The sequence below is a fragment of the Chenopodium album genome, chromosome 15 (genome assembly GCF_948465745.1).
Source record: "Chenopodium album chromosome 15, dcCheAlbu1.1, whole genome shotgun sequence".
Lineage (NCBI taxonomy): Eukaryota > Viridiplantae > Streptophyta > Magnoliopsida > Caryophyllales > Amaranthaceae > Chenopodium > Chenopodium album.
The window spans coordinates 31,842,286-31,914,374 of NC_137848.1; the positions used below are offsets into that span (position 1 = coordinate 31,842,286).

General features: G+C 36.3%; 1 protein-coding gene across 3 annotated transcripts; it reads right to left on the reverse strand.

The window, feature by feature from the left end:
- Positions 1-7,835: 7,835 nt before the first annotated feature.
- Positions 7,836-40,307, reverse strand: LOC145583089 (putative polyribonucleotide nucleotidyltransferase 1, chloroplastic). Of its 3 annotated transcripts, none has more exons than XM_081640222.1 (25): positions 39,914-40,307; positions 35,722-35,790; positions 35,448-35,554; positions 35,020-35,062; positions 33,385-33,468; positions 32,812-32,876; positions 32,559-32,715; positions 32,417-32,473; positions 31,371-31,484; positions 29,787-30,050; positions 27,432-27,506; positions 26,645-26,758; positions 22,035-22,127; positions 20,572-20,750; positions 20,219-20,402; positions 20,077-20,124; positions 19,851-19,923; positions 19,374-19,447; positions 19,185-19,292; positions 19,000-19,094; positions 17,704-17,767; positions 10,797-10,850; positions 10,686-10,727; positions 8,764-9,208; positions 7,836-8,395 (listed from the first exon to the last, which is right to left on the reverse strand). In XM_081640222.1, the coding sequence occupies exons 1-24, from the start codon at positions 40,190-40,192 to the stop codon at positions 8,858-8,860; spliced, it is 2,793 nt and encodes a 930-aa protein (XP_081496348.1). In that variant the 5' UTR covers positions 40,193-40,307; the 3' UTR covers positions 7,836-8,395; positions 8,764-8,857. The 3 variants fall into 3 exon arrangements, with proteins under 3 accessions (XP_081496348.1, XP_081496349.1, XP_081496351.1); XM_081640223.1 differs by having other exon boundaries at positions 7,836-8,445; XM_081640225.1 differs by lacking the exons at positions 7,836-8,395; positions 8,764-9,208; positions 10,686-10,727; positions 10,797-10,850 and adding an exon at positions 16,713-16,889.
- Between the last annotated feature and the right edge of the window lie 31,782 nt (positions 40,308-72,089).

The window sequence follows — 72,089 nt, forward strand, 5'->3', positions numbered from 1 at the left end:
CAGCCCGCATTGCGTGTGTGGCTTGTTGCGTGCATGTGCGGGCTGATGCATGGCCAGCAAGTCGTTGCACGCATGTGCCTGCGCAGCAGCATCCTGTAGCCCGCATAATTGTGTGGCTTGCTGGGGCAAGCTGCCAAGGCTTGCAGCCCGCAAGCACGCACAGCGTGTTGGGCCTAGAGCGCTGCTAGCCAACTGGCCCATCCAAGGGGCCAGGCGCCAGCTTGGTAGCCTTGGCACCTAAGGCTGGCTACGACCAACTGGCGCGCCATGATTGGCGCTTAGTGTGAGGGGCGGTTTTGTGAGGATCCTTGGGGAGGAAGGAAATGGTCTCCTCCCCTTGATGGTCCTCACCTACTCCTTCATTCTTGTTATGTCTCTTGTTGATTCTTGATTGCTTTGCCTTTTTCTTTTGATTTTGATTTAAATTAAATTAGAAAAAAGGGATTTTTCCAATTCTCCCACATTGATGGGAGAGATGAATGTTCATGGGATTTTCACTACAAGAAAACGCGCTATTTCCGATGGTTTCCTTCCGATGGCCACCTAAAACCGTTGGAAATTACATAATTTTCGATGGTTTTTGAACTCGTCGGAAATTTTCGACGGGTTCTAAAAAATTCCGATGGATCAAGCCATTGGAAATTTCCGATGGCTTTAAAAAGCATCGGAAATCGTATTTCCGATGGCTTTTCCTATGGCTTAAGCCGTAGGAAATTTCCGATGGTTTTTAAAACCATCGGAAAATATAATATTTCCTATGGTTTTAAAAGCCATGGGAAATTTCCGATGGATTTAAAAGCCATAGGAAATTTCCGATGGCCAAAACCGTCAGAAAATATAAATTTTCCGATGGTTTTAAAAGCCATCGGAAATTTCCGATGGCTTTTATGAAATAAACCATCGGAAATTAATTTTATAAAAAAAAAGGTGGAGAAACCCTAAACCTAATTGCCCCTTACCCCAGCCGTTTCCTAACACTTTCTTTTGTTTCTCATTTCCCCTTCTCCATTCTCTCTCTTCCTCTTCTCTATTCTTTTCCATTTCTCAATCTCCCTGTATTTTTTTCATCTCATTTCCCCTCCTTCTCCTTCCTCTCATCCTCTTTCATTCTCTTCTCTCATCCTCTTTCATACCTTAATCGTTCGTTGCACCGCCGTAGGTTCGTTAATTTCCGTCCAACATCCATATTATTAAGGTCTAGCATTTTTTTATGAATTTTAACAAATTCAAGGTTTTTAAGGCCAAATTCGACCATGAAACCTCTAGATCTAGAGATTTCATGGTCGAATTTGGCCTCATAAAACTAAATTCGAGGTTAAATTCGAAGGTGTGACCTAATTTAAGGTAAATTCGGGATGAATCTATGGTCGATTTAAAGGTATGCTTTTATTTTTTGTAAATTTCTTTTTTCTAATGTTGTTTTCGAATTTCTTTTCCTTTATTTTTGAAATCTTTATTGTTGTGGATAATGAATTTGTGGTGGTTGTTGTGTTTGGCTGGTTTAATATGTGTGAGGGTGGGCGAAAGGGGTTAGATTTAAGGTGGGTTAGTGTTAATGTGATTAGGGTGGCAGCAAAGGGTTTCTGTGGTAGTGCAGTGGTCGTGTGGGTGGCTGGTTGTTTTTTTTTTTTTATGCGTCTTTTTAAAAACCTATCTATAGTTAATTCTAATGTAATTTTTTAAGGGTTAACGTGGTGTTTTACGGTGTGGGTTTACGCGCGTTTGGGTCGTGGATTGCAAATTTGGGGTTGGATTGTGGCGGTTGAAGGGGCGGTTTAGGGTGGAGGGGGAGGGGCGACCTTTTTTTTTATTTTTTTCTGCAATTATTTCCGACGGCTTATCTAACTATCGGAATATTCCGACGATTTGGCCATCGGAAGTTTCCGATGGCCATCAAAAACCATCGGAAAACTGATTTCCGATGGCTTTTCCATCGGAAAAACGCATATTTCCGACGAAGGGATTTCCGATAATCATTTTCCGATGGAAAGCCATCGGAAATCAGTTTTCCGACGGTTTTTGAGCAATTTCCGATGGATTTAAGACATCGGAAATAGGATCTTTTCTTGTAGTGTTTCTCTATAAATACTAAGCTTTGGGATTTGAGAAAATACACTTTTGAGTTGTGAGCTTGAAAGGATCACCAAAAGCATGAACACTTTCGCTAGTAATACTCTAAGTTCTTTTGGTCTAGCCTCGGCTAAGCTCCGGGGTAGGGGTCGTACGGGTCAGGCTTAAGGGTGTTAGCTGTAGGAGGCTCTCGCATTTGCGAAGCTAGGCTTGCTTTCAAGTAAGAGCTCATTCGGAGCGAAACATGCGTCGAGGGTAATTTCGTCTTTCCCTTTTCTTGTTTATTAATTGTGTTATTAATTATGTTGTTAATTAATATGCTTGTTTAGTTTTATGTGCGGTTCTTGGGGTCGGGTTTTGATTCCGTGTGGTGTTGGACATCACGAAACCCAACAAAAATTGCTAATAATATTTGATAATCATGATTTCTTTTATATTTTTTATAATAACTTGTCTTCTTAAATTACCCTTTCTTCAAAATCAGTTTTTTTATAATATATCTCAATCAACTAAACTCATTAACCACACATCCTCAAATCCTAAGTCCTTACCCCTTATATATTTCAAACACCAAAAAAAATAAATAAATAAATGAAAATAATAAAACCAAAAAATGTAATGTGTTTTCAAAGTGAGTAAGAAAAAATCCAAACTCTGTAATATAAAACTAAATAGAATGAAAAGATTGAAAACTAGAATAAAAAATAATACCATGCCACTTTTCTTTCAAAATAACAATTTATTTTCATGCGTTTACTTTCTAAAAGGGTTTGGGTTTTGTGTGTCAACTTTCATGGTTATTTTTATTATTTTATGTGTTTATGTTCTAAATGATTTTCAATATTTTTGGTTATAATGTGTGATAATTTTTAGGGTTTCTTTTTTTTGTTTTTTCTTGTGTTTATTTCTAAGAGAAAATAATAATTGCCCTAGATTATTATCTAAATATATTTAACTGAATGAGTAAGAACTAAGAAGGAATTTTTCTTTCACAAACAAATTTCGTATCATAGCAAGATTTTAGTGAGATTTCTTAACATATTTTAGTGAGAGAAAGTAAATTGTGACCATGAATTTCACACTTAAAATATCTCTCACTTATATATTTTTATAAAGTTAATACTTTTTAGGAAAAATTGTCAAAAATAATACAAACTTTGAGCGGTCAGCTAAAAACAAGTCAAACTTTTAATTATTTCTAAATAATACAAATTTTGAGGGATATCCGCTTTAAACAAGTTATTTTACCTACAACTTATTTAGCCGGATAATTTTTCTATTTATCTTATAAAGTTGTTTAATAGTTTTTAAAAAATAATACAATGTCGCGTGTTCTATATAACCTATTCATGAGGTAACTAATCGGTTTTAACTTGTTTAAAGCGGATAACCCTCAAAGTTTGTATTATTAAAAAATAATTAAAAGTTTGACTTGTTTTTGGCGAATTGTTCAAAGTTTGTATTATTTTTGACAATTTTTCCTACTAAAATTAATTTGATTATTTTGTTGAAATCAAATAAAATTAATTGAACTAAATTATACTTATAGTTTAAAATTTATAATCACTCTTGTATTGGAGCGTCATGTGTCCCTATAGGTCCCTAAACTTTGGCCAATAATAATTGCATAAGCTACCTCACCCTATAGGTCCTTAAATTTTCATTTCTAATTTTTTAATGCCAATTCATCAGCTGAAGGTCACCAAACTTTGCTTTTAAAATCATTAAATACATTGCCACATGTGCACTAAGGTCTCTAAACTATGCTTAGTCAGCTAATTTGTACCTGAAAAGTGAGTAGTCATTGGTGGTTGAGGGACCATTTAGCCTCATTTAAAAGTTGAGGGACCACTACTAAGCAAATTGCGACCGTTTATCTACTACCGTCATGAAAACGGTTGAACGCAGTCGCAAAATTACGACCATTTTTTAAAACGGTCGCAGATTTGCGACCGTTTTTGCCCTTTTAAACCGTCGCAAGGTTATTTCAACATTTTTAAAATAATTTTAAATTTAAAAAACATTTTGCGACCGTAAAAAACGGTCGTAAATTGCGACTGTTTAAGAAACGGTCGCAAATTTGCGACCGTTTTAGGCGGTCGCGAAAGCCTTTTTTTTTTAAAAAAAAAGGATCTTGTATAAAAGTCACCCAATCCCTAACCCTAATTCACTCACGTCACGTCGCTCTCTCTTTCTTCTCTTTCCTCATTTCTCTTTCTTCTCTCTCCTCTCTTCTTTTTCCTTTCCCTTTCCTCCTCCATTTTTACCACCATCCGAAGCTCTTTCCTCCGTCGGCATCTTCACCTCCTCTCCTCCTCCCTTTATTCCCTTTTACTTCATCATTCTTTCTTTGTTCTTGTTCGAAAATCACACGAGATGAATCGGAAATTCGGTCACCGACACCAACCTTCAACCGTCACCACCACGATCTCCACTGTCACAAGCTCATGGTTAAACAATTTAATGGTTATAAGGTCAAATACGACTAGGAAAACTCTAAATCTAGACTTTTCATAGTCGAATTCGGCCTTATTAAACCAAATTCGAGATGAAATTCGAAGTCAATTCGAGGTTTGAGGTATGTTATCGTGTTTATACATTTTTTGTTTGATTTTTTCTTCGAAATTTGTTTGATTTTTTGTTCGAATTTGGTTTGATTTTTTGTTTAAATTTCCATGTACGGATGTTTATTTTTTTTTTTGTTTGATTTTTGTTCATTTTGGGTTTGATAATCGTTTTGATTTTTTTGTTAATTTTTGGGTTTGATTTTGGGTTTAATTTTTGTGGTTTGTTTTTGGTGGGTAATTTTGTGGATTTTTTGGTTTTTGTTAATTTTATGGTTTAATTTATGGGTTATATTTTTTGTAGTTTAATTTTTGGGTTATATTTTATGTGATTTAATATTTGTGGTTCATTTTCTAGGTAATATTTTTTGTGGTTTTTTGTTAATTTTGTGGGGTTTTTTTTGTTAATTTTCTGGTTTTTTTTTGTTAAGGATGGCTGTGGTGGTGGGTAGAGGTGGTTTAGGGTGGGAGGTTGGCGGTGGTGGTGGGTAGACGTGGTTTAGGAGGGAGGTTGGCAGTGGTGGTGGATAAAGGTGGCTAGGGTGTGCTGCTGGCTTTCGTTTGTTTCTGTTTTTTTTATTTTTAGCGACCGCCTTAGCCGTCGCAAATGGAAATATTTGCGACCGTCAAAATGTCGATCGCAATTAATTATATTTGCGACCGTTTCAGTATCGGTCGTTGAAAATAAAGAAAACGATCGCAAATTTATTGCGACCGTCAAACAGTCGTAATGTTGTTTTTTTTGCGACCATGGGAATAACGACCACCCCTTTACGACCGTTGACGGTCGCAATTATTTTTAGCGACCGTTTTTGCTATTTTCAACGACCGTTTATGACGGTCGCAAAAACCTTAATTTCTAGTTATGGACTAAAATGTTACAAATACTTGAAAAAGTTGAGGAACTGTATTTTACCATAACTCCTGGTCTAGCACGTTGTAGGGCTAAGCGCTACCCTATTTCAATATACTTGAAATAGTTTTATTTTTATACTTTGGTGTATTAACTCATTTTCTTACTTATGTGTAAATTGCAAATGTTATAAGGTTGTGTTTGGATACTTGCATTTCATTTGAAATCATTGTTTTCAATTAAAGAATTTCAATTTCTAGAATTCAATTCCAAGTTTCATGTTTGGCAAGTTAAGAATTTCAAATTCCAAAAACTTGTTTGGGAAACAAAAAATTTCCAGAATTCCTTAGTGCTTTTCACTTTTTTCCCCAAAATATAAACTTTTGCACATAAATTAAATCAACAACTCAGAAAATTAGAGAAAAAACCACGAAATAAATAAGAATGAAGAACGAAAAATTTGTTGATGTGTAGCATAGGGATACAAGATACAATTAGCCGCATAAATCAAACAAATTGAAACTACAACAAAATTGAAGGAATTGGGGGGAAACTTAAGGATAATCTAATACAACATGGAAACCCTAATTTGATCAAATTGACAAAATTAAGACCAAAAATTAGGGGAAAATCGATATCTTATCACACAAATCAATGAGCAGATATTAATCGAAAAAATCTTCCGCTCCTTGTTGCTTTGAACTTGGATTAGAACACAAATAAAATAACAAAAAACAAATTACTACCTCTATTAATTATTATGTGCAACTTTGGAATATTCTAGTATATAAGTATAGTACATCTATCTATACTTATATATTAAATAGCGTCCCTAAAGTTTTAAACTTACTACTAGCCTAGTGGTTAGAACATCACTTTATCTACCTAAGGTCATGGGTTCTAATCTCTTACCCAACATTCTTTTTACCAAGCATAGCTTGGTCTAATGGTTCAGTTTGTATCTCACAACTAAAGGTTGTGGAATCAAACCCCACTAGAGACACTTTGGGGGTGGGGATTCCCTTATCCTTCCCCCTCACTTCTAAAGTGTCTAGCCCGCTAACCCGGATCGGGAGGACCTGTGAGAGGTTCCGATCCGGTAGGGCCATTCTCCTTACCAAAAAAATAATAATAAATAAATAAATAAGTGTAGCGTTCCTAAAAACGTTTATGTGCCACTCAATATTCCATGACATCATGACACGTCAGCACTCATTAATTCATGGCAAGCCACTCAATATCCCATGACATCATGACACATCAGCACTCAATAATTCATGGCAATGTTATTTAAAAATGCATATAAAGAGGTTTGAACTCCTAATCTCATGAAATGAACACCACATGTCTTACCATCTTAATTACCAATAATTTATGCTCTACTCTTCCACATAAATGTATTTAATTGTAGAATAAAAAATTGCATCCAAACTCAAAAACAAAGAGACACATATTATATATTCTTTATATTCTCTTCAATATTCAACATTACATTTTAAATTATTAATACTTCAAACACTTTATTAAAATTTTTTTAAAAAAAATTACTAGTTAATTTATTATGAAACGGGTTAAAAGTACTTAGTTGCCCTTTATACTGCAAAAGTTATTATTTTTCTATTAATAAATGGAAAATTTGCAAATTGCACCCGTTAAAAACTTGTATTTTCCAAATTGTAGACATTTTTAAAAAATTTGCAAATTGCAGCCCAAAAGTTGTTATAAATTGTAAATTGCATCCTAATTCAATTTTTTCATTAATTTGCGTGTCAAAAAATGTTTGTTTAAGGTTTTAGGGGCCATTTTAAGTCTTAAGGGACCGAATTGAGGTCGGAATTGGCAAAAAAACAACGAAAGTGCCTCATTTTGCATAATAAAAATGTATCGATTTGTGGGCAACTATTTTTTCCTTGTAAAAGCGAGGTACTTACGTTAATTTTTTTACCAATTTCGAGCTCAATGGGTCCTTAAGAGATAAAATGGCCACTAAAACCTTAACCGAACATTTTTCAACATGCAAATCGATGAAAAAATTGAATAGGCTGCAATTTACAATTTATAACAATTTTTGGCTGCAATTTGCAATTTTTTTTTTAAATGACTGCAATTTGCAAATTTTCCTTAATAAACTTTATCTTACAAAAAACTTATAATGCATTAGATTACTCATATTAGTCTTTATAGTATGTAATCACGTATCTATAAGAAATTACACATTAAAATTAAATTCAAACCAACGACAAATTAAAAATTACTTTTTAAGGGGTTAAAGTTACCATAAAAATAATTACAGTTACGCTCAAACTGACCGTTTTACAATAAAATTAATGTACACTCGTACACAAGACTTACTCTAAAATATAATTAATTAACTAATGGTGATTAAATTTGAACTTATATACATTATTCCACAAATAGATCAATAAAAGATCAAGCCACTTTTGCAAATGGCTGAAATTTATAAAAAAAAAAAAAAATAAAATAAAATAAAATAATAATAATAATAATAATAATAATAATAATAATAATAATAATAATAATAATAATAATAATAATAATAATAATAATAATAATAATAATAATAATAATAATAATAATAATAAAAAATTAAAAAGAAAAAATTTGCAAATGGCTGAAGTGAAATTAAAATTGCGGAAAATTGATATGGTTAGGGCTACAGAGAAAAAGAAAATCTATTAGACAATCATTTTAGTCAATTACCAACTTCAAAGCTAGCATGCAGGTGCAAGATTTTGGGTTCAACCTCAGATCTCAGTCTTGCTGATGCAGTAAGTTGCATCCACTGGTCTTTTTGCCACAACCGAGTTCCTCGTCCCATCCATAAGTTGTGGCTTTGGAGGTAAGAAATCTAGCTTGTTTAAGCTGCAGAGTCCATTGCAAAGAGGTTCTGCCAAAAATTTATGGGAAGAAAATAATATACTTCGTAAATGATTCCTGCTGCAAAGAAAATAACGAACAGTATTTCACAGATTATGGAGATAGAACTCTCTGAGTAATGTTTTCTTGAACTAGTAGCTTTGCAAGTATTTTGCAGCACTTGACAATGTTATATAAATATATTTCAAATAAAATAGATATGCTTCCACGATTTTTTCTCATTTTGATATGAAAGACTGATATAAGTTCATTGATTAAACTTGTGTAAAGTAGCAAAGTAACCCCTCACGTATTCACGTAAACCTTAGTTAACAACCCTCTTGGCCCAGCATACTATAAATAAATATCAATAAGTTAATGAAGAAAACAATCCCATACCTTGCCTCAGGTTAGCACAAAGATGCTTGAGTTTTGATTTGTGTTATGAGCAAAGGATTGTTTGAAGATGAATGTAGACTGCCGTGTTATTCAACTATCCAATTTTAGCCTCATTATTTACCACAGTGCTATCACTATCATTAGGAGCATTGCTCGTAGCTTTGTTGCCCTTCTTAAGCCTATCTTTGTTGATGTATGGAACATCTTTAACAACCTTCCCAGGAGGGTAAACATCCTGTGTTTTTTCCTTTGACGTGGGCTTTGAAGCATTTACTTTGACTTTTGTCAGTTCAACATTCTTAGGAGCACTCTTGGCAGCAGAATCTTGAGAGCCAGAACTTTCTTTGGGCAAAGTAGTAGGTCGCACCTTTGTGCTTGGTACCAATGGATCCGTATCAGGAATTAAAGCGCGGCGACTAAGGCGAAGCTGCCCCTTCTCATTCACCTACACAATGTAGAGAAATTTCCATTCAGTCCATTATAGCTTCACCTGAATTTGTCACCCGAAGACCGTATATTTTAAGCAAATCTAGCGTAAGTTGGGGATTGCCTCAGTATGGCAGACCGATTCATAATTCTGCCATTTGTTATGGAACCATCAGCTAGCTATTTACACAATTTTGAGACTTAATACTATCATTAAAAGCACTCGGACAATAAAATCATTCTTTCCACATCCGATAATAATTTTGATGGAAATTTCTCTTGGGTAGTCATTAATTATTAAGCTCTCATAAGAAGCAGGTACGTTGACATTTCAATGGAAGGATAAAGTACACCAAAACAAGTTAGAACAGAAGATTAACGCAGAGTATACATTGAAGATAGCCAAGCATTTATTGTTTAATATATAAACTAAAAATTAGGGATATCATTCCCTTCACTGGTGTTCTAAGGTTAGTCATTTTACAGACAAGTTATTCGCTTGTCTCTGGTTCATGTTTCCAAAAGGTTTAATAATTGACGACATTATTACATCCGTTTTGTTTTCCTTAAAAATATCTCTAGTAGCAGTTGCAATTTCTAAATACTCAACTTCCCAAATAGCTAAATATATGTTTGGGAAATTAACAATGGTATCCCTATATTTTGGGCTTTTCCCTTTGGTAGCCAAATTTAAATCTGAATGTCAACGATAACCTACAGTTTTGGTTCTACTTGAAAATGAGGCATTAATAACCATTTTCCTATATAAATAATTATTAAATGGGTTATTTTGAACTAATCAAGGTTTTCAGTGTCTAAAACGACATAATTATTAAAATATATATATATAAAAAAATTACCTTTGCCAAAAAAAAAAAAAAAAAAAAAAAAATCTGAAATGAACTAGGATATTGATGTGAGACAAAAACAAAACAGTTTTTCAAAGGGATCTTATGTCATTCGAGAATAAAAGAACCTTCACCAGTTTGAAAAAAGTCATTTTTACAATTGTTTATGACAAAAAATGGTCATTATTGCCACATTCTCGAGAATAACCAAAAACACAGGATTAAAATTTAGTTTAGTTATCAAAAAGAACTTCAAAATTTAGGGCTACCGTTGAGAAATCCCCATCCATTTTTTTTTACCCTTGCAAAACATGTGCTACAAATTACATATACTCAGTTTTAAAGGATAATATGTATAAGCATGTGGTATTACAGTAAACTATTAATCTTTAACTTTCAATGTTGCTGGATTCAGCTAGTCAAAGTGCCAGACACAACGCAGGTTACTTCAGCACCAGCCAAATAATTAAAACCAACATATGAAACACATTTTATTCATGCCATACTTCAGTGTCAAGACTGTCGACTGCTTTTTTAATCTTATCCGCTTATCAAATTTTAGCAAAAAAGAACAATCAGTATCAGTAAGAGTATCTAACAACATTGATGAGGAATCTGAGATTTGGAAGGTTGTAAGGGAGTACAAACCTCAACAAGTTTGACATCAACCCGGTCTCCAACTTTAAATGCCTGCAAATGACCACTAGCATGTAAGACTTTCAAAGCACAACTTCATTGAGAAATTTACTCAGCACTTACATCTTCAGCTTTAGCGAGATAACTGGGACTCAATTCACTTATGTGGCAAAGCCCCTGAAGAGAAAGTAAGCTCATCACCATAACATAATATACAGATTATAGTATTAAATAAGAAATTAATGTCAAAATTTTAGACTATGTTGCTGACTCAGAATAAAAAGTATTGATAATCAGCCAATTATGTCTAACATAGATTTTTTCTCTTTTTTTTTTTTTTTTTTTTTTTTGATGTGAATAAAAAGCTCATAATGACTTTGAAAATAGGAAAATTTGTCAAAGCAGACCTTTTCAATACCACTTTTAGCGAGAAACAACCTTCAACTTCAGACCTTAAACCAAACCTTACCTTGCTTTCCAGAATTGATCGGCCATTTTCTGGCATTGGCCCACACATGCTTAACACATGACCTTTATAGCTACTATTTAACACCCTATCTTCCTCTTATCTCCCTTCATATCCTTCACTCATTTCTCCATTAATTGCCAATGCACCAAACCTTTAATAATTTAAATACTTATAATTTAATCGCTCATTGCATATTGGAAATTTAATTCAAGTGTAAACTTCAATCTAATTCTCAATCTCCTCTCAAAGTTGATACCAAACATAATTTTTTTGCATTACTCTTTCCCCTTCCCAATTTATCATGCTCTTCACCTTACACTCTTTGATTCCCCACTAATTCTCAATGGGGTTGTAACGTTTTACTTGTACTCTACTGTAATATTGAAACTAATAAGCAATAAAGATGATATTTTTAGGGAAGTGGGCAGCTATTTCATTGATTAAAGCTTGAATCTTGCAAACAAGGTGGCTTGAGGCCACGACTCTCCTATAGTACCTTTAGGGCACAATGCTCTATTCTCTAAAGATTACTAATTACCAGCTACCTAGCACACTCCCACTCCCCCTTTACTTATATGTACACAATCTGCCAAAAAAGCAAGATGACAAAATTAGTTGCAGCTGTCATTCTTAGAGAGGGCTCTGCCAGCAATCATTAGCTTGATTTGGTGGCTCCCCTGCTGGGCCTTGCTGCTGCTGCCCCTTCTTCCTTCTGCGCTCATAAGTGATCCAATCCTTGTTGTGCTTGCTACCCACGGCATTCGTTGCATCTCCCCCCCCTACAGGAGTCACCTTGTCCTCAAGGTGAAAAGATGGAAATCGCTCTTGTATGATGGCAGCCACTTCCCAAGTTGCCTCAATTAGGGGCAGTCCTTGCCACTTAATTAAGACTTCCAAGGCATCTGGGTTGTTCTCAGCAGCCCTTAGATCCAGCACACTCTCAGGTTCTGCCCTGAGTTCCAGCTCTTCAGTCAGTTGGGTGGGTATGGTGGGGTTTACAGGTTGAGCTCCTACTGCGCGTTTGAGTTGAGAAATATGGAACACGGGGTGGATCTTGCAAGTTGCTGGCAGCTCCAGCTTGTAAGCCACTTGACCAATGCGTTGGAGCACCTTGAAGGGACCATAGAAACGAGGGGCTAACTTTTCATTTGGTCTCCTTGCTAAGGATTTTTGCCGATAAGGTTGCAATTTCAGGTAGACAAAGTCCCCTACTTGAAATTCCTCCTCCCTCCTCCGCAAATCTGCATTGTGTTTCATCCTTTGTTGTGCCCGAACCAAATTCATGTGCAAGTCATCCAAAACCCAATCTCTTTCCTGCAGCCACTCTTCCAACCTATCCACAGGCGTTTGTCCCTTTCCCACCTTGATTAATCTAGGTGGATCCTTCCCATACACCACCCGAAATGGTGTAAATCCAGTAGAGGCATGATAAGCTGTGTTGTAGGCATATTCCGCCCAATGCAGCCACTTACTCCAAGATTTAGGCTTACCATTAACAAAGCAACGGAGGTATGTTTCCAAGGTCTTGTTGACAACCTCGGTTTGGCCGTCGGTTTGAGGGTGATATGCGGTGCTTCTCTTGAGGTCCGTTCCTTGCAACCTAAATAACTCTTTCCAAAACACACTCATAAAGATTCGATCCCTATCCGACACAATTGAGTTTGGCATCCCATGTAGCCTTACAACTTCCTTAGTGAACACCTCCGCAATGGTTAAGGCACTATAGGGGTGTTTCAACCCAATGAAGTGCGCATATTTGGACAGCCTATCAACTACTACTAACACCAAGTCTACCCCCTTAGAATTGGGCAGCCCTTCGACAAAGTCCATTGAGATGTCCTCCCAAATACTCTCGGGAATAGGTAAGGGTTGTAATAACCCCGCCGGTTGCAATTGAGAGTGTTTGGCTTGTTGGCAAGTAGCACATTGCTTGACATGCGATCCCACAGCTTTACGCATCCCAAACCAATACCATTCGGCAGCCAACCTTAGGTAAGTTTTTGTTTCACCTTGGTGTCCCCCCACCGGACTATCATGGTATTCGAACAAAAGCTTGGAAACTAATGGTGACTCCCTTGGAATTACTACTCTTCCCTTAAAGAGTAGCTTGCTGTCCTCGAGTGTGAATCCCTCACGAACTCCCTGCCCTGCTGCCAAGTCTGCCATAATTTTGCCGAGGTCTTTATCAGCTCTCACCTCCTTCTCTAGCCCATCCCAATCAATCCTTGAAACTGAAACCATAGCTGCCAACTCTCCAGCACTCCCACCTCTACGGGACAGAGCATCCGCCACTCTATTGCTTGCACCGGGCTTGAATTGGATCTCGAAATCGAAGCCCAATAACTTCCGGACCCATTTTTGGTACTCTCCATTCACTTCCCTTTGCTCCATCACATACTTTAAACTCTGTTGGTCCGTTCTTACCACGAAGTGACGCCCAAGTAAATAATGTCGCCACTTAACCACGGCCAAGCAAATTGCCATTAATTCCTTCTCATATATGGCCTTTGCTTGTGACCTTGGGCCTAGTAATTTGCTAAAGAAAGCTATAGGCCTCGATTCTTGCATCAAGATAGCCCCCAGCTCAAAGCCCGAAGCGTCTGCTTCAATTACAAATTTTTTGCTGAAAATTGGCATCGCCAGAACAGGGGCTGACGTCATGGCTCCCTTCAGCCGCTCAAAGGCTGCCGTAGCCTCCGATGTCCACCCAAAATTGTCCTTTCGTAGCTGCTCTGTTAATGGCCTTGCGATTTGGGCGTATCCCTTAATAAACTTCCGATAATAGCCGGTCAATCCCAGAAAACCGCGCAACTCCTTCAAGTTTTGCGGAATTGGCCAGTCAGCCATGGCCTTCACCTTCTCCGAATCAACTGCCACCCCCTCTTGCGACACCACATGCCCCAAGTATGCCACCCTTGACTGACCGAATTCGCATTTCTTGAAATTAGCCACCAAGCAATGCTCTTGCAATTTGGATAGCACTACTCTCATGTGTTCCACGTGGCTCTCTCTATCGGGGCTATAGATGAGGATGTCATCAAAAAACACGAGCACAAACTTTCTCAAAAACGGTCGGAACACCTCATTCATGAGGGCTTGGAAGGTGGCCGGTGCATTCGTGAGGCCAAATGGCATGACCAAAAATTCGTAATGGCCTTCGTGGGTATGAAAGGCCGTTTTGTGCGTGTCCTCTTCTCGTACCAAAATCTGATGATACCCCGACTTGAGGTCGAGTTTAGAGAAAATTGCTGCCCCATGGAGTTCGTCGAGTAATTCGTCGATGATTGGAATGGGATATTTATCGGGGATTGTTTCCCGGTTTAAAGCCCGATAGTCCACGCAGAACCTCCAAGACCCGTCCTTCTTCTTGACCAACAAAACCGGGCTAGAAAATGGGCTGACCGACGGCTTAATGATACCCGCCTCAAGCATCTCCTTAATCAATCTCTCAACTTCATCCTTCTGGCTGTGGGTATCGGTATGGCCTTACGCTCACTGGGTTGCTCCCCTCCCTTAATACAATAGCATGTTCGTGCCCCCTTTTTGGTGGAAGTCCTTTGGGAGGTGAAAAGACCCCATGAAACTGCTCTAGGATGCTAGTTAACCACTCAGGCACGGTGGTTTCTCCCCCTGCTTCCTTTTCCACCGCCTCCACTCGGTTTATTTCCAGCCACAGCCCTCCACCCTCGTGGCGCAAGGTGCGGAGCATCGCCTTGAGAGTGATCTTGGAGCGTTCCAAGGCTGGGTCTTCCAATTATGAACCACCGGTCCTAGTTTCTCCAACCACTCGATCCCTAAGATCAAGTCGACGTTGCCTAATCGGAGCGGAAGGAAGTTATCCACCACCACGAACCCCTCTTTGAGAACAACCCTCACTCCCTTACATCTCCCCTTTCCCACAATAATGTCTCCGTTTCCCAGAGACACACTAAACTCCCTGTCGCCCTCCACCGGCACTCCTGCTTCCGCCACCAAGTCATCGGAAATAAAGTTATGGGTGGCCCCCGGATCCACCAATATTACCACCGGAGTTGGCCCCACCCTGCCTTCGAGTTTCATGGTTCGCGGCGTAGACGCCCCTGGCGCCAGTTCATCGTCGCTGGAGTCGGTTTCCGGCGGTTTAGAAGGTCCGGCGCCTTCGTCTCCTCCTCCCCCGAGCAACAAAACACTCATCTCCCTATTCTTACACCGGTGTCCGACACTCCAGCGCTCATAGGAACGAAAGCACAGACCTTTCGCCTTCCTTTCCTGGTGTTCCGCGTCAGTCAACCGCCGCGGTTCGTTAGATCGGCCTGAGACGGTGCTGGTGGTCTTCGGGAAGTTTACTGAGGCTTGGGATACAGAGGGGGCCCTGGGCCATCCCTTGAATGACGAAGCCTGCTGAGTTGGGGTGCCATATGTGCTAATGAGACCCGACCCAGATGCGATTTTGGATCCAGATGATCCAGATCCACTTGCTATTGCTTTACCCGACCCGAAGTAATTGGGTGCCTTCCTTTGCCCGCCTACCCGATTCCTTTCTTCAACCCGACCCGCAATCTCCATGGCCTGTTCTAGGTTGAAAGGGTTCATTAGTCTAACATCGGCCTTAATATCATCCTTGAGCCCATTTATAAAATGGCCCATCACGCTTACGATAATCGAACACGGTGGTTTCTTGGCTTGCAGCCAACCACTGTTCATGGAGGCTTCCGGCGTGAGTCGGACGGAACTGCCGCAAAACCCTCGCTTTCAGGCTATCCCAGTTCGGAATAGGTCGCCTGCGATTTTCCCATTGGAACCACCTCAGGGCATCACCCTCTAAGGCGGAGACGGCGGCTTGTAACTTCTGCTCCTCCGTGAGGTTGTAGTGTTGGTAATATTTCTCGCCCTTAAGTATCCATCCGTCAGGGTCGACGCCTTCAAAGAGCGGCATGTCTAATTTCCGTGGCTTCCACCGATTGTCGCCGCCGCCGTGCACCTCACCCCAGTTGCGCACCGTAAAGTTTGTACCTTGCCCTTGTTCATGATTTCTTTGACTCACCAAGGTTCGCAGCTCCTCGAAGAACTGAGCTTGAGTGGTGGTATTCACCGTCATCTGAGCTTCTTGCTGTTGTCGGAACAACTCGAATCGATTATCGAGCCGTTGAACCGCCTCCTCCATCGACTTCTTGAGGGTCTCTTCTTGAGTCTTCATTGCTGTCTCTATTGTCTTGGGTTCGAACCTCCGCCATTTGGTCTTCCAAAGCTTCGCATCTCTGAGTCGCATAAGTAACCATTTTTGAATTTTTTTTTTTTTTTTTTTTTTAATACGGGAAGAAGGTGGTTGCCAGAGCCGGAGGTCGCAGGACCGCCGGCTCTGATACCACTTGTAACGTTTTACTTGTACTCTACTGTAATATTGAAACTAATAAGCAATAAAGATGATATTTTTAGGGAAGTGGGCAGCTATTTCATTGATTAAAGCTTGAATCTTGCAAACAAGGTGGCTTGAGGCCACGACTCTCCTATAGTACCTTTAGGGCACAATGCTCTATTCTCTAAAGATTACTAATTACCAGCTACCTAGCACACTCCCACTCCCCCTTTACTTATATGTACACAATCTGCCAAAAAAGCAAGATGACAAAATTAGTTGCAGCTGTCATTCTTAGAGAGGGCTCTGCCAGCAATCATTAGCTTGATTTGGTGGCTCCCCTGCTGGGCCTTGCTGCTGCTGCCCCTTCTTCCTTCTGCGCTCATAAGTGATCCAATCCTTGTTGTGCTTGCTACCCACGGCATTCGTTGCAGGGGTATTTTTTTTTTATCAGCAAACATATATAGCAAATTGCAAAAAATAATAAATCAAAATCAGGAAAAAAAAATATATACAACCATTAATTTACATGAGAATTAAGAAAGGGGGAGGGAGTTGGTGTCTTATTTTGTGGAAAAAAGGACAATCATGTTTCAAGCCAAGATGGATTAAAGCCAAGGTATCCACAAAAAATGGAAGTTGCTTCCCATCAACTCATTGCTTTCCTTTCTTTTAATTCATTAAATAATTGGGGGCAAAAACCCTAATTTTCAATACAAGTATCAATTGCAAAAACTTAGAGAATTTGGAGATGAAAACTGCATTACCTTTACTGAATTGGGTTGAATTAAGATGGGAACATTTAAAATGAAAGGTTAAATGGAAGAATTAAGTGAATTTGGATTTTGGACCTTCAAAGTTCCATTAAAGAGAGAGAAATGGAAGCATGAGAGAACGAGGTGTAAATAGAGGAAACAAGACTCAAGTGACCGTCACATGGAAGTCAATGCAAGTAATTCGTTGGTCAACATCGGAAAGTAAGGTAAGGTTGTTTTTCACCAAAAAAAAAAAAAAAAAAAAAAAAAAAAAAAAAAGGTTTAAGGTTTGAAGTTGCTAGAAAAATTTTAAAAGGTTGTTTCTCGCAAAAATTGATATTTAAAAGGTCTGCTTTGACGAATTTTCCTTGTAAATCTGATGAATTTTGCACTAGTAGGAACATTAACAGCAGACACCAGACAAAAGTAACAAATCAAATGATCGAAACATAATGCACCAAAGCAAATCACCTCACGTCCTGGAGCAATCTCAACAAAAACACCATAAGGAGCAATTGATTTGATTTCCCGATTCCTGGAAAGGAGGATAACAGCCAGTGGTCAGTTGTCTTCTAGAGTTTAAATACTGTTAAAATAAAATAAAATAACAATAAAGATAATAAATATAATTATAAATAAATTATTTAATAATTTTTTTTATAAAAAATAAAAAAATAAAAACCCTAGCCATGTCTAATATAAATCTTTTAATAATGTAAGAGATAATGACGGGGAGAATTTTATGAGTATGATTACCTTATAACAACTTCCTTATAAACAATAAGTACACTTGAGCGGATAAACCAAAAGACCACCCTACCCAATTTTCACAAATTCTATATTTTTGGATGAGAGCTAAATCCTAATTAATTATTTTTTTCTCCACCAATTGCAAACAGCAGAAGTTCTCCCTCCATCAATAACTGTTTCACAAATCACTATTACCTTATGCTGTCACAAAATAATTGGCGACTTTCCTAATAACTTAGACACTATTCTTCTCACCTTTTTTTTTTTTTTTTTTTTTACTTTATCTCAGATCTAATAAATTCATATACATTCATGGTTGAGTTCAAGGTTAAGTCCAAGATTATTAAAGTTAACTAAATTAAAATAAGTGAAATTCAGGTGAAGAAAAAACACTACTTTAATCCCATTGAATAAAGTTAGAGAACTCTTCTACCAAACGATAATTTATTAAGACAGAAATGACTTTCTGCTAAGTATAAAAGTGACCTTAACCTGTCCCAAGTCTCATAGCAGTTTTGATACTTTATCATGATGCACAGTTTCTAGGCAATAATTTAATTGAATGTGAGAGAGTGTAAGACCTAATTAAATTTATAATGGCACCATTTATCACATTATATAATTACATTTTATAGTTTGAAAATGAGATGGATTAATAATGGCACCTTTCCCAGCTTAGAATTTTAAAAATTAAACTGGACATATGAGAAGGGAAAGTATAAAAATTATATGGGATGACTGAAAATTTTCAGTCACATGGTAGAATTTGCTGCTAAATTACTTCAAAAAGGACAAAACTTGTCAGCCATATATAACAAATTCCCTTTTCTACTGAAAATTCCAAACGTAATATCACCTAACTCTTATATGACTATGACTGGATCATGCAGTAAATTGAATAAGAATTCTTTGCTGTGTTTAAGGATGTAACAAAGACCAATACATTGATTTCCATGGGTTCAAAATTGACATGATAATCAACCAATATTAACAAGTTTTCCTCTGAATACAACAAACCTGTAAATATCCCCAATGGTGGGAACCATTGTCAAATTACCGATCATGACCTTAGATTTCTCAAGGCTCTCCAAGTCCTTTGCAGTAATTTTTACCTGCAACCATCAGTTAAGTCAGTAATTAATTGGATTCAGCCTTGGTGAGCAGACACACAGACATAAATGGAAATATAAACATGCGCTTACTGTTCCATCATCTTGTGTGTCTATTGTTTCAACTCCAGTTTCTTCAATAATGTTCCTCACTGTTTTTCCTCCACTACCAATGATAAGATTAACCTTCTCTGGCCTCACCTATAGTATATCAAAAACAAGATTATGACAATTATGTAACATAACAGACAAAACCAATGTAAAATGTAAGAGACTGCTTACTTTCATGACATGGATTAGTGGAGCATATCTAGAAAGCTGTTTAGATGGAGGTGGCAAGCATTTAGACATCTCAGCTGAAGAAAAAGACAAACTAGATCACAATCATAGCAAAGAAGCATTTAACAAAAAAAGGTAGCACAAAATATACTGGAGTTCTAATAAACAATGATAACATCTGAAAATGGTCAAATTGCTCTGCATCCCATTGAAATATTAAGAACATGTTACAGTATATCTAATTTGACATTTAAAAAAAAAAAAAATTAAAAAAAAATAATAATAATAATTGCATGCTTTGCAATGCGGCTTAGATTTGATCTCATCTTCTTTAAGATTAAATTCTTTATCTTTTAACCAACACTTCAGCTCATTGGTGTACAGGTTTGTAGATAATTTCCTAATAATGAAGAATAAAAAGCACAGCAACAGAAGTCTCATATACAACATTACATCTCAGCATTCTAAACAAACGTATACCTAGAATAACCTTCCGCCCATCTCTAGCCTGCAGAAGTGCCTGTTTCATAACAGGTAATGTTATGCCTCCAACCTGAAATTAGCAGAAGAAAAGTTCATCCTTAGGAAATGTTTGGCACAGTATCTGACAAACTTTCAATCGAGGAAACAAACATGACAATTATTTGCTCTGTATAGATGGAATGAATATTTTTTCGCTGTATAGACAGAATGAATAAATGTTAACCTTGATGTCCATTTGGAATGCTGTAATGCAATCATCATTTCCAGCAACCTACAGCAGCGAAATTAGTTCCATAATAGCACACATGATGCATGCATCATAGTGTTACAAATTGTTGTAAAAAAAGATTACTTTCTGACTTCACCTTGAAGTCCATATCTCCAGAGGCATCTTCAGATCCTGTTATATCTGATAAAATGAGGGGAGTTCCATCACCTCCAAATTCTTTTGTATCTAAAACCATGCCCATAGCAATCCCTGCAATTGGACACTTTACTGGAACCCCAGCATCTTGTAGTGCCAAAGATCCGCCACAAACAGACGCCATGCTTCAAAAAGCAACATAAAATATTAAAATACACTCAATACAGGTATCTAGTTGAACAGAAACCAAACTGCTGGAACATATAAAGGAATACTGATTGAATAATCATCTATATGCTCATGAATGCACTCTTTACTATAACATACCACCATAACCTTAAAAAGAATATTTACCTTGAAGAACCATTGCTCTCAGTGATATTACTCTCAACACGTATTGTATATGGAAATTCACCATCTGAGGGTAGGATAGGTTCAAGAGCTCTCTCTGCAAGTGTTCCATGACCAATTTCTCTCCTACTAGGAGCTCCTACTCGTCCAGCTTCTCCAACACATGATGGGGGGAAAGAGTACTACAAAGAAAACCATACAGCACAAGATCAGTGACACTCGAGTACTGCATCCCTATATCAAACTCCAAAGGAAGTGAAGGCAAATGACAGTTGAAATTTTGACTAGCTGCAATACATGTTACAAATAAGTGGTAATAATTAACAATGCACATAACATTTCCACGCCATAATATTGCTTGGAAATTTCTAATGGTTGCATTTACCATTGTACAATTAGATTTAGGTCTGTTCTCTTCACCTTATTGGACCCGAACTTATCTGAACTTAATAAAGCTGTTTGAACTTATTAGAACTCATTAGACCTTACGACCTTACCCAAATTATTGGAACTTATTAGACTTTATTCAACTCATTGGGACTTATTAATATAGTATTACTATTGCTATTACTATTACTATGGAGTTAATAAACTTGATAACTATTACTATTACTATTACTATTACTATTACTATCACTATCACTGATTAGTGATTACTATAACTGCTATTACTATGGAGTTATTATACCTGATAACTATTACTATTACTATCACTATTACTGATTAGTGATTCAATTTGATGATGGCAACGATGTTTGATTGTTAAAGACTACTTATGTTTAAGGCTTCTTTTTGGATGTTAGAGACTGCTTATGTTCAATAAATTTTTTTTTGTCAAGGTTGTCATGACTATGGATGTTAGACACTACTTTGAAAACTTAACTTCTTAACAAATGTCGACATTATTAGGTTTCTTGTCCCTATTTTTTCAATATTTAGCTTGTAGAATGGACGAATCGTTGGTCGAAATTGCGTGAAGTAAATGGCCATGCATGAGCTAAGAAGGTTGTTTACAAGCATCGATCGAATACCATTGCATGTTGGAGGTGAACCTGATTTTCATTGGTACATAGGTTATTGAATGGTCACCGACAATTGAGCAAAGAACAATTAAGGGTTGATAAGCACATAATCATCAATCTTGTGAATGCTCATGGAAAAACAACTAATCTCATATGGGAGGTTTGTGCTTGGTGCAGAGACGCTGACATATGTTTATACATCCCAGCAAAAGCAAAATTATATCATGATGCAGCTCATCAACATCAACACTAAATCTCTCCGAATACATTTTCAATAACACTAAATTTGTTTGAGCTTAATACTGTTATTTAGACACCTATGCACTAAGACAGCAGCATTATAAACTGCCTTGTTCCCCACAACTTCCCCTGAAATACTTGCTCATCCATTTAAAAAAGTTCTAGTAAAACTACCAGAAGTAATAAGGAATATATAATATTTACCTGAAGGTAAAATCTCTTTGATTCATCATCACCCTCTAGACTGTCTATTCTTTGTGCCATTTGTTTGTCACCAAGGGTCACAACTGCCAGAGCCTGCACAACAGATCATTTTGTTGAGGTATAAATACAAAATTCTGATAATACGGACAGGGATTAAAGTAACAACTTCCACAGAATACATGTGGTAATACATGATGAAAACCAATATGCTACCTTTAATATTCAAATTAACGTCTCAGACAATGAAATGATTGGTATGTTCTAGACTTCAGAAGCGATGAATGTGACAGAAGTATTCTGATAAGTGACAGCTTTATAAAATTATACGAAGTACATCTAAAGAAGACACAAACAAAGTGCAAAGTAAGAAAGATCATGCAGCTGCAGCAGCAGATTACAAAGATCTAATGTCTTATGTCAAGGAAATCAAACTTTCACACTGAAACAAAAACGCTTAGTTGGTAGGAAAGACAACAGTAACAATCCTAAAAAGTCCTGCGAATGAGAAGTGCACAACACTAAAGCCTATTAGTTGAACCTAGAGGAATACTTTTCCCAAGAAACTCACAAATATTTACTGAGGCATTAAAATACTAGATATAATTTCAGGGAGGTCAATTTCCTTTGTCATAGTAAAAGTTGTATGCAAAGCAATATGATATGATAGTAGTAACTTGAAGTTGGCATTAGTAACACATAAATGTTATAACAATAATATTGATATGTGTAGTAGCATAGTTAACTGTGATAACAATTAGGAAAATTTGTCAAAAAGCACCAAAAATAAAATAAAATAAAATAAAATAAAAAAGTAAGCCGGCACATTATTCTGTTTTTTTTTTTTTTTTTTTTTTTTTTTTTTTTTTTTTTTTTTTTTTTTTTTTTTTTTTTTTTTTTGTGGATTATCACCTTACAGCCGGCATTGAATTCCTTTTACCGGTGTTGGCCACCAACATGCTATGCTCGTGACCACTAAATTCGCCCATTTTAACTACACCAGTACAGTACAACACCACCTGACCCACCAATGCCGCCCCATCAAACGTCTCCAAAACCACCCAACTACCTCAAAACTACACAAATACTTCCACATTCAATCACCCACTGCCAAAAACCCACCCTAACTCCCTCTAAACCACTCAACCACCTCCATAACAACCCACCTACTACCCCCAAAAGCACCCCAATAAAGAACCCTAACCTCCCCAAAAGCCACTTCATTTCCTTTGAAATCAAGTCCACCCACTCCATTAAACATCTAAAAAGAAAAGTAGCTTCCATTGTGCACCACTCTAAGGTTAAATCAAATTAGTACTTCAAACAAAGATACTCTTTTTCATAGTGTTCATACTCAAATGACACTGTCACCCATTTTATAAAATATGGCTAAGCAATTAGGTACCTTTTTGTTACAGCTTTGGATATATCCTTTGTTATAATAAAAAAGGATGCAAAGCCTCCAACAATTGGTATCTTAACAGTCTGTTGAATATCAGAAAGGAACCTAATTGACCAAAGAAAGCCTTCCTTTTTTAAGACACATCCACACATATATAACTGTATCTGAAATTTATTATGCCTTATTGCCCTTCTGCTAGTCAACTTACTATAAATCCTTTTCAATTTTTCCTTCATACTATGACAGCAGAGAGCTACGCTTTGTTATACTGAGTTCCCAAAGACTAATGTTCATCATACTGATCTCACTGAAAGGAAATTCTAGAACATTTGCCGTATTCTCAAGAACTTTACTTCCTTAACAAGCACTCTTTCCTCTGCATTAATACAAATAACCTGATCTAATTCCCGTGCCTTACACCCCCTACTTCTGGCTAACTTTAATACATAGCTCACTCCTTTTGTATCCAACTGTTTGAAAAAGGCCCCATATGGCTTCTTTGCCATATTTTTTAGGAAAAATTCAAATGAATAATCTAAACTATGACCATTCTTCCAATATTAATCCCAACTACATGTTATTCTATAATAATCCAAACTATAAAGGGTGTCTTCTCATAATAATCCATGACTTGATGAAGTTGGTTGAACAAGTCATTTGGGCCAAGTGTCTTGTAATTAGTGGTTCCCATTTTTTAATTTTTAAAAAAGACTTTACTGAACACAATACTCCTTTCCTCTCTCCTCCCCTTGCACCAATCCCTACAATAACCACCGCAAGATCACCACCACAGCCAGACCACCTGCTCCTACACCACAGTCAGATCTTCATTAAGACAATTACCAAAGTGTCCCTGCCGCATCCTCCACCAATGCACCACTCTTCGCAGCAATTGCAATAGCAGGGGTAGTTGTATTTCGCAGTCAGATTCTTTAGATGGTCTTAATTTTTTGGTGGTAATTGATCAAGGTAGTCTCAGATGTTTGTTTACCGATGTATATGGCTGCATTTGTTATAATTGTGGAGTCGATGACAAATGCACCAATCCAATCATGCAATGTAATTTGATTAATCAGTGCGTGACTAGATTAGTTTAAAGGTGCATCGATAAGCGCATTTATAAATGTAGTCATAATTTCCAGATTGAGAGATGTTGCTGCAAGCCTATGACTCTAACTCTCTGAGCATGGAATTATGGAAAGTGGATGACAAATGCAGCAATTTTGCGAAGGGGTTGGGTTATGGTGCTTGGTGATGGCAGTGGTAGTTGGGCAAGGTATTATTCGTTGATGATGGTGGTTAGGGTTGGGTTATGGTAGGTGAGGGATAGTGGCTAGGGTGGAAGCATGAGAGGAGCTTGGCTTGGATGGTGATCAAGAGAGATAGGAAGGTAATAATAAAAAAAAAATATATTAAAAACTCCATTTTTTCCTCTTCTTTCTCAATAAAACCCCTAAACACCATCCGGCAAGCAAAACCTAAACCCATCAAACATCAACCACAACCACCAAGAGAGAGAGAGAGACCGTTCACACAAATTAGGATTTTTGACAACTGAATTTAATAACAAAAACATTTATTTTGTACTTTTCATGGTCGAATATAACCATAAAATCAATAAATGTGCCAGATAGTGGTGAAGGAAAGGGACATTCCCAGCGTGCGAGCAATGGTGGTGTAGTTATGGCGGTTTTTGTTATTGCAGTGGTGCATATCCTGGAGATGATGGAAGAAGATGCAGGAGTGAGAGTTGGTGGTTGGAGTAGGGTTTGATTCCATCTTTTGTCTACCCAAACACACATGTATATTACGGGGATTTAAATCTCTTTCCTTACCTATCCCATACTTAACTCCTTTCCTTTACTCATCTCCATCAAACGGCCCCTAAGTCTATGTAAGCAATGACTTTGGCTTTCTTTTGAACTTGAATTTCAGCATATTACTAACATAGTAATGCCCTGTAACTTTGTGCTACCTTTTGGTATTGCCAAAATTTCTCATGTAGTGCCACTCATATGATGTACAACTGTTTCCCACATCTGGTTTACACAGCCTCCTGCCAAAATCTAATTGTCAATATACTCATCACCTCGGTGTAAAATTGGAATGGCATCACCTTGTCATCTTTGAAGGTCCACCAATTTATTGTTATAAACTTATGAATGCTCTCTTTTTCATCAACCCTAAAATATCAATTGTACCTAACAATCATTTAAGAGTACCTTACAATCCTTGCAAGTTGCAATTACACCTATTGCCTCCCTAAGCATGATCAGTATGTATTAGTTCAAGACTTATTCAAGATTCAAAGTGAAAATCAAGAGTGACTTTGTGCATTAAATATTGGCTATTAAAGCTATACTTTAAGAAACTATTAAATATTATAGATAACTGTTTTCCAAATATTTGTGGATTTCTAATTACTTCACTAAAGTCGGGGTTAGGATTGCATCAATGTATATGGTCCACTTGAAACTATCAACATCTATCAAGTGAGTAAAAACATCATGCACAAAACCTTTCCATTACACTTGTCTAATCTTTGATGGCTAGCTATAGTAAAAGAACGCACATTTCAAGTATTAATGGGATGTCAACATTTATCAACATGCAGCGATAGAATTTGAAAGCACATTAACATTCAAAAATAAATAAGAATCTGAAATAGCCAATAACTTTTTCATTGAATTTAGAATTTCTTCACATGCATTTTAAAAAAAAAATATTTATGTTGCTGTTAACTAAAGGAATGTGAGATTACAATACATAACATTAGTTTCTGCGTGAAAAATGCTTTTTTTCACAAGCCATAAAACATCATCTGTATAGCCCTCTTCGAACTTCTCTAGTTAAGATTGTAATATCTGTCAGCATATTATCATGCTCGATCAATGCTAAGGGCCAAAACCCATATTGAGATGTAACTGTTGCTGACATATCTCCAAGTATGGAGGTTCCTACTTGAAACATATGGCCAAATATTGGAGTAGTTAACTTTGTCTAAAGAACAAATAAATGAACATATTGAGAAGCAAGTTGATGTCTTATCCAATATTACGGCATAACTAAATGAAGTTTTTCATACAAATTAACAAACCTCATATTTGTATTTGCCATACTAATATGTTCAGAGTGTACATACATTACAGGGAAACTAGTGAAATGAAACACCCAATCAACACGAATGATGCATTTGAACAATCAAGCAAACCTGTGTCTCTCCTCGCGTGAAAAGAGCACTTCCATGGGCTCTAGGAAGCAACCCACATCTAGAATTGATAGGACGTATCTCTTCAGAAGTTCTCCCATCACTTCTTCGTCCTCCCTGTTTACAAAAAAGAATGTATTAAACAACTGACATCCATCTCAATCAGACAGGCTAAACAAATTAACACAGTTCATTGCTCTACTTGAAAAGCAACAAAATAAACACGAACCATATAAGCTAGATTGGTGTATCTCATTTTGAGTCGAATATGTGTGCATCAATAGCTAGATTGGAGTATATAGAGATAGAAGAACCCTGTACAGTGTACACAAAATTATGGGGTTGTGTTGCTCAAGACTAAGGAAAGTTATCAAGAAAGAAAAACAGGAAAGGGAATAAAACCCCCTCCCTCCCAGCACCTCCTTTATTTGCTAAATTTTTAAATACAATACTACTACTATTTGCCAATGCATAAGAATGGCAATCAATTTTCCTAATAGATTGCTCACTATTGAGAAATGTGATGGTGGAATCCACACTTTAACCTTTTTTATTCTATGAAATCATGAATTCATGATAGCTTAAAGTTATCTAACCAACGCGAAAACAAGAACGTGTGTACAAGAACTACAACTTCTTTTAAGAGAGCTTCAATTTGTTCTGCAGTAACAAATTGCTCAAAACCTCAGCACTCTCACCAAACTAATCATCAAATCAAGCAGAATTAGGACAAACATGAACAACCTATTGTTACAGTGACAAAACAAAGAATGCCAAATCCCAGGTTTACCTCAACAATACGTTTTCGCAGGTATTTTGATGTAGTTTCTTTGAAAACCAGCTTCACATCTACCTCAGAGAACAACTGCCAAAAAAACACTATTATTAATTATGCTCCATACTTTATTAGACATAAAAATAGAGTGAGTTGCACCAAGCAAAAAGCTCAAAGAGACTCAGCATACGTACACTAAAATAATATTTTCCATTAGGATCCATACTTTATGTGACACATATATAGTGTGAATTGCATCAATTAAAAAGCACTAACAGACTCAGTGTACCTATAAAGAATTATGAAAATTGTCACAGTTTTGCGAATTAAAAAAACCCAGACTCGGGTATTTCATCAATCATGAAAGTGATGCTCCCTATCCTGTCCTCTGTCCTCAGACCTTGAAGTTAGAAGTTTAGCTTTTTTTAGCAGTTTGGAATATTTTACATATATTATAACAAATTGATGCTGATACTGAAGTTCTAACAGTTTGAAAATGATTTATATATCTCCAATGTAATACAATCTAGAAAATCAAAAGCAAATATATGTAATTTGGCATAATGCCCACACTGGACATGCATCTTTATATAATCCTATTGATGAATTTTCCCTTGATGTCCTTTTATATAATATTTTTGGCTACTTAACTAAAAATGGAAAACAATATCCACGTGCTGGATTTGCAATTTAAAAGGCTAGATAACTGATTCCAATAAAGCAGCTTCTACACAGGAAGTTACCATCAAACTTTGGTATCACAAGGGAAAGATTGCAATAGAGTTTTAAACAGCTTCTATCAGAATAATGCACCATGCATCGTTCCATTTACAACGACCTTTTGAGAACTGAAGTTATAGAATTCAGTGAAAGCCATTCTATTATGTAAGACAATTGTATTATGATGATTAAATTGCTATTTAGTAAATATTTATCTAATAGTTGTGTTCAAATCACGTCACAAAAGGCTATAGGCAGTGAAGTTACTGCATGAGCCATCACAATCCGTTATCAAAGCATTACATGTACTGGTATTGAAATCACTTAACAGAAAATTACTGACTCAGTATAGACGCTTATGATTATTAGGACCAAACATTTCCCCATACAGAATAGATAACACAAAAATTGTAACAAAGGAAGTAGGAACGTTCAAAGTGTATAAATTCAAGATAATATTTGAAATAAAGGCATCAAAATCAATATACGGAGTATTAAATATTGACAATCCACATTGTAACATCTGACATCATTCAGTAACATTGACAAAATATTTATACAATCCAACAACCATTACAACAATCATAAAATTTTTGCAACAGCAACTGTAATCCTATAAACTTTCATCTTTACAGGATTTTTAAAGACAGATCCAAAGTTGCAACTACTAATAACAGACATAGATAATGGTCCCCTAAACCCTTCTCCACCCTGCTGGCCCTACCCCCAGCCCCAGGAATAGAAACTATATGTATGCAGTATTCCACCCTGTAGACATCAAGAGCAACCCTTGCACTTGTATGGAAAAAAGGCCTAAATCAAACATAGTTAGCAGGCTTTCAACCCTAAGACACCTGCCTACAAAATTTAGCAAGACCACCTTTAAGTGAAGCACTTGCTCTGCTATATGGAAGCCACGACAATTCCATTCAAATTGTTCAAAAATGACATTGTACCTAAAGTCATGCCTAGTTGACTTTCAAATATAAATGCAACCAAATTTTCACGGGAGCCAGCATTATAAATTTTTAAGCATGCAATAAAAAAAAATAATAATAATAAAAAAAAGTGTAACACGAGTATTTAAGAAAAAAGGAAGAGCAAAACAAAGTGTCAAGACAGTTTAAAGTGTTGAGCTAGATCTACAGGGCATACAGCAATAAAGTGGCTTATAACATAACTTGTAATTAATAACAAGAAGTCATAGATTTGACTGGCATACACTTTTCCATCTATAGAGGTCCAAAAATGACACCAGCTAACTCAGATAACCATGAGCAAATTTCCAGCTATAATTGAATAGTATTGCTGAGAATTAAAAGGAGAGATCAAACAGATAAGAACAAAAGCATAACTTGACAATGACAGAAACATGCCAATTTGTCCTGCAATAATGCAGTCTGCCATAATTTCAATATCTACAATTTCAGAACTAAAAGCAGAAAATGATCATTGAAAATTTTAACCTAAGCCTTAATGATTAATTCATATTTACTATAACCATTACCAAGAAAACCCTCAAATTCAGGACCCACAGATGCATCAATGTCAGCAGAGAATGAGCAAACAACTAGACATCTAGATGCGTTGAGAATCATAAACCAAAGAGAATGTTAATGACTAAAAGGATGAAGAGAGTGAAGGCTTTACCAAGGGAGTGGAAATTCTTGGAGATGGCTTTATATGAACATCACCTTCATCAACTTCACCATCAACAACCACTTCCTCATCTTCCTCCTCATCCTCGTACAAATCTGGCAGAGTTTCAGCAGTTACAGAAGCCCCAATCTTTCCAACATAGCCCCTCTGAGTAAGAATATCTACCACTTTCTCTTCCAATGACACAAGGGCCTTCCTTCTCGGTAATTTTTTCTTTATTTGCAGTGCATGTACCAATTCATCTCCAGCAATTTCCTTCCAAGGGAAAATAAAAGACAAAATAGAGGAAAGCCCAGTTATGCATTGTGCTGATTCATTTCTTGCCATAAACAAAATTAGTCAAAAATTAATACAAGCAAAACAGATGTCCTTTTTAACATCAACAGCATAATAATGAATCTATATTGTCAGCATAAAGACGAAGATAAAGGAATGATTGAGACATAAATATTTAATAATTAAATGGACAAAGTATTCACATCAGACTACCCAACCACCCAATTTGCTAGAGCAACAGAAGAAAATTAATCCTAGTTATAATAATCCATTAGTCACAAAATACTATTGACAACTATCAGGGCTCGTAGTTTTAGGACATAAGATGTTTAGTTATAACTACGATATATGGAAACGGGTGCAAGTATTTTCTATGGTTGCGGATATCAGGCATGGTAATTCAAATTTATTGACAAGGGGACATTATCATAAATGTGGTCCCGGGAACGTGGATACCATAGTTAAACTACTCGTAATATTATCTTCAACTTATAACAAAAAAAAATCTCATTTTTAATTTTTTATCAACATCAATTTCTACTTAGTTATTAAAGAGAGCATATACATATGTATATGCATCCCTACCAATCCCCACAATGTCAGACTACCAAAAGCAGTAAAAGAGAAAAGAAGTAATATATAGCTAACTACATGACTAACTTAACTGATATGTAGTTCATGTGAGATATTGTTAGAATCATCTCAATGTGTAATTTCATAATAACAACTTTTGACTATATTTACTTATTGATTATTAGGCATTGTAATTGTTGAACTTGATTGTTGGAAAACGTGATAAAAGATATGTATCCCTAATCCCTAACTTTTAAAAAGTTCAAGCAAACTCTTATGAATAGTGTGCATACATTTATACCCCTAAAAATGTTTATTTACTTATTTGCCCTCATTAATGTTAGACGCCTCATTTTTGAACTCTTTAGAACAGTGTGAACACATTTATACCTCTAAATATATTTGTTTACTAAATTTCCCTCACGAATGTTGCCAACAACTAAATTTGTGATATAAGACCAAATCGAAAGAGCTCCCAAGACATGGCTAGCTATGGCGCATGAATAATGCGCGTTAGCTACCCTAGTCAACTAAAAAGAAGAGAGGAAGTCACTGTTAACAGCATTTTAAGATGGATTAGAAAGGAAATTGAAAATGGTCTAATACCTTCCTCCGTAAAGTGAATTAGCCACATTAGTGCAGCACTATACATTTTCAAATCAAATGCGTTATAAAAGAAAAAAAAAATCATTCAAAAATCATGGATGAATGCTTCAACTCATATACCTCAACATGCTTGTACAGTTCTGGAGGTGGCAATTTTATAGCATCAAGCATTTTAGGTTTCCCACACTTTTCAACCAGGGCATTTATTTCCTTGCATATAGCCCGCACTGCTTCCTGAAATGACATTTTTCTAACTTATAAAGCTGATGACTAATATACCATGCATGTAAAATACAGAAAGTAAAGATCAATAAATATAAAATAAATTTCGGGGAAGAACTAAATCTTTTTATAATGACTGTACCCAAAGTCAAGTAAGTCGCAGTGCCACACTGTGTGAGAATTGAATTCTCACACGGTACCATTTTTGTACAAAATCACATTTTGGTACCAAAATATTTGTTACAAATACCACATATTGGTAAAAAAATTTGGTGCAAAAAAATAAATTTTGGTACAAGTAAATTGTTGGTACTATGTGAAATTTAGAAACCTAACACAATGTGATGCTAAGACTCCCCAAACCCCCCCCCCCCCCCCACGAGGTCTGGCAGCAAAGACCTAAACCATAATGAATATACCAGAGAAGGAATGGAATTCAATACCCATTATTTGGATTTCAATATGCACAATGGTTGGTATTCAATGCGAACAATGACAATATGAATTTCAATATGAAGATTATGAACACCTAGGTCTGAGAGATATGTATGTATGTATGAATTTCAGCTTGACCAGTGTAATGGTTCATGAAATTCATATAAAGGGGTATTGAATTCCATTCCTTTTGTGGTATACTATCCATGTTTTTGGCCAAATACCATAGTATCCAAAAGACATAGAATTTTCGCACACACTATTGCATCGACCAGCAATAGAAGATTTCACAACTTAGGGAAAAAAATAATAAGTATTTAGTTATGTCACGATGCAGTTGCAAGAGAATGGCAAGACCATCTGAAGATATTGAACACAGTTGTTGAAATCATAGCTGGGACTTATGGGGAGTGGCAAGAAATACAATATTCAGTCATGAAAAATAAACCAGACTTCACAGGAAAATTAATCTAGACACCTTAAGCAAGCTAAATTATAGCATATATCACCTGTCCAACTTCTACAGCTTCCAGCACCTTTTCTTCTGGGAGAAAATTGCAATAACCCTGCAAAAGATTAATTCCGCTTAAGGGTCTTCAAAAGACAGCAGTAATTCGAATTGTGACAGTGACTGATGGGATGAATACAAACCTCTATCATTAGGATAGCACTATCTGTGCCTGCTACTACCAAATCCAACTCTGAATCTTCTATCTCATTAGTTGTAGGGTTTACAATATAGTTCCCACCAACAAGACCAACACGTACTCCAGCAATTGTCTTTGTATGTGGTAATTCTGACAGAGCTCTGCATATTTAAGATCAGAAACAATTAACATACTGTACATTACATCTATCAGACAATCCATGAACACTAATCGTGTCAGAGTTCTTATAAACATACACTGCTATTCCAGCTGCTGTGACCGCCAAAGCATCAGGAGGATGCAGCCCATCATAACTCAAAACCTTGGCACAAGATATATCATCTCAAATAAGAAAACATTCTATGGATATGTAATGGAAGAAATTCAACAAAAAGTCAACAATACAAAATGGTTCTCTTGATTCATCAGAAATTGAGCAAATAAGCACAAAAAGGAGAGCACAAGTCTATTTACTTACTATAGACGGATACATAAGCCTTTAATCTAGTAGAGAGATATATTGATATGGAATATCTTTGTCCTTGATGCATCATTTTCAATAGATAATTTAATAGGAAGGAGGGACTTCAATATTGATATCAGTGATATTCTATCTCAAAGTTTTGCAATATTGATACAAAGAGTCTCAATAGATGTGCATGTGTTAAATTCTTAAAATTCTCAATGAAGGAAAGATATTATTGAGAGAGGAAAAGTTCGAGAGACACTTCAGGGATAAAGATGATGATTGCAGTGTACCAAAAAAAAAAAAAAAAAAAAAAAAAAAGCCTATAGATAGAAGCACAAACAGAACTATCAAGAATTCTTACCCAAGATAAGACCTGAGTTTCATGGTAGAAGCCCTTAACCATAGTAGGGCGCAAAGGCCTATCAATCAGTCTACAAACTAGAACCTGCAAGTAAAGTCAGTCAATTCTAAGATATTCAAGATGCAAAAGTACCCGACATAAACATATAGATGCCCTTAGGTTTGAGTTATCCTCATCATAAAATTTCATATAACCTAAGGGTGTCATTAGATTTAATTAATTTCGCTATCATGTATGGTATTAGGTAATAAATGGACCAAGGATGCTCCTTGTATGTCTATGAATGGACCAAGGATGCTGTGTTTTTAAAGTTTTCTCTGTCAGATCCGGATGTTCAGCATGGTTGGAAAATTATTTTCTCAACATACAATTTTTTCCATCAAGAGTCCTGGTATGCCCTTCTCATTTTTTGTATATCATTTTACAAGAAAATTTCTCTTTATTCTAAAAAACAATGCAACTTATAGCAAAGAAACTGAACAACTTACGGACTGCAGAACAGTGTTTTGACTAAAAAAAATTAAAATATAATTTTTTTAAAAAAATAATGAAAGAATTTAACAGTGCCCACAAAATAAATAAATACTCCCTCCATAATTTATTACTTGCTCCATTTCCATATTTTATATTGGAAGTGGGGTTGGTTGAAAGATAAAAAAAAATCTGAAAAAGCCAAAGTGAGTATAAGTGGGGAGGAGAGAGAATATGAAAAATATTAAAATATGATATTATGGGACCACTAGAGGGGAGGAAAATAGTAAAATATTATTACAAGTTTCCAAAAAAGGAAATGGAGCAAGTAATAAAATATGGCCGTAAAAGGAAAGTGGAGCAAGTAATAAAATACGGAGGGAGTAATGTAATAACAACAAAGGCACAGCTCTCAAACATGTTGAGTTAAATAAAAAAAAAAAGATCAAGAACCGATCAAAGAATCAAAATCAAGCAATGCAATTTACAAGAAAAGATAATAGAGGAAACAAAAACAAATCACCTATCATCAACTAATGCTATAGTCTGGAATGAAAATGTGAACCGTGATTTATTTAGAAATATCCTATCAACATAACACTTTAATACTTCTGAGTCATGTTATTGAGAATTTTTAACATACAAACTGAAAGTACACAAAGTATGCAACACCAATCTTAGCACAAAGTACACAGTAACATAAAAATTGGAAAAAAAAAATAATAATAAAAAGAGAAGATTTACAGTGCAATGTTTAATACAAGTAGAACTTTTCCTTACAAGATTTCTATGACATCTCAAAAAGGGGTAATACAGGAGGACAAGGTGTCTTCAGAAAGTAACATATAGATATGTATCCTTGTTTAAGCATGTAATGTGAGGAAAAACACCTCAAATTTTCAATACCAATCGTATATTGTTCTCTTATCTTCTTATCACCAATCAAAAGTGTCCAGCAGTTACATAAACAAATTTGAATAAATTCCAATAGGTTCTGATTCAAAAAATAATCATCAGCTAACTCGTCAACTAAGACATTCATTTGATTGTCACTGATGAACCTTCATCAGCATTATATGGCATGAAGATGCCCATGGATGTGGACTAAAATGAACTTATATAAAACAGAAAGTTTCTTATCAATCAAATAGCAGAGCTAAATACCTCATGATCCTTCGGCCTCCCTTCACGTTTGAAAAATCCGCCACTGCATTTGAAATTTTAATGCCAGAGGAGACAAGGTGTGTCAGATTTTCTTTTAAATACTTTGCCCCGGACAGAGTTAAAATGTCATTCCAAGAAGGATTATACCACTTTAGCGCACACATAAAGCAGTTAACCGACTAAGTTGAGATGAAAAATATCAGGACCTTTTGAAGGAAAATGTCAAAAGAATCAGGACCTGGACCAGGATACAATCCTGGACTGATTAATTTCAGAGAATTAAAAAGCTGTAAATAGAGTTTCTTTGTAATTTTTCCAAGGGACAAGCCAGCAATGATGTGAGACAGGGGAAAATTATATTCCTAGTAGAAACCAAAGTACTTTCATATGTGTCACCTTTGATTATTATACTGAGAGACAGAAATTACCTTGTACGACCAGCCGCTGAAAACCGCTCTTGATAATTTACAGAAAGGGGGAAAAAATCAGATGGCTCACTAGGTATATCAGCCATACAAACAGTAGTGTAGACAATCTGCAGGAAGAAACAGAAAGAAAGTAATAGTAAATCAGCCTAAACCGATAAGAAATCAAATATATACAGTTAACAAGACTACACATCAGTAATTGTTCAGTTTCCAGGAAGCATGAGCATTATTAATCAACGGGCTACAACAAGCAATGGTAAAGTTTTTAACTTACTGTTTCGCCATCTGTCACCGTAACAGCACCACTAGCTTGTCTCCCAATATGACCTGTTTCGACCAAGATCTGTTAAACATCCAACAAAACTTTCAGAATGATTTATATGGGACAGACAACCTCAACAGTATATCTAAGTCTTCTTTAAGAATCATATTGTTTGGTAGCTGAGGGATTTTGCCGTTTCCTAGGTGTTTCAAAATCTTGCTTATACATCAATGCACAATCTTTTACCGTCATCTGAAGCAGTTGTAATGTTGTATCCATCTGATACTTACTAAAAGCTCCACATCCAAATAGATGAATAAATCTCTATGGATGATAGAATTCTGCCTATACTGTTTTTAAGAAAAGCTGGGAATTCTCAATAATAAGAAATCAGTGGCCCAAATAACATATAAATTGCTTAATCCTCCATCACAATGGACAGTCGGCAATGAGAAATTTATATGATCGTGTTTGTGAAAGTTGATTATCATGGCATTGATATATTTTCTCTAAACACAGTGTTGCAATTTCTCTTAATTTTCCCAAATATCCTTTGTTTCACTCACCCTCTTCCTATTTTACTCTCCTTCCCCCATCCTGATCCTATCTTAATGCCAACATGATTCCAGTTTATTGCCTATAGTTTAGCAGGGGGCATTACTGTTGGTGTCAAAGAAAAGATCCTGCAGCCAGTCTTACTCAGTTCACTAGCCCCTGAACTTATAATTTCCCAACAGAACCAAATTTATTCAGAGAAAATCAACAATCGGATGTAGAACTACATGGCTGTAAGCCTAAAGCACAAGATCAATCTGGAAAAACTTTAGAGACCTTAGAAGGTTCATAAAAGGTATTTCAAGATCAACAAATCAAGTCAATCCTGATCCAGATACTCCCTCCGTTTTTTTTTTTTTTTAAGTACCCCCATTTTCCAAAAGCAGCTGTTTTTTTAAGTGCCCCATTTCTAAATTTAGAAACCCCACACACATTACATATTTCTCTCACTTTCTTTTGACCCCACTATCATTTTATAATATTTCTCCCCCTCGCATTATACCTAGTGGTCCCCCATTCATATTTCTCTTTCTTACTTTCCCAAATTTCTTATTACTAACCATACCCCACTTATATATTACTTTTGCCTAAAACTCCCTGCACACCACAATAGGGCACTTAAAAAGAACGGAGGGAGTACAATGGGCAATTTTTTTAAAAAATCTGAGGACTGAAGGCAGTGGAAAAAGTAGGAAACAAAGCCAACTTCCTATTCCCATCTTTCTTTGTCCTTGGACCCCTTCTTCTGTCAAGATGTTAAAATATGGTGAAAAAGAAAGAACAGTGGATTGAAGACAGGAACATTGAAGCTTAGAATTAATTCTTTATATACCTCAGCGTTAGTGTGTGTGTGTGTGTGTGTGTGTGTGTGTGTGTGTGGGGGGGGGGGGGGGGGGGGGGGGGGGAAGGGGGGTGTATCTTCAATGAAACTGGCATTTAACTTGATTAGAATAATGTATTTTCCAAGTCTTTGAAGTAATCAGGAAGAAATATGTGATTATTGAACCTGATAGTATTGAGGAGACAGATATGCTCATAGTAGGGGATATATAAAGGGCAAGCAATGGGAAAAGTTGTATAAAAAGTGAGACACAATTCTAAAAACTAGAAGAGCTTAACGAATTTAATTCGCATCACATATATTGCACTCAAACCTAAAAATGTTCCATTTCAATGATTGCATGGAACCAAAGGGTTACGAGCTTTAATTAGGCTAATCAAGGTGAATTCAATTAGGAAAAGAGGAGGCACACTGAAGAGCTGAAAGATGCACAACAGCCTAACTTACACCAAAATATAATATTAAATTTAATTAGCTGCACCTCACTTCAGTGAGGCGCGTGCTATAGGTGTGCGCTTTGATCCTAGGCTCCAGGATTCCTATCGCCTTAGTGCACATTGAGCTTTTATAAACATTACTTCATACCCAGATTTATTCCCAACATTTAAACAAACACACCTACAAGAGCAAACTTGCTATGCTCAGATAAGAAATAACAATGTCCCTCGCAGCTAATGCAGTTCCGGAATTTCCAGCCCCAACGTTCTTACAAAGCTCATGTAAAACCTTCCAAATAAATAAGAACCCCCAACCAGAACAGCACAAGCAACCAAAAACCTTTATCCCACCACTTTCAGAATTCAAGGGAACCCCCCATATAGAACGCTACAATTGCAATGAGAAATATATCCCTACCACTTAATGCACTGTCAATCTTTGACTAGTATGACTACTAAGGCGGCAGAATTGAATTGTCAATAGGATATGACACAGAAGCAGGAACAACAAGATGCATATAACTGTAGGTATAAATCTGAAAAGATTTATCTGTATGCCTGTAATGGCTTTCATAGTTTACATGAGCAAGCAAGAACGAATTTCTTAAAATTTTGCTGGATAGTGGGTGAATTTATAACTCATAGTCCCATAGAAGCAAAAGAGGCTGGTTTTGTACTCAAGGATAGCAGAAATCTACCATTGCACTCAAAGAAACTTGTTAGGCCGCAGAAGGATAGCAAAACACATTAATCAACGTCAAAATTAGCCCAATTCTTCTAAAGAAGTTTTTATAAGATGGGGCACAGTGCTTAGATATACGGGGCTTCACTAGTCTGGTAACAAAGAGTACACATTGGATTAGCCCTTGATGCATTGTGCAACAAACATCCACTCCTTTAAATAAGAAAGAGCACACCGCACCCCCACCCCCTGAAATATTAATGAGCTAAGTTTTAATCAGTCCATTATATTTTAAAATCTAATTGCTAGCCACTATGAGTTGGGGAAACACCACTTAGGTTAATCAATGTTCCACAACAATGCAATAGCTCACAAACAACAACATTCCTTCCCTCACAAGAATATGTTATGGTATTTTTTCTTTACGGCATTTCCATGCTGAGGATATGGTGGATAACATGAAAGAGCACCAGCTATTTGCTAAGGAAACCACATGCTTCCCTCAATAATGACTACCCTAGTAGAATTCCTTGGTGACTTCTATTTTAGGTATTCCCACTTTAGGTAATTGAGACACATATAATGGCTCTAGGGCTGTTCATTGTCCAAGACCTGACAGGACCAGACCAACCCGGACTGAACCAAAGACTGAAAAAAAAATGAATTTCAAGAACCAAATACCGGACCGATTAAGTAAGGATCAAACCCGGACAAACTGAAAAAAAGGTCCAAAACCCAGACCAGACCGGACCGGTTTGGACCGAATTTAGAATTTTTATTAAAAAATTTCCTAAATTTTAAATAATTTATGGAAAACTCGAAAAAAAATAAAGGAAAAACAATATTTTAACGTCTTTTTTTGTATGTTTAGTACAAAAAAGCTTATATGACTAAAGTTTTTCAAGTTTTTTAAGGATAATATTAATCATTATTAAAGGTTTTATGTATAATTTTAAGGAAAAAACCGGTCCGATCCAACACCGGTTTTTATAAGGTTTTGGAGTGGACTGGACCGGACCGAATACCGGGAAAACAAATTTCTTGAGACCGGACCGATTAGTTTGGTCCGGGTCAGTCCGGACCAAGGTTTGAACACCCCTAAATGGCTCTATTTTGGAACCTGCACCCTTACTGAGTGTACTCGCTCATTAGTACGCCGACATGCACAGCACAATCAAGCCAGGTGCAATGGTTTTCCAAAGAATTGATCCATGGGTCATTTCGTTGGTCAACAACAGCAACATACAGCAGGGAAATGCTGCGACTGAACTTAATCCCAAAAGGATTGAGTCAACTGCATGAACTAAGAACTAATCTCCTCAACAATAATTGAGCCAAAACTTATAATTAATTTCTTTACAAAAATGATTTTTCTACTCATTTGAGTATATTAACATCATTAAAACAATCAATTGTGGATATCTTCCATTAGGAAGAGGCACCCAAAATAAAACAAGCAAATGTGGGCAATAATTGGAATTCAAAGCTAACAATCAAAATTTTCACAACATTTGCAAAGAAGCTAAAAACCAAACAATTCCAACAGTTAACCACACAAACCCAATTTAACAACACAAACCAACTACACATGAACACACTAAAAACCAAATAAATTTAAAATTAATAAAATTAAAACCGAAAAAACTAAAATTTAAAACACCCAAATACAATTGAATGTTAGAGACTTACATGTCTATCACCAAATGGGATTTTAACAGAGTAAGGTTGAAGGGAATCATGGGTATACTGGTCAGAAACATGGGTTTCAGACATAGCTCTAAAATTGAAGTTTTTGCCATGGAAATTCCTAGGAAGAAGATGGTGTAAAGAAGGAAAAGCTTTGAAAGTTTTAAAGCGAGACAAAGCAGAAGTAGATAGTAGAAGCTTGCAGTTCTTTGAATGTGAAGATGGAAGTGTAGAAGAATGTGGGCAAGAATGAGTTAAGGAAGATAATGAATTTGCTAACATTTTTGAATTGTGGGACTGTTGAGGTGCGCCGGCTTTTTACGGTTGAAACTACAAAGGAGGAGAAGAGAGTGGAGATGAAACTACAGAGGCAGAGTGACCCTTTGTTTGCCTTATCTGTTCGTTCATTTCAATTCAAAGTACAACTACAAGGTAGAGGTGATTAAAGGGGGCGGGCCGAGACAGTTTGGATCGGGCCGAGAGGTAAATAATTCACACATGTGGGTTTAATTTATCGGATTTCACTGATTTGAATTTATCGGAAAATTTGTTAATTATTACCTCAAAAAAAGTCTTTGTGAATTACTACCCCTTAAAAAAATGTTGTTATTTACTACCCCTAAAATTAATTAATTTCAGTAACTATTACCTTTTTCACTAATCAGCCTACTTAGCCACTAAATGATATCATTTTTTGTCTAAATTCTAATTAGTAGCTCTTAAACCTTAATTAATTAAATAAACCCTTGAACCACGTCCCCACCACCATTGCACCACCTCCGGTGGCCCACCTTTGGCCCCTTACCACCTCTAAAAGCTCCTCCACCGTGAAACCCACTCCCCACACTCGATCCCCCACCACGAAACCCACCCCTCCCGTTTCCCCACCGCAAATCCACCCGCCTCTGGTTCCCCCACCACGATTCACACCTCCCTCCCACTTCCTCGACACAATTCCCACCTCCTCCCCATCCCTTACCACAAAACTCATCCCCCTTTTCCATTCCCCACACTGAAACATAACCCCATCACGTGATTGGGCTGTTTTCGAGGACTAAAAGAAGGGGAGGGGCGGTAATCGGTGTTGGGGAATTGGGAGAGGATGGGTTTTAAGGGTTGGGGCAAAGGGAGGGGCGGTAATTGCGGTGGCTTTCGCGGTGGGGGGTGAGTTTCAAGGTGGATGACCAAGAGGGAGTGGATTTCGTGGTGGGGGAGCTGCCGGAGGTGGTAAAAGGGAGCTGGCGGAGGTGGCGGGTAGGTGGTGCAAGGGTTTATCTAATTAATGTTTAAAAGTTATTAATTACAATTTAGATGAATAATGATGTCATTAAGAGGTTAAATAGGTTGATTAAGGAAAAAGGTAGTAGTTACTAGAATTAATCTGTTCTAGGGGTAGTAATTAACAACTTTTTTTTTAGATAGTAATTCACAAAGGCCTCCTTTTTGAGGTGGTAATTAACAAATTTTTCGAATTCATCTAAACTTATTAGACCTTATTAGAGTTGTAATTTGTATTTGTGTAACTCTTATCATAACTTATTTTTTCGGCACTAGACTTATCTTAACTTGAACTTTTTTTGAGCTGATTACTCCTGAAATATGTGAAAATCTGTTAACTAATACTAAAACAAAACGTGCTGACATCATCCCTTCTACAAATTGCACACATGTCACTATGACATAAAATTTTTTCCCGCCAATTTGTTATATTGTTGTCATTAGTTTTCATTTAATTATTTTTTTACTTTTACTTTTGTTTTTTATCTAATAAACCTTTCACATGCTTTATCCTTTGTCCCTATCAAGTCCTTTTTTTTTTTAACAAGTATATTAATGTTTCAACGTTTAAAAGTGTTTATTGTGATTTTTTTTGCTTTTTGTACATTTTACATGTAATATGCTACAGTAGAAATTACTTATCATGTATACAACAAATTAATGGAGTAGAAAACTTTCTTATTGTAAAATCGTAAAATGGCCATAGAAGATTTATTTTGATTTATAGCTTGAACTTATTAGTAAGTCATCTTGAATGGTTGCATTTTTCACGTATAATATGATATAATGTTTGACATTTTATTTTGACGGCCCATATAAATAAGAAAAGTATGTGTATTACTGTGAGTACTTTTCTAGAATTATTTTTAGCCCTTTAATTTATTGATCCAAGAAATTTAATAATATGTGTCGAAAAAAAAAATGAACTTTTAAAACTTAATAAAGTGGACATTTAAAAATAGTAACTATTAAGGAATTTAATTGTGCAAAAATAAGTTTGGGATTAATCAAGGAGACCTTAGTTATTTGAAGATGAGGTTAGAGTAAATAACAGTTTAATTTGTTTTTATTTTTGTTTTCTAAGAAGTAAGTGGTGTTGACTTTTAATGTGAAACAAAAGGTGTAGAACTAATAAAGGGAATTCAAAATATTTTTCAGGAATTTTTTTTTTTTTTTTATTTTTTGAAACCTGATAAAATATATTTTTAAGGAAATTTTTTTTTTTAATAAGGTGTTGACTAAACAAAAAGTTGTTGATGTCATCACTGTCTCTATGTCACTCTCATAATAAAAAATTTCCCGCCTAAATGTAAGGATGAAGTCATTTTTTTTATTTTTTATTTTTTTGTGGAGCTACCATATTTAACAATTTTGAAATTTGAATATTAAAAGCTTTTACATTATAACTACAAGGTATCAATTTATCCTAAAAAAAATGTAAAAATTGTAAATAGCACACTAATAAATGGACTCTTACATTGAAATATGTATTAGGCGACGTTGAACATGTATTATATCATAATTTTGATGAAAATCTAAAATTTTAAAATTACAAATATTTTTGTACAAGGGGCATAATTCTTATTTATATTTATTCATTTTTTTTAAATGTACAAATTATAAAAATAGATTTTAATATGAACCGTGTATCGCACGGGTTCTAACCTAGTAAGTAAACTTCGAATTTTAGTTTGAAGAAATGAAAATTATTTATGCGTATTAGTTTGTTCTATGCTTACTAGTTAACTATTTGGAACAATGGAAGTTCTAATTATGAGACTTTATGAAAAATAAACGAATCAGTATCCATAATTGTAGGATTTAATTAGTATGTGCACTAAGCCAAATAGAAAAGCACCTTTGCTCGGTCTTCCCAAAATAAGCAAATCTTTTGATTAACCCAGATTAAGTTGACCTTTATGGGGTATTTTTTCGTTGTAGGTTATCTGACTTATTTTGAGAAAATACCCCATAAAGGTCAACTTACTTTGGATTAATCAAAAGATTTGCTTATTTTAGGAAGATCGAACAAAGGTTTGTTTATTATTGACAAATTTTCCTTAGTTTAATGTTTCTTTTTTCTTAAATGCTCTCTATATGAGCCAGAAGCTCAATAGTTAATATAGAAGTTGGTTTTCCAAATGGGCAACTAACTACTAGTTTAAACTCCCTCATTTTTTTTTTAATGCATCAATTTAATCGGCACATTTGTCGAGAGGTAATTAACTTCGACCATTAATTTCTTTAAAAATAAAAATAAAAAAATAACTTCGACCATTAGTATCTTTAATTGTGTATTAGTAAAAATTGTAACAAAATTATATTATGAAACTAGACATTATCACTACTCTAATAATATATTATATATAATAACATTTACTTATTTTATAAAGGTAAAAAAATTAAGTCAACCATGGTATGTGAATAGAGCAAAAATCAAAGTGATGCGTTTAAAAAAAAAACGGAGATAGTATATATTATGAATAAAACTTTGATGAGTTAAATAAAACAAAAGTCAATGAGTTAACCAAAACTGAAAATTATGCTTTGTATATGGACCAATAATTGGCTTTTGTATATGGACTAAGAACATAGCAAAATGTGAAAACTAAAATATAGTGAGATAATTGAAATATAAATTCATGGAAAGCCTAATCCCAAAATTAATGAACAAAACAAGCACTAATCTCAAGATATCCAAACTGGCAAACTACTGCATTATAAACCCAAAATTGTTTATGTAATACACCTAAAAAAACAAATTGAATTAAGATATCAGTGGTCTGTAACTAAATGGAACATATAATGAAATTTTAACATAGATCTTCTCTGATAGTAGATTATGAAAATGTCAAACATATCTTTTTTTCATGCAGTACATAAGCTACAATAAGAATTTGATCATCGCCATATTGGAATTTCATCATCAAATTATGTAAGTCAATAGCTAGCTTGCACATTATGTATAGTTTTCGAGCTTCTTTACTTAGCAACTACATTTTGCAGCAGTGCCTCCAAATCATTCAATCAATCAATATTTAAGGTTGGAACACGTAATATGCATGATTGTTGAAGAAACTTCCTTTTTGAGCAGTCTTTTAATAACAATGGCATTCTCTACTTATGCCCCCAAAAGCTGAGCAGCATTCTCAGCTTCTACCTTGTCACTTTTTGGGGTGGAAAATTTAGCAGAAACACCGACTAACGCAGCAGCAATGACTTGAGTCTACTCAGAAACAAGAAAAAATAAACAACACAGGCAAGAAGCTTAACATAAGTTTCCACCTGTTTATTGATAAATAAACTATTATAATCAAGGTAGACAACATGAGATCTTCAAGTCCCTCATAACTCCCACAGGCAACAAAAGATCTTATTTTATTACATCAGTATTTTTCACATCAGTGTAAGGACAAGTAGGGCCATAGTGGCCATTATTACTACAACTGCTTTAGGCTTATATCTTATACCTATACTTCAATTATGCAAGTTATGGGCAAAGACATCCTGCTCCATCTTATTACGATAAGAGGCTTGGAATTATACTTCTCTTTCAAAATCATAATCCCAAAGGATGCGCTAAATTTTTCTATAAACCAGGCATCTTAGGGGGTGTTTGGTATGGGTTTTTGGTAGAGTTGGAAACAGAATCAGTTACCGTTTCCCTTACAATGCGTTTGTTTAATGGTTAAAGAATCAAAATCCGTTTCCTAGCTCTAACCGTTTCCATTACTTTGTTTCCAGAGTAAAATAAGGAGAAACAAATAACGTTTTCAGAGTAAAATAAAGGGAAACAACTTTTCTCTCTCCTCTCGTTCAACTCTTCTAGTGAGAATTCTCAAATTTGATCGACAATTTTTCTGATAATTCTCCCAAGAAAACTGCAGTTCTCCTTATTTCACTCCAAAATTTTCAGGTTTCTACCTAAAATCTACAGAATTCTACTGCTTGTTCAATTTCTAGGGTTTATACGATATCAATTTCGCTTTCTGATTTGAATTCTTTACTTTCTTGTTTGATTGAAGTATTCTTTTCTCTTTTGTTGATATTCTGCTGAATTTGATGGTATATATATTGCTATTATTGCATGTTTTTGTTGGCTATTTCTGTGTTTTCCCCCAATTTGATGGTATATATTGATTGATATGTGGCTGTATCATTCTGATTTTTATTATTTTCAGTTTAATTTAGTTATTATTCGCTAATTTCAGGGCAAATTGGGTGGGGTGAATTACGAAGGAAATGTGAACTCATTTGATAATATTCATTAATTTTTCTGATTAAGGTTTTGAATTATTGATTTCTGTTAAAAAAATTTGTTGTTGATGAATATAAGCTATTTCCCTTTTGTTGGGGATTTCTGGGCTGTTGTACTTATGCTTAAGTTTGAATTAAGCAACCATCAGGTTTTTTGTTTGAATTAGTGGTGTTCTACATTGCATAATGTGTAGCAAAAGTTAGCAAAGACAACAAAAAAAAAATAAAAGGAAAGATATTTGTTTCCAAGTTATCTATGCCAATCAAGAGGAAACGGATTGGTTGTAATCGTTTACGTTTTCTTAGTAATACCAAAGGGCGATGCCCAGTTTCTCATTGTGAGAAACATAAGTTGTTTCTCAAAGGGTCAAAGAGGTAACTTTCACTTGTCACTGAAGGGTACATATGTAATTTGTGGGATATTTGAGTTAACTCTAGTTATTTAGTGTTAACTCAACAAGTAAACAGATTCGACCTTCCTCCAACCCATCTTCATCCTCATCCTCCAACCTATTTTCAAGATGCTTCAACATGCATTACCTTGGCCACCAGTTTCGGCGGCTTCGTCGTCGGAATTAAACGAAAACCCTAATAACACGGGGAGAAATTAAGGGTATAGTTAATCCTAGAGGGTAATTGATTTTTCCATCCTCCATTAATTTAATTTCTCCATCGAAACTAAGCATGCCCTTCATCCCCATTGAAGCTGAAATCGATTTGGATTGATTAAACTTTTTCGCATATTAGTTAGATGATTTGGTAACCACAATTCAAGCCTAAGATCTACAACTCATCATCATCATCGACGAATCAACCGACCTTCGTCTCTCCAAGCTCAACCTGCACAATCCCCCTTTGTCTCACACTCTAGTTATTTGATTAAATTTTTCATTGCAATAGTTTGTAAGCCGTTAACGTCGTTGCCGTTTCAATACTAGTTGGGTTAAGCTTATCAACCCAAGGTTATTAGATGTCAGGTATAGCTGGAGCAATTTTTTTTATTATTTTTCACGGATTCCAGAGCTATTTATTTACAAAAGTTTCCACTTGAGAAACATAACATGTTTCTCACAATGAGAAACCTGTATTTTTTTAATACCAAACAACTAGTAAGGGTAACACTATATATTACCGTTTCCCTTCCTAATTTGTTTCCATTCCGTTACCTTTACTAAGTTGATACCAAACACCCCCTTAAAGTGAACATTTACTATAGTTGTTTTAAGAATACTTCGCAATAGCTAAGGGCATTTTAAGGTATCTTTAGTGAGTTTTCAATGAATTGAACCAGATGCATGTCAGAATATAATGTACACTGTATAGACGTTCATGCAAAATCAAATTTCAAAATTTCAATTTTGAATGAAAAGGATCGGAGACCATTTTTTCTTCATCATTCAGCTCCCTACGCAAATTCTGAGTTAGTGTTGCTTAGCAGCGACAATTTTAGATTTGTCAGCATTAGACTGCATTCAGGTGTGATGAGAAAAAGTTCATCACTAAGGTTTAGAATCCTTTCTTTCAAAGGGGTGACACCGTAGAATAATTACTGTAATACCTAGAATTTTTGAGTATATTTTAAGCAAATTATTTTTCTAGTATCAATTTTAAAATTGGAAATTATTTTCAAATTTATATTTTTTATAATTAATTTCGCCAAAAAAAAAAAATTAATTTTCGATAATTACAGAAACTGGTTTGAAAACTGATAATAGGAAAATATTTTGAAGTTAGTTTTACCGGATGAGAATTTGCAACAAACTCATATTTAATTTTGGATAAACCTTGTCTTGTGAATAATCTAGAGCTATCAAAACTAATGAAACTGAATTATGTATGCTCTTCAAATTCTAAATTGTCGTATGCTTAGAGCACTTGCAATGGGAGTACTTTACCCCCCATTTTTCTTTAATTTGGGAGGATACTCCCATTGTGAGTCATTTGCCCAAAGTACTCCATATTGGAGTATTTGAAAACATACTCCAAATATGGAGTAGTACTCTCATAATACTTGGTGCGGTGTCGAAACGCACACAAATTAATAATAATTACCCTAAGACTACTAACTTGTAATTAGCGGAAGTAGGGATTGATCCCACGAAGAATGTGCTTGCAAATAACTAAGAATAAGATCCAAGACACTTAACAAAGACTCAAAACAACGAAGTAAATGATTGGGGGGTGTTTAAGGATAAAGATCAACTAACAACTAGGAACTTAAACTAATAACAGCAAGAACAGATAAGGAACTTGAGATACTCAGCAACTACATATAGAAATCCACCATGCAAATGTATAATCACGGACTTATTACTTAGCCCTTTAGAATAGCTTGACTTATGGAACAAGTTCCTCTGTTTTCCCTTAGTACTGGTTAGATCCCGTACGACTTTCACTAACCCTAACCAACAGATAACCCCTATACTACGAGCAAGGAATTTAACCTGATGACAGCATTAAGAACTAGGAAAACATCAGGCCAAGACAACCACAACACTCCGGAACTTACGTGATTTGGCCTCGTTCAAGAATTACTTTTCAATTAATAGAGTGGAACGTCCTCCTCTACAATTGTTTGCTACTCGATTAATGTTCCCAAGCAATTACGGACTTAGTAGTATTAATTAGCAAAAGAAATCAGACCCAAACAAATAGTTGTACACCTACTTATAAGAAATCATCATTCGTATGAACAAAACAATAATTCAAGAATACTCTAAAGCATTAATCATTAAAACCAACAATACTCGTCTCAAATACTTAATACATGGCTTCAAACTAATAGTTACTGAGCATAACAAGCTAAGGACTCATAATAAAAAGATAAGAAAAGAAAACGAAACAAGAACCCATCAAGTTTCTCATATTCGGATATGAGTTCCTCTTAGGCAACTCCGAATTCTTTCGCTGCAATGTATCACGAAGAGTGACCAACGACTCCTAACCCTAGAAGGGTTTTAGAGTGAAGCCTCCCTTTTCTCTCGTCTCTTCTTCAGTGTCTGGCTTGTTTTCTCTATGATTTCGTGGCTTTAAATAGGCTAAGAGATAATTGGGAATCTTTCAAAGATAAGGAAAGTAATTAGATAAAATTGTGAAAAATATATCTCTTCCATATCTTAACCAATTGATAAGATCTTCTTTTCATTCATATTTATCTTTTCCAACAGCTGTAGATCTTGTGAATTATTCCCCAAGATTTCCCAAATTCGTGGATTCAATGAACCTAGACGAACAAAACGTGCCCAACAAGCTGTTTTCATCTCCGTCAGTTTCTCAAGTTCCTCGGCAGGAACTTCCTATTGTGCTCCGCATTGACTCCTTCATTTGGTTGATCTTTTTACCTTCTAAAACCATTCAATAACCTATCAAAACACACAAATGAGAAATAAGCCACAAAATATCAAAAACCTAAATAAAAACACTAAAATGCTAAAGGAACTTATCCAAAATCTAAGGAACATATATATAAAATAGTGTCAGAAATGACACTCATCAAATTCCCCCACACTTAGATCTTTGATCGTCCTCGAGAAAATCACTCACACAGAAAATAAATCTATATACCACCAAACCTCTTTTACTTGACATGGACTCATAAGTACTCCACCATAATTTAAAACGGAACTTTGTTAGATTAGCAAGCTTTATACAACAAACACAAAGTTACATGTTAGATTAGCAAGCTATGCATACAACTTCCTCCCATACTCTAGCAATTTCAAAATCATAACACAATTAACTCATAAGCAATCTAGGTGCTCTAGTGCAAGTGTGTTGGCCCATAGAATTAGGTTAGTCAAGTTGGACCATTATTGTCTTTCAGTTGATTCCTTGGTTCTTTCTCGTACAAAAGGCACTTACCTAAGTACATGGATCGTTCCTTTCATATGTCATTGCACTTGCCACCCATTTATCTCAAAGGAGTACTCGATACTTTGCTTTTTTCCAGTGCTTTTGAGGCTTTTTAATTTGCTTTTCCTTAGTTCCTTTATCTCAGAAACCGATTAAAATATCTCTTTTTTTTATTCTTTTTTTTTTATTTTTTATAATGGTTCAATTTCCTCACATTTGGGATTACTAATCAACTTTTCAATTTTTTAATTTTTGAACCATTTTTCCCTCGTTTCTTTAAGAAAGTCAAGTAATTCTCCAGTAACCAAGAGCAGTGAAAAGTCACCATAGAAAACACCAAGTACTAATTAGGTGGATTAAATAAGCAAAGGTCCTTCCCGACATCACCACATCTTAAGCCAACAAAGTAGTGTTCCAAATTGCTTACAAGTCAAATTTCAAAAACACTTTATTTGTTATAATTGCTAGAGACGGAAATCTTTTGTGCATAACTTCAAAAATGTCAGTTTAATAAAAACTATTAGATTATAATTAATTAGATTAGAATTTATTGTCTTTCCCAAGAGTTAGTCTTTCCAAGAAGTTTAGAGGTGGTAACCCCTAGTAACACATATGCTCTTATCATTTTCCTCTCCCCCACACTTAAACTCTACATTGTCCTCAATGTAGGAACTTGGCATGCGATAAAGAAACAAAAATAAGAAAGCATGATTTATTAAACGACTAAAAAGCAATAAAAAGATAGGGAAAAGAAACATCCTTGGGTTGCCTCCCAAGCAACGCCCTTATTTTAAGTCATAGGCTTGACCATCCAGCAAGTTCCAGTCAAACTCCAGCTCCTTGATAAGCAGCTTCAGCTAAGGCCATCTCCGTAGATGTAAGTGGCCAATGGAACTTCAGATTACAAACCTGCAAAATTTTCATTTTAACACGAGGTATGTAATCCACATCATATTTAGCATGTAACTTCTCATTCCATTCAATTTTATCATAAAAAGGTTCCATGCTAATCCACTCATCCTTCTTTTCACAAAAAGAAAAGTAAGGGACACACGAAACAACATTAGACTCAACTAAAGGAACAACATGCTTATATGAAAAACTAGACTCAATCGTACATGGAATCATAGGTATAGAAGAAAATTGAATAATAGGCACAGAAACTTCATCCTCAAATAAATCAAATGACTTGCCATCAAACAAGGAACAATCAATATCACAAGTTTCATTCGAATTATCAAGTTCCTCATCAGATTGGTCAACAAATGAATCATGCATTACATAATTATTGACTTCAATTTCCGCTTCCATAACTTCCTCATAGTTAAGTGACTCAACCTCAATAAGTTCCTCTTCCTTTTCCCCCACACTTAGCGTGTTCCCACTAGGGTTATTAGGAATCAAGGTTGCATCATTAAAATTATCGGTTCCTAGGTCACATACAAGAGTAGCTAATTGTCCAATCATATTTTCTAAGGAATCTAACCGCGCATTAGTATCCCTTCAAATTGTTCCACAAGATTGGCTAAGGAAGAATTAGAAACTTGATCATGCATGGGGTCATATATGTATGAAGAATCAAAATTAGAGGAGAAACTTGGTGGAAAATCAGAAATAAAAGCAAATGAAGGATACTCAAATGAATATGCAATAGTAGAATCATAATCATTCACTCCCTGTAAACCATAAGTTCCTTCATATAAGTCAGAACAACGTTGAGTTCCTGCATATAAATTATCAGTAGTTTCCAAAGGAACTTGAACAAATCTGCTCTTATTTTCTTCCACTTCTTTAAGGCGTTGGATCTCTGTAAGCCTTGCAAAGACATTGGACATAGCCATATAACCAGCCTCTGAAGTTTCCTCATCATCTTCATCTTCATTGATTTGGGAATTTATGTTTCTCACCATCTCAAGGAGTTCCTGTTCTTCTTCTAAAAACGAATCCATGTTACCGTACCCTAAAAAAAAAAATAAACAAAAAGGATCAAATTCTTAAATTAGATATCAAAATAATCACATTCCCCGGCAACGGCGCCAAAATTTGGTGCGGTGTCGAAACGCACACAAATTAATAATAATTACCCTAAGACTACTAACTTGTAATTAGCGGAAGTAGGGGTCGATCCCACGAAGAATGTGCTTGCAAATAACTAAGAATAAGATCCAAGACACTTAACAAAGACTCAAAACAACGAAGTAAATGATTGGGGGGTGTTTAAGGATAAAGATCAACAAACAACTAGGAACTTAAACTAATAACAGCAAGAACAGATAAGGAACTTGAGATACTCAGCAACTACATATAGAAATCCACCATGCAAATGTATAATCACGGACTTATTACTTAACCCTTTAGAATAGCTTGACTTATGGAACAAGTTCCTCTGTTTTCCCTTAGTACTGGTTAGATCCCGTACGACTTTCACTAACCCTAACCAATAGATAACCCCTATACTACGAGCAAGGAATTTAACCTGATGACAGCATTAAGAACTAGGAAAACATCAGGCCAAGACAACCACAACACTCCGGAACTTACGTGATTTGGCCTCGTTCAAGAATTACTTTTCAATTAATAGAGTAGAACGTCCTCCTCTACAATTGTTTGCTACTCGATTAATGTTCCCAAGCAATTACGGACTTAGTAGTATTAATTAGCAAAAGAAATCAGACCCAAACAAATAGTTGTACACCTACTTATAAGAAATCATCATTCGTATGAACAAAACAATAATTCAAGAATACTCTAAAGCATTAATCATTAAAACCAACAATACTCGTCTCAAATACTTAATACATGGCTTCAAACTAATAGTTACTGAGCATAACAAGCTAAGGACTCATAATAAAAAGATAAGAAAAGAAAACGAAACAAGAACCCATCAAGTTTCTCTTATTCGGATATGAGTTCCTCTTAGGCAACTCCGAATTCCTTCGCTGCAATGTATCACGAAGAGTGACCAACGACTCCTAACCCTAGAAGGGTTTTAGAGTGAAGCCTCCCTTTTCTCTCGTCTCTTCTTCAGTGTCTGGCTTGTTTTCTCTATGATTTCGTGGCTTTAAATAGGCTAAGAGATAATTGGGAATCTTTCAAAGATAAGGAAAGTAATTAGATAAAATTGTGAAAAATATATCTCTTCCATATCTTAACCAATTGATAAGATCTTCTTTTCATTCATATTTATCTTTTCCAACAGCTGTAGATCTTGTGAATTATTCCCCAAGATTTCCCAAATTCGTGGATTCAATGAACCTAGACGAACAAAATGTGCCCAGCAAGCTGTTTTCATCTCCGTCAGTTTCTCAAGTTCCTCGGCAGGAACTTCCAATTGTGCTCCGCATTGACTCCTTCATTTGGTTGATCTTTTTACCTTCTAAAACCACTCAATAACCTATCAAAACCCACAAATGAGAAATAAGCCACAAAATATCAAAAACCTAAATAAAAATACTAAAATGCTAAAGGAACTTATCCAAAATCTAAGGAACATATATATAAAATAGTGTCAGAAATGACACTCATCAAATTTGATGAGTGTCATTTGTGACACCATTTTATGGTCATGTTCTCTAGATTTTAGGTTAGTTCCTTTAGCATTTTTGTGCTTTTATCTAAGTTTTTGGTATTTTGTGATTTATTTCCTCATTGTGTGTTTTGATAGGTTATTGAGCCATTTTAGATGATAAAAAGATGAACAGAATAAAAGAGCCAATGTCAAATGCGAATGAACATATGCTGAGTTCCTTCGGAGGAACTAGAAGACTGACGACGCAAAGGAACTTACTGGCAGTCCGAGAAATGTCCAGATTCATTGCAGCGTGATATTTGGTTACTTGGAGGATAATTCTTGAATATTTACAGCTGGAAGGAAGATATATTTGATAACAAGAAGATCTTATCATTTAGGAAAAGATTTGGCAAAAGATAGAATTTCACAGATTCTATCTAACTACTTTCCTTATCTTGGATTTATCTTCCATATTTTTAGGGATTTCTCTTGGGGAATAATTCTATCATAATTCTATAAAAACCCCAGAGTTAGTCGTCCAGTAACCATCCATTATTCATTCATATCTCCCTTGTGTTCACGTAGAAGAAACCACCTAGAGGAACTCGACATGTTTTTCTCCAAAAACCCTTCTTCATTATTCTGTAACATGAGTGAGTAGTTCTTTATGCTCGGTAGTAGTTAGAGGAGGCCATGTAATCAGTAATTGAGACAAGTTATTTTGGTTTTAATGATAATTAATTAATGTTTTGGAATATTCTTGAATTACTGTTTTGTTCACATGAATGATGATTTCTTATAAGTAGGTGCGCAACTATTTGTTCGAGTCTGATTTCTATTGCTAATTAATACTACTAAGTCCGTAATTGCTTGGGAATGTTAATAAAGTAGCAGACAATTATAGAGGAGGACGTTCCACTCTATTAATTGAAAAGTAATTCTTGATCGAGGCCAAATCACGTAAGTTCCGGAGTGTTGTGGTTGTCTTGGCTTGATGTTTTCCTAGTTTCTAATGCTGTCAACACGTTAAATTCCTTGCTCGTAGTATAGGGGTTATTTGTTGGTTAGGGTTAGTGAAAGTCGTACCGGATCTAACCATTAATAAGGGGAAACAGAGGAACTTGTTCCATAACTCAAGTTGTTCCTAAAGGGTTAATTAATGTGTCGATGATTTTACGAAGTTCCATGGCTGGAATCTGATTATGTACTGAGTGTTTTCTCCATTGATTGTTTGTTCTTTAATTATAACTCCTTTTATTATTATATCTTTAGTTATTTTAGATTAGATTTCTCATATCAACACCCCTCCAAATCGTGTTACTCTTGTGGAACTTGGATCTGGTGACTTGTTACTTTAGACGTACTTTCCTCGTGGGATCGACTCTTACTTGCCCTAGCTATTTGTTAAGGTGATAAGGTTTAATTTTGTGTGCACTTCGACAACACACCAAATTTGCCACTTGTCAACTCTCTTAATTGGTTCCCGCTCCCTTTCTTCTTCCATATACATGTGTCACCTTACTAATTGTTATCTATAAATAAAAAATGTTATTACTAACTAACTATATTTAATGAATGTATTATTAATGCAAATTAAGCATGTTTACTAAAACTAATGGATTTTATCATTAATAAATTATTACTGAATGATATTATTAATGAATGTTATTAGTAATTAATTAATTATTAATTGAATTTTAGTATTAATAAATTAAACGTATTTATTATTTAATAAATAATAAATGAATGTTACTATTGATGAAAATTAAGCATATTTCTTGATTTGATTTGATAACTATTTAAAAAAGTAATCTATGTATTTAACTTTTACTAACACGTATTTTTAATATAATTAATTTAGTAAATATTTAAGTAAGATATGTATATAAATTAATTAATATAATGTACTAAATTAATAGATCTAAATTAATTAAATTAGTTAAATTATAATAATTTACTAAATTAATAGGTAAAATGAAGTGAGAAATGTATATAAATAGGAGAGAGAATGATAAAAGAGTATCACAAGTGGATTCTCTTATTGTGGGAAAATACAGAGGAGGAGGAAGATGAATAGTATGAAGATAGTAGATAGCCGGGTAAACTCCTAGAAAATATTAAATAATGTGTCAAAAGGAGAAGAGGAGAGAGAGAGTACGTGAAAAAGTAGGAAGTAGAGTACTCCCATTGTAAATGCTCTTAACTATCAAAGAACTCAACCTCAAGTTGTTGACTCTTCCGCCATCATCAACCATAGCCTTTAGCTTCAATTTCTCCTAGTAAACTCATCACCACTACCAATATCTTTCCTTCTTTTAATAATCTACAATAAAAAATTTCGGCCTACTAGTCATACAATTAATTATATACTATGTTTATCATCAAACCACCATCACTTGATTTTGATAGTGTTTGACTCGTATCGTCAACGAACGCAATCACCATGATCAGTCTCCTTTGTTTTTATCCTTAAATACAATTAAAGAGTAAAAATTTATAATTACCATGTCTTGCATCACCTTCGTCATCACCTTTCTTTGTTATGGATATTTTGAGAAACTCCACTTTTATTTTCTTCTTCAAATTAATACACACAATAGAACACTTTATAAAAGAACTTTGACTAGCATTATTTCTTTTCCTCAACACTTGTTTCTGATGACAGTGAATGTTATAGGAATGCTTTCTTTTGTTCTTTGTTAGAAAAAAAATATTTTCTCTTATAATACAAGATTTGCTTTACGAAAGGAACTACCAAATACTACACTTTTATTAAATTGATTTTAGGAAAAATTAGAAAATAACACCACAAATTTCACAAAAAATGGATTATAATGCCACAAAATCTAAAACTTTTATTATAACACCATAAAAAATCCTAAAAATTTGATTTCACCACCAACTAACGAATTTTTGGATGAAATCCATTAGTGGGACCCACTCTGAACATGTATCAATATGACATTGGTTTAAAAAAAATTAAAAACAAAAATTAGAAAAGAAAAAAAAAACCCTAAACACTAACCCAACCACCAGCCCACCACCAGCTGCCTTGACCCCACTGCCGGCAACCCAACCCCAGCCGCTGGGATGACCACCTAACCCCCATAGCCTGGCCAAACCCACCACCTAAACCCGATTACCCACCAGTCGTACCAACTACAACCCTGAAACCACCACCTAATTAACCTCCGACAAACTCCTTTACCCACCAGCCGAACCCACCACAACCCTATCGCGAATCCCATGACAACCATCAATCGCAACCCTAGTTCCCACCATCTTCTCGTCCCCAATCGTGAAAACCTATAAAGCACCCTCGCTCTTCTTGTGACCTCTCTAGCCCGCGCACTGACGACCCCTTTTATGGTTGTGGTCGGAGCTAGGGTTTTGATTTCCAAGGTTGTGGACTTGTAGAGGGTGGGGCTGGTGGGCAATTAGGTTTAACGGGGGTTAGGTGGTGGTTTCGAAGGTGAAGGAGGAGGTTTCGGTGAGAGTGGTGGCTGGGTGGGCTTGCCGACGATGGGTAGTCGGAGGTGAGGGTGGTGGCTGGGTTAGGGTTTGGAGTTTTTTCTTTTTTTAAAAATTTTTTCTATTTTTTAATCCAGTAGAATAGTGACATGTGTCTGTTGTAAGATCCACTAAAGGCTTTTTAGATGATTTCTGTTAAGTGGTGGCGAAATCCATTTTTTTGGTTTTTATGTGGTGTTATAATAAAAGTTTAAAATATTGTGGTGTTATAATCCAATTATTAAGAAATTTGTGGTGTTATTTTCTAATTTTTCCTTAATTTTATTATTGTTTTACTATTTTATGAGCAAGAAATGGTCTACAGTTAGGAATTTAATTAAGGCTAACATTAGACTAGGTTCGTGTCCTTATTTCTACTGAACATACGAAAACACACTAACTTAGTCTTATTTATTGGTTTATTTGTAGACAGAGGTTACTAGGTGAACTCTTGAAGGTTATTTACCTTAAGGTTCAATGTCCATCATCTTTAGAATCTCGTTAGGTAATTGTTTCGATTTATTGTATGTGCGCTAACTATGTGCTTATGTAATTATATGTGACGAGTGTGTTACCGTATGATATTATGGAATCATATTTTCGATACTAGCTTTCTATATTTTGTGTACTAGTATAACTATTTTCGAAAATTGGATTAATTGGTATTGTATGAGTTTTTAAAATAATTAAAATAAATCTTGGAAATTGGATGATTGATTACATGTAATTGATGGTCTCCAAGGCCTATTGGGAAATGAGTTGTAATTAGTATGTAATGTAGAATGACTATGTTCTAATAATACTGAAATTGAAATATTGTTATGTGAGATTAAATTGATTTGTGCAATATTTGTGTACAATGTAATCGAACACTTTAATCTACTAAAATGTATAGTGAATACTCTGTATTTTTTATAATATTTCTATATGTATAAATTATTTATTTAATTTGTTAAAAGGAAAAATAGAAATAAATAATTCCACCTTTGCGTGATCTAACAATAACAATCCCACCTTTTGATTATTATGAGGCAATCCCATCTTTGTATGTCATCTTCTTTTAATAGACCTTTTTACCTGCAACCTATTAAATAGGTTAAAATGTTTTTTTTAAAGCCACATGTCGCTTAATGATTGGACAAAATAATAAAAGTTAACAAAAAAAAACAGGTAAAAAAAAAAAACCAAAAAAAACCCACCAGCCACTCCCCCAGCCACCGTAAAACCCTACCCCATACCCTAGGCCCACTTAAAAGCGGCCAGATACTAGCCTAAACCCCCGAAAATGCCGATCGGAACCACCAAAAGTCACCCCCGAAACCACCCGACCCAAATTTAACCCTGAAACCACCATAACCACCATCCTGAAAACACTACCCAGTGGCTGAAAAACCCCTATGACCGTCAAATACCGCCATCCCAACCCCGATAAACCCCTAAACTGCCGAAAAAACCAACGAAAATACCCCATCCTAGCCTCGATTAACCCTTATTACCACCGAAAACCTCCTTCCCAGCCTCGATAAACCCCTATAATTGCCGAAAAACCACCGACAATCTCACTCAACCTCCCTAACTACCCCAAAATTCCCCATCTCAGCCACGAAAATCCCCAATTCCCTATATCACTATCTCAGCCCCGAAAACCCCCCTTAAACACCCTAAAAACACGTCACCTAGTGGGTGGGTAGGTGTCGACCGGCGCTTTTCGGACGTTGAGGAGGGTGACCGGTCGGTGTTTGGTGGTGGCTGGGGTAAGGGTTAAGGTTTTACGGTGGCTTGTGGGTGTTTGATGGGTGGTGGCTGGGTTTTTTTTTTTTTTTTTAATTATTTTTTAAAAAATATAATGAACCTATTAAAATCTAACACGTGGCATATAACCTACAAAAATCAGTCACCAACCAGTCAAGGTCTATTAAAAGAAGATGACATACAAATGCGGGATTGCTTCGTAATAATCAAAAGGTGGGATTGTTATTGTCAGATCACACAGAGGTGCGTTGGATTATTTATTTCCATTTTTCCTTATTAAAATGTATCATTTCATTTCAAAAGAAATTAATTATTTAAATAATATGTAAGTGTGTATAAAATTAAATGAGTCATTAATTGAGGCAATAAAAGTATTTTGAATTGGGTCAATCTTATTTAAATGAGACTAACTTATTGGGAGGTTAAGGACACTTAATAGCCCAATAAGTTGGCCCCAAAGGAGGAAGTTAAGGAGGAGTAGGATTTAGTTTTGACAGTTTTGTAATTATGAGTTTTTGTTTTAAAAAGGCGAGTATAAATACTTTAAAACCTCAAGATTTTCCACTCAAGAATCATTATTGTCAGATTTCACAAAAATCCCAAAAATTCTCTCTTTATTTTCTCTCTCCATTTCCCCTTATTTTTCCTCTTTTTTTTCTCTCATCTTTTCTCTCCCACGCCTCTTTCTCTTCCCATCCTTACTCACGTCGGCAGCCACTGGTGCCACCACAGCCACCGGCGACCAGCAACAGCAGCCGGCGACCACCGACGACCACCTTCTCTCTCCTCTCCTTTTAAGGTTTGGTATTGTGTAAAAAAATTAACTCTTTTCTCTTCCTAATTTAATTCTAGTGTTTTGTTATTTTAAAAGCATGATTTTAATTATGTTTTGGTATTGATTTTGGGTATATGATGTTGTTAAATTATTCATATAAATTTCAGATTTTTATTTAATCAAGAACCCTAATTTATGAACCCTAGAATTTGGGGATTTTATGTAATTGGTTAGGGTTTGATGTTATTGATTAATTCATGGTTTAAACATGTTTTTAATGAGTTAAAACCCTTAATTTAGTGCTGTAATTTAATACACTACCATTTTAATTATTGAGTTAGGGTTTGAAAACCCATAAAAAGGAAAAAGGTTTTATTGATTTGAATATGATTTCCTAGTCTAAAAGTAATGTTTTATATTAAATAAGTGTTACGGGGTTTTTTGTGATTCCCTCGGGATACTGGTCGTGCTCTCGGACACCTGCAAAGCAACGAATATTCCGTTTATCGGAATATTCGCCTCCGACGATCAAGTTAGTGATCGGAAACAGAAAAACTAGAGAGAGAAAGTAGAGAGAAGTTGGAGCTCTTAATGCTTTTTTTTATGTTATTGTCACAATCCACCCCTCCCATCATAAATGATTGGGGTATTTATAGGGGTGGGAAATTGTGCCCCTTAGGGTAAGTGCCCTTAAATTCCCTGCTCTGATTGGTTGCGTAATCAGGGAGGGACACGTGTCCTTGGGGGCGCCGTTTTGCGGCTTTCTAGGGATTTAGGTCTCCTGATGTAAGGAGGTCCTTTACTCTCTTTTTCAGGTGCTCTTTTTAAGGTTTACACGTGTCATCTTCCTATAGGGACACATGTTCCCTTTTAATTTGGCCACATGTCTCTATGGGATAGGACCACGTATTTGGGGTATTTTTTACCCTAAACATTTTCCCCTCAAAGGGGTGACTCATACGCTACGGGCCGCCTCCTCTGATTTTTTCACTCGTCTAATTAAGCACTTAGGCTTTTTGAGCATTTGAAGATATAACAGAGGTCAGACGGGATCGTCCATCCGTCTGATTGGGTTGAATGCCTTGTCTGGTTCGCCTGACTTCTTTAGGTGACTACGTTTGATAGTCAGGCAGACGGGGAGGGCCGAATGGCCTTTGAAGAATAACCAGCCGTCTTCCATATTTTCGAAAAGATGGTTTGACTTCCAAGGCAGGCATTAACTTGGACAGATCGTTATGACACCCGTTTAAATTCCCATCTTTAATGACGGAGCCCATCTTTAATGACGGAGCGGTTTTTTAACCGTTTAACTTCTAGGTTAAAATTTTCGAAAGTTTAACCATTTGGTATTCTTAGGCGGGAACATTGATTTTACCATCCTGCCCTCATAAATTTTGCCTATAAATAGCAAGGGTTTGACCTCATTTCTTTACTTTGGATTTTTAACTTTCTAGAGAGAAGTCAGAGTTTCTAGAGAGAGAAAGTTACTTTTCCTTCAAATCTTCAAGAGCTCAGCCGCGCGTTCAAGTTTTCCGGTCAATCTCCATCCTAGATCTTCGAAGTCTTCAAGTTTTCTACTCGGACGAAGGTAACTAACTACTTTCCTTTTCCTTTTTCCCTTTTATACTTATTTAATTTTTGAACACACACACTGGCTCAACACTCAGCCTCGTCCGTTTCTCCTCATGAGGCCGTTTGTTCGCCTGGGACTGAGGAATCTAGAGTGGACGAGGACGAGTCCTCGTCTTTATAGAGTGGGTCTATTTCTAGTGCGTACCAACTTACTCCCACCTATTCTTCTATGTCCCTACAGTCGAACATGACGCGTACGATGAGAACACGCGAAAGATATGCTGCCAGGAATCCAGACGGCAGTCTAGCAGATCCTTTGGTTCCCTATGATATGAGTGACACGGACGGGGAAACCACAACCATAAACACAAACACAAACACAAATACATCCACCACTTCTAGTTGTAGTGAATGCTCGGTGGTCAAAATGACCACTTATTTTGAGAAGCGCCAAAATCAGCTAGGCACTTCTACGTTCGGGCGAAGCCCAAATGTATCCCGCTCTCTATTTGCCAACTCGGTCCTAGGGCCGGACAAGTTTCCAAATTCATTGCCCCGCTCTTTATCTCGAGCGGTCGCGGTTCAATATTACCAAAATCTGCCACGAACCCCAGTGGCGACCAAACAAAATCTGCCCCCACCCTTTTCTCAACATATTAGGTCGGCTAGGCCTAGGACTGACATTCATATTGCTGAGCTGGCCGACCGCCCCCATAATGCTCCATCTGGAAATCACATTTCTAGGGGTGGAAAGAAAGACAAGGGCAAGGTCCCCTTAGTGCCTGAAGGAGTAATATTAACCGAGCCAGGGTAGGGCTCGGTTGGAGGTAGCACTGTCGAGGCGGCAGCGTTGGACAGGGTTCTGCCCTCTAATTTTGGTTCGACGAGGGCACCCAAACCACAACTGGCCAAGTAGGGAGATGAAAACCCTGACGCCGCGGCTGCGGCCGAGGAGAATGACTTTGACAGCTTCTACGGCTGTGAGATGAGGGAAACCGCCTTGGGTTTCCTCAATGAACACTTCGAGGAGTTTGAAGAATTCCTCCAACTAGGGGGAGGGATTCAAGATCCGGCCTCCACGAACTTCAAGCTCGGTGGTCGCTTCTGACGACCCCACGGTCATCCGCCGAGGCTTCAACGTTTACAGGGCTGCCTTGGAGGCCGGCCTTCGATTTCCTCTTCACCCATTCGTCCAGGAGCTTCTAGATGAATATCAAATTGCTTTGTTCCATCTGGCGCCGAACAGCTGGGCAAATATTTTCGGATACTTGGTGACCTGCCTTTGGATGGGCTTCACCCATAACTTCTCGGTCTTCTGCACCATACACAACAAGGTGAAGTTGAAGGCGGATACGGACGGGTGGTTTGTTTTGAACACTCAGCCGGAGTATATGGTGGTCCGGCACAAGCCGTCCAAATGGCGTGACGAGAAGCAGCGATTCTACCTCATCTGGTCTAAGGACCGAAATTTTAACACGAAGATGAACAACTTTAACTCTTCTCTTATTCAGCTCGGTTGAGGGGATCATCGACTGAGCCGCCCTCCTTTCCATCCAGACCATGCCCATCAGCTTGACTACTTCTTGGTCAAGAAGAAGTATCGAGGGGGTCGCCGAGTATCCATTATTCCCAAATGGATTCCCTTATTAAACTGGCTGAGGGATCCATTGTTCATGTCCTCGTTCGGCCTGCTCCGAAATTACACTCCAGGTGGACTTTCATGATATGCCCACTTAAACATATTTATGCTTGAGATATTATCTAACACTTTGATCTTTCTTTTAAACTGAACAAGCCATGTCTCAGCTTGACTCGGCACAGAAGGGAGAGATTGACATTATAATACCCCGTATTTTTAATATATTTTATAATTATTCATTTACTTATATTAAATATATTTTGGGCCAAATAATTATAAATATGGGTTTTAAATAAAATGGGTTTTAAATTTTACAATACTTACCCTACCAAATTACAACTTATGTCTACAACAAGCCCAATCATCCTCCCTATTTATTTGGGCCAATTATTCCTCACTCATATCCCTTTGATCCCCAAATTTGCCATACAGAAGTCAAAGGGGTAAGCTTTTCTTTTCTTTTTCTTTTTCTTTTCCTTTTCCTTATTTTCTTTCTCTTCTTCTTACTTTTCTTTTCTTTTCCCTTGCTTCACGTGAACTTCTCACAAGGAGGAGTTGGAAGCTTATGCTCCTTCACGTCACCCACCCACCGGATCTCACCACCAGCGGCTAGACCATGCGACACCGATGATCACCAGGCGGCCACCGCGAGCCGGTTAGCCATCGCGTCTTGGTCTGTTTCTTTCCCCTTCTCCCTCCTCTTCTTGTTTGATTATTAAACAAATTGATATAATATATATTAATTGGAATTAAATTATGATTAATAATTGTTATAACTATATTTTGATGACAAATTATCACAATTTCAAATTATTAGAGTAATTCTAAGTTTTCAGATTTTTGTTTGGGATTGGTATTTAGGGATTTTGGTGATGTTTTTATGATTAAAGACTCAATTTTTATATGGGTATTCTATGAACAAATTTTCAGATTTTACATAATCAAAGTTAGGGTTTTAAAGTTATCAAAGACTTGATTTTTAGGGTTCTTATACAAATTGATTTGGGGCTTTTGTATACCTAGTGATTCTTGTGATTAATTGGGCATAAGAGTATATCCCTACCTTACAAAAAGTATAAGATTACTCTTATGAATAAAATGTGTATTTACCTATATACCCTCATTAATACGTACAAGTTTTTTTAATGAATAGTGTTTGGACAATTATACCCTCTAAAATATTTAATTATGTATTTATTTGCTCTCATGCATTAATATTAGTTGTCTTGGACATTTATACCCATAAACATAGTTGTTTACATATTTTTTGTGATTAATTCTGCCAACAACTAAATTTGTGATTTTAAGACCAAGCTGAAAGAGCTTCTAGATATGACTAGCTATGCACGCGCATCGCGCGTGTTAGCTGCCCTAGTTTTAATAAAGTTTTGAAAGGGTTTTAATCAAGTAACATTGTTGGAATTTTAGTTAAAGCAGTAGTATTGTTATTTTAAAGAAAGGGTTTAATTACCCATTAAAAGAGACTAATTAAGAGTTTTTAAATAATTTTCAGATTATTATAAGTTGTTTAAAGTGAGTTTAAGTTGCTGGAAATTGTGTATACTAGGGTAATTGATGTAGTTTTATTGTCCCTCTATGTAGGAGACTTGGTTCGGAAAGTGTTGTAGTGTATTTGGCCACTTTAAGGGCTTAATTGAGGTATCTTCGCGTACTTGGTATTTATTTGATAATGTAGGAACATGCTAGGCTTTGAATAATTAATTCCAAATAGTATCATGATAGATTTTGATTGGAATTTGTTATTTGGTTGATGTTGGTGATTGAATTATGAAGCATGGATTATTTGTGATGGATAGATGATTGAAATTTATTATGTTGGCACGTTGTATATGAACCACACTTTTATTATTGGCATGATAATGAGCATGCTTAATTAAACTAATTTTTTAATTTGGTTTCGAATATTGAAAAGGAATTTTATTATGGTTCATATAATTTTTGTTGATGCTATAAGCTTGAGGAAGGAGCTATTTAAGTGACTATGTACACGAGGATTAAATTATATTTTGGTGACTTAGTGCGCTTAAGGTGTTTCTAACAACGAGGGATAGGAATTGTGGCGCATTATTAAAAAGGGTTTAACATTATATTAAAGATTATATGGTTACTAATTATTCAAGAATTAAATTGGTATGTGTGATTGCTTGAATAATTATAATGATTGATTGTGCTATGGTTTGAGGGTCATCACTAAGTCTAAAAATATGTAAAACAACGTAAAGTGAAAAAGATTACGCACCAAAACTCTTGGAACGTATATACCTTGAGTATGAACACATGGGGAAAGTTATGGGGTTTTATATTTAACCATAACTTCTACTGGGAGTACAGGACGCTGCATATTCCTTTTTATTATGCGTAGGAATTCCGCCACTTACGAGTGGTTCTTTTATACTGGCACGGTTAGCTCCCATGTTAGTACTCAGCTTTGCTGATTGTGTGTGTGTATGTTTGTTTGGCCTTGTCTTTACTTTGGCCCTACGACGATCCATTTCTAATGGAGAGTAGTGGGGACAAATAGAGATGAGCTTTTCAGGTAATAAAGCATATTCATTATGGGCATGAGTGAAGAGCGAATCATGCTTAGTTTCCATAAGACTATGATGTGATTTATTGCTTTATTGATTATATTATTATTATGCTTGTGAGACTAATGCAAAGGTTTTTATGTATTGTTCGGTTTTAAATAAGGGCCTACAATGGTTCCAAGTTGTAGGTTGACTTCGTTTGACTTTGGTTTGACTTTACTTTCATTTGGTTGACTTTTTAAGTTAACTTGTTTTGAATGGTTTTAAAGAGAGTCTTCCGCCGTGTGTCTTTGATAAATGCCTTAGCCATTATCACGATGGCGGTTATGCCTTAGAATTTCCTATCTCGTGTTTTAAAAAGGGTAAACATGTATTTTAAAGGAAAGGAATTTCTAGGGTGTTACAGACATGAACGAGTTCAACATGGAGCGTTATCGGCTCCTGAGGCAGTAGTACGAGGCGACTAAGGGGGTACGAACATATTTTCCGATTCGTCCCTTAACTTTGACTTATATATATATGTGTGTGTGTGTGTGTGTGTGTTTGTTTGTGTGTATATATATATGTATATATATATAGAATTGAGATCATGTGAGAACCATGGTGAATAATAAGAATTAGGAACTAATATGAGCCCTTGATTCATTTGATCCAACGATTGAGATCTCTTCCGCGTTTTTAACATAGTAATGGCATTTTGGTAAATTAGTATTATAGGAAATTAGTCTCTTATTCTCTTCGAATGACTACCCACAATATTTATCGTTTCTTTTTCGATTTCTCTCTCTTCTTCATGCTTTCTCTCTCTTCCTTTGAATTCTCTGATGCAAATTTTTTCTTTGTTCTTCGCAAATCAAATTCGCTAAATTTGTTCTTGGATCTTCACCTTCTATTAGTAAGTTATTGATTTTTTCTTTTTGATTTAATTAGTTTTGCGTTTTTAAGTTTTGATTTTTTTTCTTCACTGTTCGATTTCTTTGCTTATGTTCATCAATTTCTCGCTTGTTTTCTTAAGGTATGAAAATTTCAGTTTATTAGTATGTTGAATTTTCTCGATTCAGTTTTAGTTTACTCGATTTGGGTATAATTAATTCGAGTTTGAATTTAGGGTTTTTTGCTGTATTTGTTTGGTTAATGTGTGCTTTTGCGTTTTGTAATTAGGTTAAATAGTCGAGAATTTAGGTTTTTTTGCTATTTTTTTGTTTTAATTTGTGTTTTTGCATTTTGTAATCAGTTTTGTTGATTTTAATTGATTGAGTAGAGTTATGGTGCTGTGTTGCAACACTAATTACAACACCCAATCCAGCCCCCACCTTCAAACTCTGCTAGATACACGTGGCACCCAAGAGCTCCCAGCAGCTGCCCATTCAAACTCCTCCCTAGCTGTCCCAAATACCTATCAATGTAGTTTTAATAATCCCCAACAAGTCAAACAGACCTCATGACTACAATATCCCAATTCTAACATTACTCATTAAACAAACAGAGTTCCTATTAGACCGCACACCCCACACTAAAGACACAAATATCAAAAAGTCCTCATTGGTTTACTTTAAGAGATGATTAGTATACTTTAAGAGAGATTTAGTTTTTTTTTTATTAAATTTATACATAATTAAATAAATTATCTAAATGAAATGGACCTCAGATGGAACATCAATTGTGTTTGAGACTTTTAATCACCATTAACAGACTACATTCATGTATATGTGACCTCTCACAGGAATTTAATCAAACAGTTGAAATGCAAAGTTACAAAATAAGTTCTTTTAAACTAATAAAATTATTTAACAAAAAATCACTAAAACACAAAAAAAAAAAAAAAAACAACAACAACAAAATTATAGAAACTTCAGAAATATTACTTGATTTCGCATATTATTTCAACTTCAAACACCTTCAATTACGCACAACCTCAATCTCTCGCAAACTCATTTTGAACAACTTCAAATTTCAGCAGAATTCAACCTGAAAACACTAAAATAAGTTTAGTAATTGCATAAAATATAGTTCAGACATTATAATTTAAGACATCTCTACAGTTTTACACAACTTCGAGCTACAAAATTCACTAAAAACAATTATAATCACTAAATAAATCTGGAAAAATCGTTGATTTTAGACCTAAATTTTGCTAAATATTAATTATAAACATAAGAAATTGTAATCAATACCTTAATTAGACATCAATTTTGTAGATTATTGTGAAGAAATTTCAGCATCGCACCGAGAAACTTCGAATTTACATAAATTTTTCGAATTCGCACAAGTTAAACATAATTTAATTTGAGTCAAAAATTGACACAAAATCAAAATGCAGATTTCAAGACGTAAATGATCTTTAGCAACATGAATTTCAAGATTTCATGTTCAAGTAAGAAGAATTTGATCTTCATCGAGTGTAAAAAGGTGGTTGAACGTTTTTGATGGAGGAGAGAGAAAACGACCTCTTAGTTTTTTCAATTCATGAAACAATTAATATTCAAATTAAATCCCAGCCATCCATTTCTATTTAATTGAGCGGTCGGTATTAGTTGCGTCCGATCTTCCATGCTTTGAATGAGGATCCTTTTTACTCCGACTCAGACAGTTCTGGTGTTTTTCAACTCGACCGAGTAGATATAGTTTGGAGGGTCTTTCCCTTCACTTCTACTCGGATAGGAAAGCTAACTTTTCATTGTTTGTGTTTTACAGTCAGCTACCCCTAAGCCAGCGAGGAAGCGGTTAACATTCGCTTCTAAGGACGAGGGGTCGTCCAAGTCTCGCAAAGTTTCTACGTCCAAGACCCCCTCAGGGACGCAGGTGGCCAAAGCAAGGTCACGGGTTGCCTTGGAGCAACCTAAAGGAGAAGAACCCTAGCTGACACCTAGTGGGGCCTCCAAGCCCTCGGAGCCACAATCGTCCAAGGTGGCCTAAGACGAGACCGTCCGAAAGGACGCAGAAGGAAAGTCATCCCTAGACTAAACGACCGACAATAACTCGACTCCGCATGTTGAGTATATGGGGATTCGGCCAACAGGTTCTCAAACCTAAGAAGGGCAGCTGTCCCCGTCTAAGGCGGACGAACAACAGCTTATGCCTACTCCAATTTCGGGGAGGTGTCCACGTGTACCACCTCATTTCTCAAAAGGTACTCGTACAACCCTGTCTTTTAATATTTGAGTTAACTTTTATTCGAACTCTTCTAACTTGTGTTTTCTTTTGCAGATATTTCTGAGGAGATGGACATTCGACTCCCTGGCTCCTCCTTGACAGGGGCCGAGCGGAAAGTTGTTTGGGACGCCATGCTACAGGCTGTCCTAGCCGAGACCCAAAACAATTTCTGAGGTATCCACGATGGGCACCTCGGACCAATGATCAACAACTGTGTTGAGGTATCTAAGCTCATCCCATTCTTCGATACTCGGTCGATCATCTTTCTTTTCTTTTTCTTTTTTTATTATTTTTTAAACTTGTCTTCGTTCGTCTGTTCGCAGCTTCTCATTAGGCTTTTTGCCTTCTAAGACTGGCGTCCGCAACAAAGGCGCGAGATCCAGGCGGCCTGGGATGACATTCGGCGTCTTCAACATGAGAACACTAGCCTACTAGAATAAGTCTGGCACCAGACTGCCCTCAAGCCTTGGTCAAGAAGACAGCCAAACACACCGAGGACATAATTAAGATAGGCGATGCCTTTAAGGCTGGCCAACGAGGCTCTGATGAAGGAGAGGGATGAGGCGGTCTCCCAGGCGACCACTTGAAAGGAGGCAACCGAGGCTTCTAAAAAACTCAAGGACGAGCTGGAGACCGATAAGGAGGCCTTGGAAACGGCATTGAAGGCTGGGAACGAGCGGAACCAAGAGGCCGAGCGTCTCCAAAAGGAAGTGAAAGAGCTGAAACAATAGCTCAATGCTCCAAGGCAAATCCCTCTAGCAGATGTCGTTCGGATAGAGCAGTCGGCCATCAACCGCCTCAAGAACTGCTTTGATGAGGCCTTTTCCATGATGGTGGAAAGGAGTGAGCTCGGCTACTATCTGGAGTGCTTCACCCTGGACTTCATCACAACGAGGGACAAATGCTAAGCTATTGGGCTGCCTGTTTCTTCCTTTGTTGAGACCCCCTCCCCCAGCCACATCGATGATGAATCTGTTTTGGGTAAAATTACCCATACCAAGTGGCCCAATAAGATGGTGACACTTGTCACCTTAGGAGAGGTCCAAGATGGACCAATCACCGTTCGACACGTGTCCCTCCAAGAATGTTGGAAAAAAGGCGGCCTTTACGGCCTAAATCTCGAGAAAGCCGCAATATGGCGCAGCCTATCAGAATTAGGTCAGAGTGACTTAAGAATGGGCACAATTACTAATGACCCTATAAATAGGAAGATTCCCCCATTTTGGGGGCACCTTCAATTATTACAAAAACCCTACATTGTCTCACATCAGAGAAAAACACCTGATCTCGGAATCCGAGAAGATCTCATCTTTACCTTTTCTGCACCTTTTCATCTTTTACGACCAATACTAACTTGATTGTCGGAGGCAGAGCTCTTACCAATCAGAGTCTCCGTATTTTGCAGGTACAGATCGCGCCGGACTAGTCTTGGTGACGTAACTCTCCCGAGGGACCAATAAACACCCAAAACATTTGGCGTCGTTTGTGGGGAGAGTATCTCTAAGATGGTTCAAGATTCTGTACCACCACCTGAACCCAACCGGCCTACGGTAGATGGGGAGGTCCGTACGGACCATGATACAGACAACAACTGTGAAGTTGAAACTTATGTGGCCCATGATGGATCACTCATCTCTAAGCGCATCTGTACCAGGGATAGAATGGAACAGAGCAACAACGAAGCTGGTCCCAACAAGTTTACTAGACCACCACCTTGGGACACCCAGATGGCAAGGGGTTAAGCTCTAGTCACCCGAGACAAACTCATGAAATTCATGACAAGTTTCAAGGGTGAAATCAAGGACCTGATCAACCAGAGGACGGATGGCTCTAGCAAGGGTCAGTCGGCCAAGAAGACTCCTCAAGCTGAGAGGAGAAAGCCAGTCAGTGACAGACATTCTACTCCACATCCAAAGGAGAAGGCCACACCTGCAATTGACTGGTCCTAGATCCTTCTACCTCAAACGAGCAAAAGGAAGGTCATCTGTGTAGTTCATCCAGATGGCAGCAAGAAAACATTCTCCAATGCTCGACACCTCATCGAGCGTAATAGGAGCCAACAGCTGTCTGAGTCACCCTCTACATCGAGCTTCCCAAACAGTTTCAAAAACACTTCCGCAAGGAATTCTCAATCCTTGCATGAGAGCCATACTGTAGACACCTACTTTTGGCCTCTTGTCCCGAAAGGAAGTGCGATGATGTTACAAAAATCCGTTCTTCATGCTAGATCAAAGTTGAAGTGTTTATGGACTATGAAATGCATTATGAAGTAAGTTAAAACTCATATTTGAGACCAAGTAATCTTAGAGCCTTTTCTGATTACTAATTAGGCCTAAAACGTGCTCATACATGTTTAAACTTGATTAATAACGGACCCAAATGCGGCAAATGCAATGAATCGATTCAATGGATCTTACATTGTTGAAAACCGAGCCAAAAAGATAAACCAACCATTAAATTCCCATTCAAAGCCTATACAAATGGATAGCCCTTTCAAAGATCTTTCCAACGGTATATTATAAGCCCAATTCCGAGTTAAAACAAAGAAGTTATGATCAAAACACTAAACCGGGCCCTAAAATTGACACCCTTTCACTCCAACGGCCATATCTTTTGATCCATAACATATTTTAACCTAATTCTAATGGAAATAGAAAGTAGACATTCAGAGCTTTCGAATGATATCTCACACGCCTAAATCTGACTTTGCAATCAAAAGTTATTAAATTTTTAAAAACGCGTTTTCGTATAAGGCAAGCCGCATCCCAGCGCAACTCAATAAGTTGCGCGCGCCTGGCGCGCTCGACTCATTGAGATGCGCGCGGCACCCAACGCGACTCAGAGAGTTGTGCGCGCCACCTGATGGCGCGGCTCTATAACCCTAAACCTAGATCCCTACGCCTATAAATAGGGGTCTTCGTTCAGCATTACGGGGACAGAAAAATCAGAATTCTAAACCCCTAATTCTGAAAACCCTAATATCTCTCAAACCCTCTTACTATCATACTACTTTTTCCTCTTTCTTCCCAACTACTCTTCAACCCTAATTGAATCCATTGAAGCCCTTGGAGGTATAAAGAAGAAAGAAGGTCCATAAACGTCCAAGACGGAGATCTAAGCATACAAAGAAGAACGGTTAGTTTCCTGAGCTCTTAGATAAATCACTTTTCTTTTATTGTTTAAATAACTTTAATTGAATAACTAGTGTTGTTTGACCACTTTAAAAGGATATTTAATTAATTGATTCCACATAGTATCTTATGTTAAATAAGATTAGAATTGAATAATTAATTGATTGATTGATCACCTAAGCCAAGGCGAATCTTGTTTATTTTTGCTCCTTTCACGAATTTGAATTAAATAAAGAATAACGACTTAGCAATGTAATTTTTACATGATTAATGCGTGTAAATAAAATCAACTAACTTAGTTTTAGGTATCGCGTTGCAAATATTGTTTGGTGATGAAATTGTAAAAAAGGAAGAGCTAGTAGAGGCCGCACTAGGGCTAGAATAGCGATACTCCTTTAAAGGGAACGTTATTTTAGTACCCTCGCTCCCGAACTCATTTCTGGTTTATGTAGACCAATTTGGGCATGGGTAAACTTATGATTTGTGCTAAATATCCCATGAACTCCACATGGGAGAAAGGCATGAACGAGGTTTATGGGTTTTCTCAAAACTCATTGGCGATTCCTACTTGTTTCTTACAAAAAAGCGTGATGATAGAATCAATTCTAATTCAAGGTCCCCCAAACAGTCAGGAATTCAAATCCTAAGACACCCTAACAAGTGTAAAGTCCTAGGCTTTTAAATGGCCATGGGCATCTAAGGAAGGATCCCCTTACGATGGGAACACCCTCCTTATATATACAAGCAGTAAGTCCGTCCATACTGGTCCTCGGATGATTGGGTCAGTCTCGTATGTGCCTCAGATGCCATACGGGCAATATGTCCCACCTTTCATGCAGCTGACCCTCTTTGGATGACAGGCGACACATAACGTCCAGGCCCTGGACTGGTAGCTCCGACTACTCAAACTTGGTGAACAAACCTCTGTGTTCACCAGGGAAATAACCGAGGCGGCACAGCTAGCCAAGGTTAAGAATGTCTTAGTTGGTGCCTATGATGGTACCACCAATCTTGGGGATCACCTCATGGCCTACACCAACCTCATGCACATGCAGGGGTTAGGTTGGAAGATGCCATGTGGTGCCGATGCTTCCCGGCTACCTTGAAGGGCATAGCCCAACAATGGTTCGGCAACTTGCCAGCTGGATGCATTGATAGCTTCAAGAGGCTTGCCTTCTTGTTTGCTTCCAACTTCTCAAT

Bases quoted from the DNA above. Each gene is read 5' to 3' on its own strand.
- LOC145583089 (XM_081640222.1), bottom strand. From the start codon at position 40,192: ATGTTAGCAAATTCATTATCTTCCTTAACTCATTCTTGCCCACATTCT. The intron at 27,507-29,786 runs GTAAAGCCTTCA...TTTTTTTGGCAG, and splicing joins CAAGAATTTCCACTCCCTTG to TTGTTCTCTGAGGTAGATGT. The intron at 10,728-10,796 runs GTAAGTGCTGAG...GGTCATTTGCAG, and splicing joins ATCTCGCTAAAGCTGAAGAT to GCATTTAAAGTTGGAGACCG.